The following is a 72,089-nucleotide window of genomic DNA, read 5'->3' as shown; positions in this document are numbered from 1 at the left end:
ATCAGGTGTGTCGGTTTGCATAAATTTATTTTGAAAACGGCATATTTATTTATTTATATATATATAAAAATAACGTTTGCGTCACGCGCAACGATTGGCAGTTTGCCCAGGACTAGTCCATCTATTTTTTGAAAAGAGGAGGGGGGAGACGAAATTTGTTTTATGTATGCTGTCTGAAAGCCACTGTAACCGTGAACAATCAATCAAGAACTGAAATGATTTATCAAATATTTCCAATGATTGCTAAGATAGAATCCATCTTCTCGGTTGAAATTGTCTCTGTGCTTGTATATGTGGATAGCCTCATGAACGAATCTCTCATGGAAGCCAGATGACTTACAAAGAACCTCCGTCTTGGAAAAGTCAATGGCATGTGAGCCTACTGAATTAGAACAATGATCTGCTACGGCCGAGGTGTTGGTCCTACCGTGTTTAAGGTCTGCTTTATGTTCACAAATGCGGTCCGAGATATGGCGTTTGGTTTCTCCAATGTAACTACTACCACAGAGGCAACTTAGTTTGTAGACACCAGGGTATTGTATGTCCGGAATCACATCTTTTACAGACGGAACCAGATCACGGATTTTATGTAATGTGTTGAAACGGACCTGGATCTTATGTTTATTCAAGATTTTGGAGATCTTTTTTGTGATCCCAGCAATGTAGGGTAAAGTGATGGTTTTGAAAGGCTCCTCAAGAGGGTTCTTCTTCATGGTTTGAGTAATAGCTTTGCGGATTGTATAGTCGGAGTAACCATTAGCCCTAAGAGCTTGGTGTACGTGCTTGAGTTCACTGCTTATGTGTTCCTGGTCGGATATGCATTGGGCTCTATGATACAGAGTCTTGATGAGAGAATTCTTCTGTGATGGATGGTGGTGGGAATCCGGTTTCAGATAAGCATCCGTATGGGTAGCTTTCCTGTAGACAGAGTGGCTCATTGAACCATCAGGTCTCTTTTTAATTAGGACATCCAAAAAAGGTATCTTGCCATCTATTTCGACTTCCATGGTAAATCTGATGGCTGGGTGTATGGAATTGATGTGGTCGAAGAATTGGTCTAGAGCAGGCCGGCCATGTGGCCAGATGACAAAAGTGTCATCCACGTACCTCTTCCATAAGGTTGGGCGCAGAGTGGCAGTCTGGATGGCGTCAGTCTCAAATTTCTCCATGAAAATGTTAGCTATAACTGGAGAAAGGGGGGAGCCCATTGGGGTGCCCTCAGTTTGTTTGTAGAAAGTTCCATTCCAAGTGAAGTATGTATTGGTTAAACAGTGTCTCACCAGGGGGGGTACCTCAGTGTTTAGTCCTTGATGAACCAAGTCTTCAATGATTGCAATGGTGTCAGGTACAGGAACCTTGGTGAATAATAAATAAATATGCCGTTTTCAAAATAAATTTATGCAAACCGACACACCTGATGATGACCGTTTGAGTTATGGTCAAAACGTCGTGAGAATTTTTTTATTGTTTTATATATATTTTGTTATTTTGTTGTTTCTCTTCAACGTGACTTTATCGAAAAAACTAAGAATATGAATTACAGCAGTCACGAAAGCTTTAAATCAAAATATAATTTATTCAGTTACAGTGCCGCTCATTGTGGGAGGGGCGTGTCTCTTACCCCGGAAGTGACGTCATGTTACCTGCTTACCCGCGTGACGTTGCGAGGTAACAGGAGGCTGCCGATCCGCGCTTGCACTGAAATCCGAGGTGAGAAATTCTCATGGTGGTAGTGGTGGTGGTTGTTGTTGTTTACCAAGGTAGAGCCTCTCTCTCTCTCGTAGGGATGTCAGTTGAGTAGCAGCGAGCATGGGAATCGATGTCCAGGTTGGAACTTTACAACGCGGGGCCTAGCCACGCGGGGCCTTGCCTCCTGCCCTCGCCTGATTGCATTCACTTTAATTATCTCGCTTAAGTTTAATTTGTCTTCACCCGGCTCGTCACTTTGTAACTTTGTTTTATTGTCAATATTCACACAGTTTTTATTTTCGTTCTTTTGTTAGCAGGCCAAGCCCGCTTGAGCTGCTATACCGCTCTTGTTATCAGAAGCGACCTGCCCACAACAACACAAGGTGAGGCTTTGTCAACGTGTGTGAATGTTTTGACTTAAAACTTTGGTGACTGCAGGAATTAATATTCTTGGTTCTTTCGGTAAAGTCACGTAGATAGAAAATAAAATAACATAATTTATTTATTTTAAATGAAGCAAAAACCCCACAATGTTTCTATGGCAACATTAATGTTGAAGATGCGAGGGCTTACAGGAATATTTATGACATTTGCCCTCTCATTGCGTTCCATGACAGTGCTGTTTGCACAGTCACACATAGTCACTGTAAGATGTTTTTCTTGGTCGTGTTTTTGTTTTGTTGCTTGTTGTGGTTGCACCCGATTCAAGAGCCGAATGGCTCACAGGACTATACTAAAATAAATAAAACTGAAAATCAAAAAACTAAAACCGTGTGATGAATTTTGGGAAAGTTTTTCACTGCATCTCCAAATATATATAAAAGGCAAAGTTGTGATTGTGTGTGTTGTCTGTTCACAATGTTTAGCGTACTTCCCGACATGCAACAAACTGTAAATTTGCCATGTGGGTACTTTCCAGACTGTACACCATGCAAACATTATACAAATACACTTTTGTGTTGTTTTTAGGGGGGGGGAGGGGAGCTCAATAATGTATAGATTTTTTGCACGGCAAGTGAGCTGTGCCGTCAAATCTGTCACGTGACCCGCGCACGTGTAAGCGTAACGCATTGTAGTGTAGCCGTTAGCGTTGTCTGTGTGTGTGTCTGTGTGTGTGTCTGTGTGTGTGTCTGTGTGTGTGTGTCTGTGTGTGTGTCTGTGTGTTTGTGTCTGTGTGTTTGTGTCTGTGTGTGTGTGTCTGTGTGTGTGTCTGTGTGTGTGTGTGTCTTGTGTGTGTGTGTCTGTGTGTGGCTGTGTGTGTGTGGAAGCATAACGCATTGTAGTGTAGCGGTTAGCGCTACGCCGCGCTACGAACCCGGCGACCCGAGTTCGATTCCCGCTCACGGCCACCACCGGCGACGATTATTTGAACCGCTTCTGGGCCTCCCCTAGGTCGACTCAGCCTCAAACGAGTAACTGTTGTGGTGTGAACATCGCCACTGGGGAGACAAAGGCGGCCGAACGTGGTGGATCCAAGTCCCAGGCGAAGCCGGGTAGTACAGCTAGTCGTGAATATATGAATAAGTATAGACGTGTAAGGCACATGTGACTGTATATATTCATTCCTCTGTGCCTCGATACTGACGTGTAGATGGTGTGGATATTCTTATTTTCTGTCTGCAGCTGACGCTGGTCTGATGGAGCAAATGCACTCAGCGCAGCTTGGTACGACAATTCAACAATGCGACCGGCGTGCATACGGCAGGGATCGGACTGGAAATTTGACACAGCACCAGAGAACTCGTACAGGAGAGAAACCCTTCAAGTGCACTGTGTGTGACAAGGCATTTTCAGATTCATCGAGTCTTAAAAAACACCAGAGAACACACACGGGAGAGAAACCCTTCAAGTGCAGTATGTGTGTGAAGACATTTTCAGATTCATTTGCTCTTAAAACACACCAGAGAACACACACGGGAGAGAAACCCTTCAAGTGCACTTTGTGTGGGAAGAAATTTTCAGATTTATCTACTCTTAAAAAACACCAGAGAACACACACGGGAGAGAAACCCTTCAAGTGCAGTGTGTGTGTGAAGGCATTTTCACAGTCATTTGCTCTTAAAACACACCAGAGAACACACACGGGAGAGAAACCCTTCAAGTGCCCTGTGTGTGGGAAGAAATTTTCAGATTTATCTACTCTTAAAAAACACCAGAGAACACACACTGGAGAGAAACCCTTCAAGTGCAGTGTGTGTGTGAAGGCATTTTCACAGTCATTTGCTCTTAAAACACACCAGAGAACACACACGGGAGAGAAATCCTTCTTGTGCAGTGTGTGTGGGAAGACATTTTCTGATTCATCCGCTCTTAAAACACACCAGAGAACACACACGGGAGAGAAACCCTTCAGGTGCACTGTGTGTGGGAAGACATTTTCAGATTCATCTACTCTTAAAAAACACCACAGAACACACACGGGAGAGAAACCCTTCAAGTGCAGTGTGTGTGGGAAGGAATTTTCACAGTCATCTGCTCTTAAATCACACCGGAGAACACACGGGAGAGAAACCCTTCCAGTGCAGTGTGTGTGGGAAGGCATTTTCAGAGTCATCTGGTCTTAAATCACACCGGAGAACACACACGGGAGTGAAACCCTTCAAGTGCAGTGTGTGCGGGAAGGCATTTGCACATTCATCAAATCTTCAAGTACACCAGAGAACACAGAAGCATCAGAAGATCCACAAGGAGTGGAGTCTGAAATCAGCTTGTGAAAGTCAAAGTGCCACCATGAGCCCATCCCTCATGAAACAAGAACCAGAAGAAAATCCCAGCTTAGACACTTTTAAAGTTATCGAGGTGAAATATGAAGAGGTGAAGGCGAAATGTGAAGAGGTGATGGTGAAGAGCGAAGAAGTGAAGGTAAATTGTGAAGATGATTCAACTCCAAAATGGGACCTTCACATCGATGGAGGCAACGTGAAGCAGGAGGAGAATTCTCACTGTGAGGCAGAGCGAGGCAACTCCCAGCAGTTTGTGGAAGTGGAGGTGTGGGTGGACTTCCTCCTAGACAATACAAAGTCAAGTGAAGACCCGGTAGATGTGTAAGCTTGATATAATGTCGTTCCAATAGATGCACCTTTGTCACAGGCCTTTAATGACAAGAACGTGAAGTTGGACACTCAATTTTTAGGTTCAACCTGCAGAGTAAGGGCGGCCAGTCTTTGTGGACCTGTGGGTTGGGTAGATCTTTAACCAGGAGCGAGAGACAATATGCCCCCAAGCATTCACTATGTTATCATAATTGCATTTACACGGTGCTTGCTTAACCGCCTCAGCAACTCGGAGTTTTGTGTCGTACCTCGTCTGAAACACTCGAAGAGCATCCCCAAGTAGCAGCTGCCCCTGTGTGGCACAAGGTGGTGGCCCTGCACCGGCCTGCATGTGCACAAGAGCCTGTCAGTAGGGGGCGATGATTGATGCGTCATCTCAGTTGTGTAGTTTGTAGGTAATCTTGATTCGAAGCTTTCGTGACTGCAGGAATCCACACTCTTGAGTTCTTTCGGTAAAGTCACCACGTGGGTAGAAACATAACAGATCACGGCGTTTAGATCACAACACAAGCAATCGTCATCAGGTGGGACAACCACAGCAAGAGAAACTGCTGAAGTAGTAGGTGCCTACTCCAGCAGTTTCTCCTTATTGCTGCTGTGCTTGTCCCACCTGATGATGATTGCTTGTGTTGCCATCGAAACGCCGTGATTTATTGTTTGTAGCGTAATGTTTTAAATTTGCTACATTTTGACCCAGACGCCAGCATGCAACGGCCTACTCGTTTTGAATGACGCAACAATAGTACGTTGTACATACACGGTTAAGCAGACGGTGCGAATTTGTTAAATAACTTCTTGTTAATACGATGTAACGTGATGCAGTCAATTTCGCTGCAGTAATTCAATGTTAATATGCCCGTCAATGATTTAGAATGAATTCTTGTCTGATTGTGCGTGTGCATGTAACATTTTGTCTGAGGGTGAAATATTGAATAAGTGATGGTAGGACAAAGTGCGTGTGTGTTTTGTAAGTAACCTGTACAGATCACTCAGGTGAGACCCGTTGTTCTTGTGATACAGTTCAAAGGGTACTTTTGTGTTTCACGAAGCGTCTGCCTCTGGAGCAACTCATTGTCTTTGAAATAGGGAGCACGCTCGGATCATTCATGTTACAAGGCATACCACTTGAAAGTTACACGTATAGGAGGAGGTACATTCTCTACAACACGAATTGTAGTTTTGTCTTACGTGTTGACGTAGATTTTGTCTAACTGGGACTAGAAATGGTCCTTGCTGATTGACGTGTGGATGTTCGTACCTATCGGTTGAAGCAAACCCCACTGCTGTTGTTGAGACGCTGTGCACCAATAAGGGTCCAACATATTGACGGCCTTCAGGCCAGGAAAGTACCCCATGCTCCGTTTTGAAGTTTTAAAATGAAACATCTTTGAATTGTGTTGTGTTTTGAATTAGATGATTTTATTTCTTCATTAAAAGCTTGTATCAATTTACATCTGGAAGACTTCATTGAAAAGGACATTTCATGTGAATTTTCTCTCGTCATTAAGTAGATGGCCTTGCCGGGGGTTTGGTTCAATGCGGACACAAACAGTGTATACACACAGAGTACACACACAGTGTATACACACACACAGTGTACACACACACAGTATACACAGTGTACACACAGTGTACACACACACAGTGTACACACAGTATACACAGTGTACACACAGTGTACACACAGTGTACATACAGTATATACACAGTGTACACAGGGTACACACACAGTGTATATATACACACAGTGTACACACACACAGTGACACAGCGACACAGTGACACAGTGTATACACAGTGTACACACACACAGTGTACACACACAGTGTACACACATACACAGTGTACACACACAGTGTACACACACACACAGTGTACACACACAGTGTACACACACACACAGTGTATACACAATAATGTCCACGTTGTTGCTGAGCTCACACACCCAAGGGAGGGAGCAATGAAAAATGAATCTAAATCAACTCCAACTCTGTGACGTCACCACTCTGCATTACTTCATCGGCGTGAAACGCCAAAGGGAGGTGTACCTCGCTAGTGACGTCATGTCACCAAGGTATTCACCCCGACCCCCGTCCACCGCGCTCTTGAGCGTGACGTCACCTCCGCTCGGGTCACTGCCGATATCGTTCCAGTGGCAATCCTTATTTGGGCAAAGCTACGCCCAGTGACTGGTGGCTCATTAACGCACAGTTTATTGCGACGGTTTCTGCGCCCACGCCCCCATCCCTCGACGTATGGGCCGGCCTCATTAACATAATTTATTCAGTTACGGAGCCGCTCGTGGGAGGAAAGTGACGTCATACTACTTCCTGCTGTCGCGAGGTAACAGGAAGGTGCCGTGTGCGCGCTTGCACTGAAATCCGAGGTGAGAAATTCTCATCGTTGTGGTGGTGGTCGTTGTGGTGGTTGTTGTTGTTTACCAAGGTAGAGCCTCTCTCTCGTAGGGATGTCAGTTGAGTAGCAGCGAGCATGGGAATCGATGTCCAGGTTGGAACTTTACAACGCGGGGCCTAGCCACGCGGGGCCTTGCCTCCTGCCCTCGCCTGATTGCGTTTACTTTAATTATCTCGCTTAAGTTTAATTTGTCTTCACCCGGCTCGCCACTTTGTAACTTTGTTTTATTGTAAATATTCACGCAGTTTTTATTTTCTTTTGTTAGCAGGCCAAGCCCGCTTGAGCTGCTATACCGCTCTTGTTATCAGAAGCAACCTGCCCACAACAACACAAGGTGAGGCTTTGTCAACGTGTGTGAATGTTTTGACTTAAAACTTTGGTGACTGCAGGAATTAATATTCTTGGTTCTTTCGGTAAAGTCACGTAGATAGAAAATAAAATAACATAATAAATTAAAAGAAAAATAAATAAATTGAAAATAAAGCAAAAAACCCACGAGGTTTCGATCGCAACAAAAGTGGTCTTTATCTTATTGAATTTAATCTGTTATTTTTATTTTCTATCTACGTGACTTTACTGAAAGAACCAACAATACGTGTGTCAATGTATCTATCGGTCAAAGACGCGAAGCACGTGCCGCTGTTGACTCTGAATGTGTTGAGGGGAACACCTTCACCACGGGGAGAGATAGACAGAGACACGGATAGCCTCGGCTATGTTGATTGATCCTCGATTCATTACTTGGTGAAGTGAGGAAGAATTAATGCTGAGCAGATGAAAGTGGCCAGGCATGGTGCTGGTCACACCACCACCTGTTTACTCATGGCAGTGTGTGACAGTGTCAAGTTTGTGTTTGCAGCAAAGTCTATTAACTCTGTTGAACACGGAGGTTATATCAAGACAATAGTTTATTCTTGTTTTCCTCTGGAACTCTTTATAAGAATGGAAACAGGAGGTGAACACAGCACACACATTCAGCTGAAGTCGGAACTGTTCATCCCCAGCATTCAAGGACATAGCCTGGATTCACACCTGCGTTGCGATTGAACGTTAATTAATGCATTCCTGCATAACAGAAATAGTATTGTTTTCAACACCCTTTGCTATGTCAGCCGAATTTAGCTTTCATAAATATTTCTTTTGTAGTCAGCCGAAATTGTGTGCATAGAGTTTTGGGTTAACATTCATCTTGAAGATATGAAGGCTTCCAGGCATATTAATGACATTTTCCCTCTCACTGTGTGCCATAGCACCCCGTGGAGAAAAACCCTTCAGGTGCACTCTGTACGTGAAGGCGTTTGCACGCTCATCAAATCTGATGAATTTGGGAAACTTTTTCACTACATCATGAATATATTAATAAGTATAGACGTGTAAGTCACGTGTGCATTCCTCTGTGCCTGACGTGTAGATGGTGTGGATATTCTTTTTTTACGTCTGCAGCTGATGCCTCCTCTGCAGAATTGGTCTGATGGAGCAAAGGCAGTCAGCGCAGCTCGGTACGACAAGTCAACAATGCGACCAGCGTGCATACAGCACGGACCGGACTGGAAATTTTACACGGCACCAGAGAACTCACACAGGAGAGAAACCCTTCAAGTGTACTCTGTGCGGGAAGGCGTTTTCAGATTCATATAATCTTAAAGTACACCAGAGAACACACACGGGAGAGAAAGCCTTCAAGTGCAGTGTGTGTGGGAAGACATTTTCAGATTCATGTAATCTTGTAAAACACCAGAGAACACACACGGGAGAGAAACCCTTCAAGTGCAGTGTTTGTGGGAAGGCATTTTCATGGTCATCTGCTCTTAAAAAACACCAGAGTACACACACAGGAGAGAAACCCTTCAAGTGTACTCTGTGCGGCAAGGCGTTTTCAGATTCATGTTATCTTGTAATACACCAGAGAACACACACGGGAGAGAAACCCTTCAAGTGCACTGTGTGCGGGATTGCGTTTGCACAGTCACCACATCTTAAAGTACACCAGAGAACACACGGGAGAGAAACCCTTCAAGTGCAGTGTGTGCGTGAAGGCATTTGCACAGTCATCTGCTCTTGTAAAACACCAGAGAACACACACGGGAGAGAAACCCTTCAAGTGTACTCTGTGCGGCAAGGCGCTTTCAGATTCATATAATCTTGTAATACACCAGAGAACACACACGGGAGAGAAACCCTTCAGGTGCACTCTGTGCGGGAAGGTGTTTACAGTTTCACCAAATCTTAAAGTACACCAAAGAACGCACACGGGAGAGAAACCCTTCAAGTGCAGTGTTTGTGGGAAGGCATTTGCACAGTCATCTGATCTTGTAAAACACCAGAGAACACACACAGGAGAGAAACCCTTCAAGTGTGCTCTGTGCGGGAAGCCGTTTGCAGATTCATCAAATCTTCGAAGACACCAGAGGACACAAAAGCATCACAAGGAGCGGAGTCGGAGTCTGAAATCAGATTGTGAAAGTCCAAGTGCCGCAATGAGCCCATCCCTCATGAAACAAGAACCGGACGAAAATCCCAGCTTGGACACTTTTAAAGGTATAAAGGTGGAATATGAAGACGTGATGGTGAAGAGGGAAGAGGTGATGGTGAATAGCGAAGAAGTGAAGGTAAAATGTGAAGGTGAAGATTCAACTCCAAAATGGGACCTTCACATCGTGAAGCAGGAGGAGAATTCTGACTGTGAGTCAGAGTGAGGCAACTCCCAGCAGTTTGTGGAAGTGGAGGTGTGGGTGGACTTCCTCCTAGACAATACAAAGTCAAGTGGAGACACGGTAGATGTGTAAGCTTGAGACAATGTCGCTACAATAGATGCACCTTTGTCACAGGCCTTTAATGACAAGAATGTGAAGTTGAACACTCAGCTCCTAGGTTCAACCTGCAGAGTAAGAGCGGCCAGTCTTTGTGAACCTGTGGGTTGGGTCAATCTCTTACCAGGAGCGAGAGCCAATAAGCTCCCAAGCATTCACTCTTTTATCAATTGCATTTATATGGTGCCTGCTTAATCGCCTCTACGTTACTTTACTGAAAGAACCAAGGAGTATGGATCCCTGCAGTCACAAACTTCAAATCAAGATTGCCTCAGCAACTCGGAGTTTTGTATCCCGTTTCAGCCACTCGAAGAGCATCCCCAAGTAGCAGCTGCCCCTTTGTGGCACAAGTTGGTGGCCCTGCACCAGCCTGCATGTGAACAAGAGCCTGTCAGTAGGGGGCGATGGTTGATGTGGCATCTTAGTTGTGGAGTTTGTAGGTAATTTTTCTATTTAAAGCTTTTGTGACTGCAGGGATTCATCCTCTTGGTTCTTTCAGTAAAGTCACGTAGAAGGGAAATAATAAGATAATAAAAATGAAACAAAATAAAATTCTCACGACGTTCGCAAGAAGCCGAAACGTCGTGAGAATTTTATTTGATCATCTTATTATTTCCCTTCTACGTGACTTTGTAGGTAATGTTTAGAATGTTATCAATTTTGACGAAGACGCCAGCGTGCAAATGACAATAGTACGTTGTACATACACTGTTAAGTAGACGGCGCATATTTTTTAAAAAATAGCTTCTTGTTAATACGATGTAACCTGATGCAGTCTATTTCACTGCAGTAATTAAATTTAGTTAAAAAGCCTGTCAATAATTTAGAATTAATACTTGTCTGATTGTGCGTGTGCATGTAACATTTTGTCTGGGGGTCAAACATTGAATAAGTGATGTTAGGACAAAGTGTGTGTCTGCTTGGAAGTAACCTGTACAGAGAACTCGGGTGAGACCCGTTGTTCTTGTGATGCAGGTCAAAGGGTACTTTTGTGTTTCACGAAGCGTCTGCCTCTGGAGCAACTCATTGTCTTTGAAATAGGGAGCACGCTCGGATCATTCATCAGTTACAAGGCATACCACTTAAAAGTTACACGTATAGGAGGAGGTACATTCTCTACAACACGAATTGTAGTTTTGTGTTACGTGTTGACGTCGATTTTGCCTAACTAGGGCTATAAATGCCCTTTACTGATTCACGTCTGGATATTCGTACCTATCGGTTGAAGCAAACCCCACTGCTGTTGTTGAGACGCTGTGCACCAATGAGGGTCCAAGCATTTTAGGGCCTTCGGCCAGGAAAGTCACAACATTTGCACACGAAGGACGCATTCACGCAAGCACCTCGTGCTTCGTTTTGAAGTTTTAAAATGAAACATCTTTGAATCGTGTTGTGTTTTGAATTAGATGATTGTTATTTCTTCATTAAAAGCTTATTTCATTTTACATCCGGAAGGCTTAGTTGAGAAGGACATTTCGTGTGAATTTTCTCTCGTCGTTAAGTAGACGGCCTTGCCGGGGGTTCGGTTCGATGCGGACTTTCGCCTGTTTGGGATTGCGGGATCAAGATAAGGCGACACGGAGCTGCTGGCCGTCTGCAGATCGATTCCAACGTAATCGAGCGTCTATCCCTGCGCGTCCGTCGTTGGTACAGGGGGTGCGTGTCTCCGTTGTGGAGTTTCTGTGTAATGTTTGGAATTGCCCCAATTTTGACCGTGACACCAACATGCAATGTCCTGTGCGTTGTGAATGACACAACGTTATATTTTACATCTGCCGTTTAGCAGACTGCGCATATTGTGGTGAATGTTACTGGGGTAGCCAGGTGTGCCTGTCGGATTTTAACCTTGAACCTCTGCAATAAATAGAGAATGTGCTACAACATTCTTGGTTCTTCCGGTAAAGTCACATAAATAGAAAATAAAAATAAAAAAATGCGTTTATTTTTATTATTTAAATCGTCAATTGATTTTTTTCTTTAATGTAACATTTTAATTTACGTGACTTGACGGAAAAAAAACCAAGAACGTTAATTCCTGCGGTCGCGAACGTTTTGAGTCAAAATAGAATGTGCCACCACTCGGCTCGCCTCAATCTGCATGGAGGCGTGGGGGTGGGGGTCAGCCTGAGAGAGTTTCTCACCGGCACAGAACTTCCACGCAGAGGCTCCATGCAGCTTCGTGCGGAGCGACAGGCCAGGCAGCTCCCACACAGCGTGGTGCAGCTCGTTAACATTTATAGTCTTGCTACTTTCGGTAAAGTCACGTAGATAAGAAAAATTGGAAAGTAATAAATTGATGAAAAGATGCCCATTGGTCGACTGAGATGACTGTGCCCCCCACAGTGTACACACACACACAGTGTACACACACAGTGTACACACACACACAGTGTACACACACAGTGTACACACACACACAGTGTACACACACACAGTACACACACAGTGTACACACACACAGTGTGTACACACACACAGTGTACACACACAGTGTACACACACACAGTGTACACACACACACAGTGCACACACAGTGTGTACACACACACACTGTACACACACAGTGTACACACACACAGTGTACACACACACAGTGTGTACGTGTACACACACAGTGTACACACACACACAGTGTGTACGTGTACACACACAGTGTGTACACAATAATTTCAGTTTATTTATTTTGGTATACCCCTGTGAGCCATTCGGCTCTTGAATCAAGTGCAACCACAACAAACACGAACAAGAAACACATCTTAAAGTGACTACTTTGTGTGACTCTGCAAACAGAAAATCCATGAAAAAAATAGCAAAATGTTCCTGAAAAAAGCACCGTACACCAACGCTGTGTGCTAAAAATCCCAGTGGGATGCAATGTCCACGTTGTTGTTGCTGAGTTCAAGGGAGGGAGCAATGGAAAATGAATCTAAATCAACTTAATCTCCAATCTCGCTCTGTGACGTCACTACTCAGCATCACCTCATCGGCGTGAAACGACAGGGGGAGGTGTCCCTCGCTAGTGACGTCATGTCACCAAGGTATTCACCCCACCCCGTCTACCGCGCCCTTGAGCGTGACGTCACCTCTGCCTGGGTCACTTCCGTTATCTGTTCAAGTACAATCCTTATTTGGGCAAAGCAACGCCCGGTGACTGGCGGCTCATTAACATAATGTATGCGTGAAGGCCGTCGCGAGTTTATTGCGAGGGGTTTCAGTACCCACGCCCCATCCCTCCACGTATGGGCCGGACTCATTAACATAATTTATTTAAATTAGGACCCACTTCGTTCCGGGAGGGGAGTGTCTCGTACCACGCAAGTGACGTCACCTCCTGCTGCCGCGTGACGTCACGAGTCAACAGGAAGCTGTCGCTTCGCGCGTGAACTGAAATCCGAGGTGAGAAATTCTCATCGCGGTTGTGGTGGTGGTTGTGGTTGTTGTGGTGGTTGTTGTTGTTGTTTACCGAGGTAAAGCCTCTCTCTCTCAGGGATGTCAGTTGAGTAGCAGCGAGCATGGGAATCGATGTCCAGGTTGGAACTTTACAACGCGGGGCCTAGCCACGCGGGGCCTTGCCTCCTGCCCTCGCCTGATTGCATTCACTTTAATAATCTCGCTTAGTTGAACAATCTTTGTAAGAAAGGAATCTACCAGGCTTTGCGTTTATTGTGTGTTGATCGACTCTCAGTGTTGCATTGCATTACATTTCAAAATTTTACTCTGTTTGATTAAAAGACTATTTTTATATTTTTTACATTGTGTACAGTATGGAACATACCCACATGCCAAATTTCAAGTGTGTGGCACGTTGGGAAGTATGCTAAACATTTCGAACAGACACACGTATCCACACATTTCCCTTTAATATATATAGATAAATCAGCATTTTGCGACCCCCACTGCCACCGTGTGGCATATTATTACGTGCCAGGGACTCTATGAGAGGACAACAGTCCAAGTCCATAATTGGCAATAAGTAACGGCAAAGCAGTTGTAAGTGACTCACAGAATTTTGCGCAGTTGCGTATACAGAGTACACGACTTCCCTGAAGGCAAACACCTTCAGCGAGCGCAATGCCGATCACACGCGTCGAATAAAAAGTAAGGGACAAGTCATTACATACTAACAACTCCTTACTTACTAACAACTCCTTACTTACTAACAACTCCTTACTAACAACTCCTCACTTACTAACAACTCCTTACTAAAAACTCCTCACTTACTAACAACTCCTTACTAACAACTCCTTACTTACTAACAACTCCTGTCATTTCATTACTGGAGGGGTTGCCCCCCTACCTGAAAATCCTGGCTCCACCTTTGAGTGTGTGACAGTGTCAAGTTTGTGTTTTCAGTAAAGTCTATTAACTCTATTGAGCACGGAGGTTATATCAAAACAGTAGTTTAGTTTTGTTTTCCTCTGCAACTCTTTGTAAGAATGGAGTCAGGAAGTTAACACAGCACACACATGCAGCTGAAGTCGGATCTGTTCATCCCAGCATTCAAGGACATCTGAGCCTGGCTTCACACCTCTAAGTTGCGATTGAACATTAATTTATGCATTTCTGCATAACACAAATAGTATTATTTTAAACACCCTTTGCTATGTCAGCTGAAGTTAGCTTTCATAAATATTCCTTTTGAAGCCAGACAGCTGAAATTGTGTGCTCGGAGTTTTTGGTTAACATTCATTTTGAAGATACAAGGGCTTCCAGGCATGTTTGTAACCATTTTCCCTCTCATTGTGTGCCATAACAGCCCGTGTGTTGAATTTGGGACACTTTTCCACTATATCATGAATATATGAATAAGTATAGACGTGTAAGTCACGTTTTACTGTGTATATATGCTTTCCTCTGTGTATCGATACTGACGTGTAGATGGTGTAGATATTATTTTTTTATGTCTGCAGCTGACGCTTCCTCTGACGCTTCCTCTGCAGAATTGGTCTGATGGAGCAAAGGCGCTCGGCGCAGCTCGTTACTACAAGGCAACATTGTGACTGGTGTGCATACAGCACGGATCGTACTGGAAATTTGACACGGCACGAGAGAACTCACACAGGAGAGAAACCCTTCAAGTGCAATGTGTGTGGGAAGGCGTTTGCATGTTCATCTACTCTTGTAGAACACCAGAGAACACACACGGGAGAGAAACCCTTTAAGTGCAGTGTGTGTGGGAAGGCGTTTGCACAGTTATCTGTTCTTGTAATACACCAGAGAACACACACGGGAGAGAAACCCTTCAAGTGCAGTGTGTGTGGGAAGGCGTTTGCACGTTCATCTCTTCTTGTAGAACACCAGAGAACACACACGGGAGAGAAACCCTTCAAGTGCAGTGTGTGTGGGAAGGCGTTTGCACAGTTATCTACTCTTGTAGCACACCAGAGAACACACACGGGAGAGAAACCCTTCAAGTGCAGTGTGTGTGGGAAGGCGTTTGCACGTTCATCTCTTCTTGTAGAACACCAGAGAACACACACGGGAGAGAAAACATTCAAGTGCAGTGTGTGTGGGAAGGCGTTTGCACGTTCATCAAATCTTAAAGTACACCAGAGAACACAAAAGCATCAGAAGATCCACAAGGAGTGGAGTCTGAAATCAGCTTGTGAAAGTCAAAGTGACGCAATGAGCCCATCCCTCATGAAACAACCGGAAGAAAATCCCAGCTTGGACACTTTTAAAGGTATCGAGGTGAAATCTGAAGAGGTCAAGGTGAAATGTGAAGAAGTGAAGAGCGAGGAAGTGAGGGTAAAATGTGAAGATGAAGATTCAGCTCCAAAATGGGACCTTCACATCGATGGAGGCAACGTGAAGCAGGAGGTGAATTCTGACTGTGAGGCAGAGCGAGGCAACTCCCAGCAGTTTGTGGAAGTGGAGGTGTGGGTGGACTTCCTCCAAGACAATACAACTCAAATGGAGACCCGGTAGATGTGTAAGCTTGAAACGATGTCGCTCCAATAGATGCACCTTTATCACAGGCCTTTAATGACAAGAATGAAGTTGAACACTCAATTCCTAGGTTCAACCTGCAGGGTAAGAGCGGCCAGTCTTTGTGGACCTGTGGGTTGGGTAGATCTCTAACCAGGAGCGAGAGTCGAATAAGCTCCCAAGCATTCACTAGGTTCTAATAATTCCATTTATATGGTGCTTGCTTAATCGCCTCGGCAATTCGGAGTTTTGTGTCGTATCTCGTCTCAAACACTCGAAGAGCATCCCCAAGTAGCAGCGGCCCCTGTGTGGCACAAGGTGGTGGCCCTGCTCCGGCCTGCATGTGCACAAGAGCCTGTCAGTAGGAGGCGATGGTTGATGTGGCATCTTAGTTGTGGAGTTTGTAGGTAATGTTTAGAATTTGATAAATTTTGACCCAGACGCCAGTATGCAATGGCCTACTCGTTTTGAATGGCGCAATAGTATGTTGTACATACTAAAATAGCTTCTTGTTAATGCGATGTAACCTGATGCAGTATGTTTCAGTGCAGTAATTGAATTTTGTTAATATGCCTGTCAATAATACTTGTCTGATTGTGTGCATACATGTACCATTTTGTCTATAAGGGTTAAACATTGAATAAGTGATGTTAGGACAAAGTGTGTGTTTTGGAAGTAACCTGTACAGATAACTCAGGTGAGACTCATTGTTCTTGTCATACAGGTCAAAGGGTATTTTGTGTTTTCAGGAAGCTTCTCCCTCTGGAGCAACTCATTGTCTTTGAAATAGGGAGCACACTCGGATCATTAATCAGTTACATGGCATACCTCTCAAAGGTTACACGTAGAGGAGATTCATTCTCTACAACACAAATTGTAGTTTTGTATTACGTGTTGACGTAGATTTTGTCGAACTAGGACTAGAAATGCTCCTTGCTGATTAACGTCTGGATGTTCACAACCAAGGGTTGAAGCAAGGCTGACCGCCTGCGGCGCCCCTCACAACCATTTGCGGCCTTGGGCCAGGAAAGTCATGAAAAAAATTGCACAAGAACGACGCATCCACGCAAGCTCCCAATGCTCCGTTTTGAAGTTTGAAAATGAAACAACTTTGAATTGTATTATGTTTTGAATTAAATAATTGTATTTCTTCATTAACAGCTTATTCATTGAAAACGATATTTCGTGTGAATTTTCTCTCGTCGTTAAGTAGATGGATTTGCCAGGGGTTCCGTTCGATGCGGACTTTCACCTGGTTGGGATCGCCGGATCGAGATGAGGCGACACAAAGCTTGCCGTGCGAGAAGACTGTCGTCTGCAGATCGATTTCAACACGATCGAACGTCTGTCCCTGCGCCTCTGTCGTTCATGCAGGGGGCACGTAGGTTTGCAGCACCCCATGCATGAAAATGACGGAACGTGCAGTGTTCGTCACGAAGTTGTGCATAAGCGCCATAACAAGGCACTGTAAGCTGACCTGCCACCACATTCACAGGTCAACGGGGCAGCCGAGAGAGAGCGCGGTGCGTAGGGGTCGCCCAAAGGTTAAACCCCCGCCCCACCCCCCCGTGATCGGAGACTGATACCCCTGACCCCCCACCCGTCCCTAAGGCCCCTTAAAACCTTTCAGAAGGTTCTGGGAGGGGGGGGGGGTCAGGAGGGGAGGGGTGACCCCGACCTGAGGATAAAAGGCCGGCCCTCTGGACGGGCCGAGGCAGTGTTCACTAACTCAAGCCTGAAGACATCCGAAGACCTGAAGACTGGACCGGCACCCGGGGACCCTCAACCGAGGCTCTTGTTAGAGCCGGGTTGTAGCGGACCAGAGGTGGCTCGGACACCCTGGGACCCTCCCCAGGCTCTAGCCAGAGCCGGGTTGTAGCAGACCAGAGGTGAGCTCCCGTACCCTGGCTAGGACGGGTCGTCCAGTCTTCCCTTAACGCCGGGCTAAGGGACCCGTGGGTAGCAGAGCCCGGATTGTGCAGGCTGCGATAGAAGGGAGGCTGTCACTCCCGTAGGCGATCGGGTGGAAGGGGACGTACCCCTTCGTGTTTCAGTAGTGTGTAGAGCCGAGTTCGAAAGAGTTATAATAATTGCGTTGCCTCAACCAGATGTCTCCGTGTGGTTAGTTAAGGACACAACACTTATATACAGTGAGGGAAAAAAGAATTTGATCCCCTGCTGATTTTGTACGTTTGCCCACTGACAAATAAATGATCAGTCTATAATTTTAATGGTAGGTTTATTTGAACAGTGAGAGACAGAATAACAACAACAAAATCCAGAAAAACACATGTCAAAAATGTTATAAATTGATTTGCATTTTAATGAGGGAAATAAGTATTTGACCCCCTCTCAATCAGAAAGATTTCTGGCTCCCAGGTGTCTTTTATACAGGTAACGAGCTGAGATTAGGAGCACACTCTTAAAGGGGGTGCTCCTAATCTCAGCTTGTTACCTGTAGACATAAAAGACATCTTTCCACAGAAGAAATCAATCAGATTCCAAACTCTCCACCATAGCCAAGACCAAAGAGCTCTCCAAGGATGTCAGGGACAAGATTGTAGACCTACACAAGGCTGGAATGGGCTACAAGACCATTGCCAAGCAGCTTGGTGAGAAGGTGACAACAGTTGGTGCGATTATTCGCAAATGGAAGAAACACAAAAGAACTGTCAATCTCCCTCGGCCTGGGGCTCCATGCAAGATCTCACGTCGTGGAGTTGCAATGATCATTAGAACGCTGAGGAATCAGCCCAGAACTACACGGGAGGATCTTGTCAATGATCTCAAAGCAGCTGGGACCATATTCACCAAGAAAACAATTGGTAACACTATGCCGTGAAGGACTGAAATCCTGCAGCGCCCGCAAGGTCCCCCTGCTCAAGAAAGCACATATACATGCCCATCTGAAGTTTGCCAATGAACATCTCAATGATTCAGAGGACAACTGGGTGAAAGTGTTGTGGTCAGATGAGACCAAAATGGAGCTCTTTGGCATCAACTCAACTCGCCGTGTCTGGAGCAGGAGGAATGCTATGACCCCAAGAAGAACACCATCCCCACCGTCAAACATGGAGGTGGAAACATTATGCTTTGGGGGTGTTTTTCTGCTAAGGGGACAGGACAACTTCACCACATCAAAGGGACGATGGACGGGGCCATGTACCGTCAAATCTTGGGTGAGAGCCTCCTTCCCTCAGCCAGGGCATTTAAAATGGGTCGTGGATGGGTATTCCAGCATGACAATGACCCAAAACACACGGCCAAGGCAACAAAGGAGTGGCTCAAGAAGAAGCACATTAAGGTTCTGGAGTGGCCTAGCCAGTCTCCAGACCTTCATCCCATAGAAAATCTGTGGAGGGAGCTGAAGATTGAGTTGCCAAACGTCAGCCTCGAAACCTTAAGGACTTGGAGATCTGCAAAGAGGAGTGGGACAAAATCCCTCCTGAGATGTGTGCAAACCTGGTGGCCAACTACAATAAACGTCTGACCTCTGTAATTGCCAACAACGGTTTTGCCACCAAGTACTAAGTCATGTTTTGCAGAGGGGTCAAATACTTATTTCCCTCATTAAAATGCAAATAAAATTATAACATTTTTGACATGCCTTTTTTCCAGATTTTGTTGTTATTCTGTCTCTCACTGTTCAAATAAACCTACCATTAAAATCATATACTGATCATTTCTTTGTCAGTGGGCAAACGTACAAAATGAGCAGGGGATGAAATACTTTTTTCCCTCACTGTAAAAGAGTAAAGCCAGTGGGTTTTCAAAGTACCTTCCTTTTACAGAAATACATTTCACGTGAGCCCACCGCATTAAAACAATGCTCAGCTGAGCGGGGCGAGCCACGGGGGTGGGGGGGGGGAGCACCTTTGTCACGTTCTGTAACTCACGTGACTTCTGCCGCAACAATGTCTGGATGTTTCGCCTGAGGATGACTGCTCGTGTTGTGATCGAAACATCGTGATTTCTTTTATTATTATTTTATTTTTTCTACCTACGTGACTTTACTGAAAGAACCAAAGAGTATGAAAGACGTCTTGTCTGCTGATATTGTTCATATCCGTGTACATCGATATCCCACATTGCTTACACGTACACACCACACACAATGAAATAAATAGAAACTAGAACGACTTTCGGGGATGGGCAAAGATCGAGGAATCTCTTTCAATGGAGCGAGTTAAGGGTGTTCGATTCAACATCTCTCTGTACGTCTGTATCTCTGTTTGCCTCTGTCTCTCTCTGCCTGTGTCTCTCTGTCTGTCTATCTTTCTCTGTCTCTGTGTTCCTCTTGTCTGTGTCTGTCCGCCTGTCCTGTCTGTCTGTGTGTCTGTCTAAAGCACAGCAAGTTGGCACAGTAGGGGGCACAGGTGGTGCATCAGCCAGTCATTTCAGTCATCTCAGTCGACCAGTGGCACCTGGGTCTGCCCCGTGACATGCCAGCGGGCGTTCGACACTTCACTTGGCCTCAAGGTGCACATAGCCTGGCACAGCGTCGTGGTGACGTCACCACCACTTAGTGACCAATGGCGGTTGTTGTTGTCTATCATAAAATAATAAACCACTAATGTAGACTGTAGCCTGCTATCAAAGCAATTTTGCTGACGGTTTCCATCTGAAGACGGAAGCTTGTGTTGCCTCCAAAACGTCGTGATTTAATTTCGTTTTCATTTATTTTATTTTACCTACGTGTCTGTGTTTAGTGGGGGTGTGCGTGTGTTTAGTGGGTGTGTGCGATTGATCATATTAAACGTACTCAATTAGCATCAATTAACATGAAATACACAATAATAATTTACATTTCCCAATTTTATTGAATATTTTTCTGAAAAACAATACATACAACACTGTGTCACCTGCCGTTCAGATTTGGCCACAGCTGTTCACAAACCGCATAGCCAGCATCTTAAACGCCTTTTGGTTTGACAAAATATAAATCGGAGCAGGCTGTTACGGTATAATAACGACGTACCCGCTAAACTCAGGCCCTCTTATCCACCGATGAACGAGGAAGTTTAACAAAACAACGAAAACAGAAACTCATACAAATTAAGAAGTAAGCTAAAGTAACAAAAATATTTGGGTTGCTTTAATCAAAACACACCTCCATATTGATTAAACACTCACGCAAACATTCCCCCCCCCCGACTCGTGCATTTATACGTTGGCCGAATGCGAAAGCCACAATGCCACACAAAACGCGTTCTAAGGAGATTTGAACTCTCAACGCTCTGGGTTACAAACCCAGCGCCGAATCCCCCGAGCCACGAGGCTGGGTGCTGGCGTACCCCCCGTGCCATCGCGAGCGGGTTAGCGGGGTGCCCGTGCTCTGCCGCTCGAATCTTAAAAGCGCAGACGGTCGCCTCCGATTGAATCTCGATGGAAGAATGTCAGGAAGACCTTCAAAGTCGAGACGATCCAAACGGCGGCGGCGCGTTGGGGGGGCCGAGTAAATGGAACGTGGGATGGCGAAAAGCGATTGAGCGATAACGACGCCCGAGAGTAATACTAGCACGCTAAACCCAAGACTTGCGGGAGGCGTCGCCAGCGTCTTGCTCGGGGGGCTCCTGGTGGGGTCTCGGCGTCACCCCCAGCTCCGTCTGAAGTTTCTGCACCTCGTCAAGGAGCTGCCACAATTCTGACGGTGACATCGCTCTGGGACCCGCCGTCGATTCCGGCTCGACGGCATCTGCCACCTTAGAAACGAGTCAAATTTCAAGAAGAGTATTTTCATTAACAAAAAAATATATATACACTGTCCATGATAGAGGGTTTTTTTTGGGTTATATTGCATGTATAGTGTAGTGTATAGTATAGTGTATGGTGCAGTGGATAGTGTAGTGTATAGTAGTGTAGTGTATAGTAGTGTAGTGTATAGTATAGTGTATAGTAGTGTAGTGTATAGTAGTGTAGTGTATAGTAGTGTAGTGTATAGTGTAGTGTATAGCAGTGTATAGTGTATAGTAGTGTAGTGTATAGTGTAGTGTATAGTGTAGTGGATAGTGTAGTATATAGTGTAGTGTATATAGTGTATAGTGCAGTGTATAGTGTAGTGTATAGTGCAGTGTATAGTGTAGTGTATAGTAGTGTATAGTGCAGTGTATAGTGTAGTGTATAGTGTAGTGTATAGTGCATTAGATAGTGCAGTAGATAGTGCAATCTAAACCCAAAAACCTTGATTATGAATAATTGTTAACGCCGTAATGTATGAACGTTGCGAGCGCTCACGAAAGTCACCCGGTGCGGTTCCCGTCAGAGGAGGCCCCCACAACCGAATGGTAGCTATACACTACACACACAACATCTATATACATAGCTATCAAACATACACTACACTATACACTACACTATACACACAACATCTATATACATAGCTGTCAACACATACACTACACTATACACTACACACACAACATCTATATACATAGCTATCAACACATACACTACACTATACACTACACACACAACATCTATATACATAGCTATCAACACATACACTACACTACACTATAAACTACACACAACATATATGCATAGCTATCAACACATACACTACATTATACACTACACTATACACTACACACAACATCTATATACATAGCTATCAACACATACACTACACTATACACTACACTATAAACTACACACAAAACATCTATATACATAGCTATCAACACATACACTACACTATACACTACACTATAAACTACACACAAAACATCTATATACATAGCTATCAACACATACACTACACTATACACTACACTATACACTACACACAACATCTATATATCTATCAACACATACACTACACTATAAACTACACACAAAACATATATATACATAGCTATCAACAAATACACTACACTATACACTACACTATAAACTACACACAAAACATCTATATACATAGCTATCAACACATACACTACACTATACACTTCACTATGCACTACACACACAACATCTATATACATAGCTATCAACACATACACTACACTATACACACAATATCTATATACATAGCTATCAACACATACACTACACCAGTGGTTCTTAACCTGGGTTCGATCGAACCCCAGGGGTTCGGTGAGTCGATCTCAGGGGTTCGGCAGAGCCCCCGCCACGGAGGTCCGGACACACTTGAATTATTGTGTAAATTTGTGATGACACACACGGCCCGCTTGGCCATCACTGGCTGCAGATGATCATGCTACACTGCTTGGCCAATCAGCGCTGCGGGGAATTTAGTGCGTACTCAGTAGTCAACGTGTGACTGTTGTTGTCGTACGTCGTGTGATTTCTTTAATATTTTATCCATACTAACTATGTCGGGCAAAAGAAGAAAGTGGTCGGACGAATATGTACAACATGGATTCTCATGTATCACGGAACGTGATGGGAGTGAGCGTCCTATCTGCATGATTTGCAACGCCAAGTTGAGCAACTCTAGTCTTGCACCGGCAAAACTAAAGGAACACTTCTTGAAGCTGCATGGAGACGGGGAATACAAGAACACAATACTTGCTGAATTCAGGGTGAAGAGAGCCAGATTCGATTGAAGGGCCACTCTGCCTGCTCTTGGATTTGTACCTGTTAACAAACCGATCCTGACAGCATCGTACGAAGTTGCTTACCTGATCGCAAAGCAGGGCAAGCCACACACCATTGGTGAAACACTTGTGAAACCAGCTGCATTAAAGATGGCGAATCTGATACTCGGAACAGCGGCCGAAGGTAAATTATCCCAAATTCGCCTTTCAAATGACACCGTCAGTGACAGAATAGAAGACATGAGTAAAGACATCTTGGCTCAAGTAGTCGCGGATCTGATTTCAAGCCCGGCAAAATTCAGCCTTCAACTCGACGAAACCACAGACGTTTCTGATCTAAGCCAGCTTGCTGTTTTTGTACGCTATGTGAAAGACGACATGATAAAGGAAGAGTTTTTATTTTGTAAGCCTCTTACAACAACAACGAAGGCAGCCGATGTGAAGAAGCTTGTGGATGACTTCTTCAGAGACAACAATCTTTCATGGGATATGGTTTCTGCAGTTTGTACGGACGGAGCTCCAGTCATGCTGGGAAGAAAGTCTGGTTTTGGTGCGCTAGTAAAGGCCGATGCACCACACATCATTGTGACGCATTGTATTCTGCACAGGCATGCGTTGACAACAAAAACCTTACCTCCAAAAATGGCAGAAGTATTAAAAACTGTGGTGGAATGTGTGAACTATGTGCGAAAAAGTGCTCTGAGGCACCGCATCTTCAGTGAGCTGTGTAAAGAAATGGGCTCTGAATTTGAGGTACTTCTGCTCCATTCTAATATTCGGTGGTTATCCCGGGGACAGGTGCTGAATCGTGTTTTTGCCATGCGTGTGGAATTAGCCCTGTTTTTGCAAGAGCACCAACACTGCCATGCAGATTGCTTAAAAAATCCTGAGTTCATTCTCATTTTAGCGTCCATGGCTGATATATTCGCAGCTCTCAATCATCTCAATCAGCAGATGCAGGGTGGTGGAGTCAATATCATGGAAGCGGAAGAACACCTGAAGGCTTTTCAAAAAAAGCTACCGTTATGGAAACGACGAACAGAGAACAATAACTTCGCAAACTTCCCGCTTCTGGACGACTGTGCAAGTAAGATCGAAGATGTGTCTGGAATCGGAGATATTTCTGTATCCACGGAACTGAAGCAAACAATTGCCACGCACTTAGATGAGCTTGCAAAGTCTCTCGACGGATAGTTCCCTACAAGAGAGTCATATCCAGCATGGGTGAGACAGCCGTTCACGTTTGCTGTTGAAACAGCAGATGTCAATGATGAATTCCTCGACGAAATCATTGAAATTCAGCAGAGCCAGGTTCAACAGCAACTCTTCAGAACAACAACGCTCTCAACGTTTTGGTGTCGACAAATGAACAAGTATCCAGTTATTGCTAAGAAAGCCCTGGATTTTTTTATACCATTTGTTACAACATATCTTTGTGAGCAATCCTTTTCGAGGATGCTGGACATAAAAACGAAGAAAAGGAACAGACTTTGCTGTGAAAATGACATGAGAGTGGCACTTGCCAAGGTGAAGCCACGCATATCTGAACTGATCTCTCAAAGGCAACAGCAGAAGCCACATTGATTTCCAGGTATGTAATTTGTTGTGAGTTTATGCATTGTGTTGGTTTTATTCTTTGAACAAGGTAATGTTCATGCACGGCTCATTTTGTGTACCAGTAAAAAACATATCTATGTCTTGAATTTGAAAAAAATCACATTTTATTTTTCACTAAAGAGGGGTTCGGTGAATGCGCATATGAAACTGGTGGGGTTCGGTACCTCCAACAAGGTTAAGAACCACTGCACTACACTATACACTACACACACATCTATATACATAGCTATCAACACATACACTACACTATACACTACACTATAAACTACACACAACATATATATACATAGCTATCAACACATACACTACATTATACACTACACTATACACTACACACATCTATATACATAGCTATCAACACATACACTACACTATAAACTATACACATCTATATACATAGCTATCAACACATACACTACATTATACACTACACTATAAACTACACACATCTATATACATAGCTATCAACACATACACTACACTATACACTGCACTATAAACTATACACAACATATATACACATAGCTGTCAACACATACACTACACTATACACTACACTATACACTACACACACAACATCTATATACATAGCTATCAACACATACACTACACTATACACTACACTATACACTACACACACAACATCTATATACATAGCTATCAACACACACTACACTAAACACTACACTATAAACTATACACAACATCTATATACATAGCTATCAACACATATACTACATTATACACTACACTATACACTACACACAACATCTATATATATAGCTATCAACACATACACTACACTATACACTACACTATAAACTACACACAACATATATACATAGCTATCAACACATACACTACACTATACACTACACACAACATCTATATACATAGCTATCAACACATACACTACACTATAAACTATACACATCTATATACATAGCTATCAACACATACACTACATTATACACTACACTATAAACTACACACATCTATATACATAGCTATCAACACATACACTACACTATAAACTATACACAACATCTATATACATAGATATCAACACATACACTACACTATAAACTATACACAACATCTATATACATAGCTATCAACACATACACTACACTATACACTACACTATAAACTACACACAACATCTATATACATAGCTATCAACACATACACTACACTATACACTACACTATAAACTACACACATCATCTATATATATAGCGGTTGGGGAGCTGACGGAACCAATATTATTTCCCTTCCACGTGACTTTAGCGAAAGAACCAAAAATAAGAGATAGCTTTGTTTAGAGCCTAGTCTCAAACAGTGTTAGATGAGAGGACAATGCCACTACGAAGACATTGACAGCTCGGGGTGAGATACACGAGGCTCTAAAGAAAGCTGTCTCTGGTGTGGAACAATCAGTTTCAAAGACAATGCATCATCATCATCATAGACTACCAGAGCGTGTTTCTGTTTGCATGTTCATTACAAGTACCGTGTGTGTGGCCAATGCAGTGAGATGATTCCTTGCAAGAGGTTTACGTTTGGTGTTATCACGTTCACACAGCTGTTTTACTGCTAAAAAAGGGTAAAACAAATTCTTATATTTTGTTACTGGCAAGGGAGGTCCCATGATGTTTTTTTGCTGTTGTCATCATCGGCGAAACGTCACGGAAACTCGAATTGTAGGCGTAGTTGGGGGTCACTCTCTGACACGCAGCCGGCGAGTGTCGAGCCGGTAGCGACCCGGCACGTTTCGTTTCCGTGACGCAACGCCGCTACTACAAGTTGGCGGCTTTGACGAGACGACGCTTTCGTTTCTCGCGATCCAACGCCGAAGCTGACAACCTCCGTCCGCGCGCCGAACTTTTTCCGCCCCCCACCCCTCCCCCCGCATAGCCGACCGTGGCCAACCGCGCCGTCGAGGCCCCCCACCTGCTCCGTAGCCGGCGCGGGCGCCACCCGCTCAGCGAGTCGTGGATGGTGCCCAGCCCCAGGTAGGCAATCTCGGACAGTTCGAGCAGGAGGCTGAGACCGGCGACCGCGTACATGACCAGAAGGAAGACGGTCTTCTCCGTGGGGCGCGACACAAAGCAGTCGACCCGGTGCGGGCAGGGGTGACGGATGCACTCGAAGCGCGGGGCCACCTCCAAGCCATACATCAGGTACTGCCCCACCAGGAAGCCAACCTCGGCCAGTGTGCGGGCCAGCAGCTGGAGGGTGTAGGCCACCATCAGGCCGTCCGTCTTGATCCTCCACCGCTCGTTGTGCTGCTTCCCCTCGCCGTCTTCTTCACCCTCCTCCTCCACCTCCTCTTCCACCTCCTCCTCTTTCTCCGTGCATTCAATCACGCGGTCGGGGCCGCCGGTTCGCTTGGCTCGCTTGGTTTGTTCGTCTCGCTTGTACTCGATCCTACCACGACAGAGAGCGGCGGCGGCGTCGAAGTTTCACCCCTCGCTACGAGCGAGCCACCGTCGGGACTCGAGGTAAGTGAAAATATTTACCTTCCTTTAAAATTTGACGCTTTATTTACTACTAAGCGGGAAGCACCCGGCGTTGCCCGGGGGAAAACATATATTGAAACACTTCTCAAAACTTAAAAACATAACATATACAAGTGGAAAAAAAAAACTTTGATCATTGCCTCATTCGTAAAAACTAAAATGAAACCCAACGCGCGGCGTAAAAAAACGTACGCTCGCGTGCCAAGATTCGATTCTTTAGATCGCGCAAAGGAATCGAAGGTTGTAGATTTCTTTAGAATCAGCCTATTCCTGTTTAATCGATACCACAAAGCTCACCAGATATCGATTCTTGCCACACTTCATCGTCATTTCCCCACCCCCCCCCCCAAAAAAAATAAAAGTGTGTTTTTATGTTTGCATGGTGTACAGTATGGAAAGTACCCACATGGCAAATTTTAAGTTTGTTGCATGTCGGGAAGTACGCTAAACATTTTGAACAGACACACATAATCACAACTTTGCCTTTTATACATATGCAATTATGATATCGCATGCAAATGTATTATATTTCTTATTGTTGAAGAGTTTAACAATGCTTCCCTTTTTGCTGTTGAATCGCGGCATATTTTACGACGCTGACCGTGTGCGTGTTTAAACACAGCGCACATTCGCCCTCCTGAACTGAACTAGCCGTTCGGACGTACCGACGGGGGGCTCGGGAACGGAACTCCGTTCCTAAGTCAAGGGGAAACCTTGCCGGCACTTTCACCGTTCAAAATCGTGACCAAATCGACGGCGCAACCTAATTAAAAAATAAATTAAAACATTTCCAACTGCGGGCAGCCATTCAAATTTCCACCGTAGCCCCCCCCCCCACTGTGAAAACTCCATCCGAGAACCTCGGTACCTGGTGATGCGATGCACTGCGAAGCCGAGGTACAGGATGGTGGGCGTGGCGACCGCGATGATCTGGAACACCCAGAAGCGGACGTGGGAGAGCGGGGCGAAGCTGTCGTAGCAGACGTTCACGCAGCCGGGCTGCACCGTGTTGCACGAGAAGCTGCCCTGCTCGTCGTAGTAGATGGACTCGCCGGCGACCGTCGTGAGAACAATGCGAAAGATGACGAAGGTGGTGATCCACAGCTTGCTCAGGAAGGTGGAGTGCCGATGAACCTCCTCCAGCAGCTGCGTGAGGTAGCCCCAGCTCATCGTGGTTGCCGGTCACATTCAGTAACGCCGCTGCGGGGAAACGTTCACCCGAGTTTGTACACGCACTACTCTACTTACAAACATCCAACTTCAGGACTTTTAGAGATAATAAAAAACCTGTCCCATTTGTCCAGTTGCCCGTTTGGAACGAGAGTCGTTAGTTCAACCTCCACGCACAATAAATGGCAGTGGTGGCATCTACATCGGCAGAACGTGAAGAACCAGTGGCATCTACATCTGCAGAACGTGAAGAACCAGTGGCATCTACATCTGCAGAACGTGAAGAATCAGTGGCATCTACATCTACAGAAAGTGAAGAACCAGTGGCATCTACATCGACAAAACGTGAAGAATCAGTGGCATCTACATCTGCAGAACGTGAAAAACAGTGGCATCTACGTCTACAGAACGTGAAGAACCAATGGCATCTGCATCTGCAGAACGTGAAGAACCAGTGGCATCTACATCGACAGAACGTGAAGAACCAGTGGCATCTACATCTGCAGAACGTGAAGAACCAGTGGCATCTACATCTACAGAAAGTGAAGAACCAGTGGCATCTACATCGACAAAACGTGAAGAATCAGTGGCATCTACATCTGCAGAACGTGAAAAACAGTGGCATCTACGTCTACAGAACGTGAAGAACCAATGGCATCTGCATCTGCAGAACGTGAAGAACCAGTGGCATCTACATCGACAGAACGTGAAGAACCAGTGGCATCTACATCGACAGAACGTGAAGAACCAATGGCATCTACATCTGCAGAACGTGAAGAACCAGTGGCATCTACATCTACAGAAAGTGAAGAACCAGTGGCATCTACATCGACAGAACGTGAAGAACCAGTGGCATCTACATCTACAGAATGTGAAGAACCAGTGGCATCTACGTCTACAGGACGTGAAGAAGCAATGGCATCTGCATCTGCAGAACGTGAAGAACCAGTGGCATCTACATCTACAGCGCTGGTAGCGGCCATCGGCAAGTCCACTCAAGTTTCAAGTTTCATGTATTAGGTGTATATCCCTGTGAGCCATGCAGCTCTTGAGTTCGGGTGCAACCGCAACAAACAAAATATGAACAGAGAAACATCTTAAAGCGACGACGCGTAACGGAAACATCCTGTGATAAAACAGCAAATCTTCCAGAAAAGAAAAAAACTTATTACAACTCTGTGTGCAAAAATCTCACAAACCCCTTCTTGAATAAGAGCCTTGAGACTCGGCGAGGAATTTCCCCCCCCCACCCCCCCCCCCTGGTGAACTGAATCACATCGTTATTATCACTACTGCCCTCTGCAACGTTCGAACAGCGTTCATCTTCTCGTTGTAAAATGTCAATCGGTCACTTGTTCGGAGGTCATGTCCATGAGGACGCATTTCCTAAGAAGGCCACGGCAGTTGCGTTGGTTCCTCGCGTGCTGCCGAGAGACGAGTTCTCGGTGGCGCTCGAGAAAAAACAAACGCGCATCCGTCCCGTGCCCTCCTGGATAGCCTCATCGATTGCAGTGTATAAGGGAGCAAAGATGCCGCCCGAGAAGACGATTCGTAATTTTTTTGGGGTCAAGATCTCTTGTGCACGCACGTGTGTGTGCCTTTGGGCCCTCCTCCACCCGACACAGCCAATCAATAAAATGTTGACTCCCTCGCCTGGTATACAGGAGGTCGTGGATTCGATCCTGAACCTGACACCTGCTGTGTACTCCATCTCTTCTCTAGCTGTTTAGGCGTCCGCTCGCACACAACAACAACCGCCATTCGCCACTAAGTGGCGGTGACGTCACCACGACGCTTGTGCCAGGCTATGTGCACCCTGAGGCCACGTGAAGTGTCGAACGCCCGCTGGCAGGAGGTCACGGGGCAGACCCAGGTGCCACGGGTCGACTGACTGAGATGACTGGCTGATGCGCCACCTGTGCCCCCTACTGTGCCAACCTGCTGTGCTTTACCCACCCAGCGCTCCGCTCGTTGTTGTGAGCATCGCTCCTCCGCCCTCCGTTGTTGTTGGAGGGCGACTGCCTCCAACTGCCCAGTAGCGTGCTTCACGAGCCTCCTCCACAGAGGCCGATCTTGACACCGCTGGTACCAGTCATCGGCAAGTCCACTCAGCTCCACATCCTCCTGTACCACATCACTCCATCTCTTCTCTAGCCCGTGCCGCGCCCGCTTAGCCCCCTCAATTCGGCCGAACAAAAGCTGTTTCGGCATGCGGTGGCTGGGCATGCGGGCTACATGACCCAGCCATCGCAGCCTGCCCCGCCGGAGGAGCTCACCGATGGGACCCTGCCCAGATCTTTCAAGGATTTGTGAGCTCCTCACACAATCCAGTCTGGTTAAACCCAGGATGGATCGTAGGCAGGCCAGCCTAAATGTTTCTAACCGGCGAAGATGTTCCATTAGGGGGGTCCACGTATCGCAAGCGTAGAGAAGGGAGGCAATGATCTTGGCCGAGAAGACCTGAAGCTTAGTGCGGAGCCACAGACCAGGTAGCTTCCACACAGCGTTACGCAACCGATGAAAAGATATTGCCGCTCGACTGATTCGGAGTGAGACCTCTGCTGTTAAACTGGAGCCAGTCATAAGCACACTGCCCAGGTATGGAAAACTCTCCACTCTCTCCACAACTGCCCCATCACCGAGTTGGGAGTTGTGGGGGTGTAGTGTCCGATGGTACAAAATACCCAGCCAGGTGCTTAGTTTTGGTGGGGCTGATGGTAAGGCCCCACCTCTTAGTGGCACGCTCCAGTCTCAGCAGCAGCGTCTCCAACTCCTCCTCTGAATGAGCAGCTATTACCAAATCATCAGCATACATAACGTGGTTGAGCAATAGGGAGCCATCCCTTGACCGCACCCGGGCATCGATCAGCTTCCCATTATATCTGTACCATATGGAGATTCCCCCGGTACAGCTAATGAAGGCTTCACGAACTACGTGGTCAAAATAGATGTTAAATAATGTGGGAGCCAGAGGACATCCCTGTCGCACCCCAAGGTGTACAGGGAATGGCTCTGACTCCCGACCACGTAGTTTTACCCGGGCCCGCTCACCATCATGAAGGTCCTTAATGATCGTGAGCAGAGGGTCAGGTACTCCAAAAGCACGAAGAACAACCCAGAGCCCTGGCCTATTGATGGTATAATATGCCTTGACCAGGTCAATAAAGCAGAGATGTAGGTCTTGTTGGAATTCCATACACCTCTGCTGTAGCAGACGGACAGAAAATATGGCATCTGTGCAGGACCGCCCTTTCCTGAAACCGCATTGGGGCTCCGCAAGCCTCTCCTCAGCGTGCCTGGCAAGGCGATGCTGAATAATCCTTGCCAGGACCTTTCCCGGCACACTGAGGAGTGAAATGCCCCTGTAGTTGTTACAGTCTGTGCGGTCCCCCTTCTTAAAAAGGGGGACCACCAGGGCATCCTTCCAATCCTGCGGAACCTGTCCAGTGGTCCAGACTGTTGTTATGATGTCATATAGGGCAGTCTGTGCACAAACGCCACCCTCCCTCAGCATTTCACTTGGGAGATCATCTCTGCCCGCTGCCTTTCCTGGTCTCAGACTCGGGATCGCCTTCAGTACTTCCTCAACAGTTGGCACCTCAGCCAGCCACTCACAGGGGGTGACTTCTTCCAATATTTGAGGCACCGCAGCCTCAATAGGGTCATCCTCACTTTGTGCCACAATGTTTTCCTGGCTGAGGGATTTTCCCTCCCCCAGGACCTCACAGAAATGCTCAGCAAATCTGCAAACCTGTTCCTGGGGGTCGGAGATTGGATCACCGTTTTTTCCCCTGATTGTAATAGGTGTGGCACTGCAAGTTACTTTTTGATGGAGTTAAATAGAGATTTGTGATCACGGCCCACTCAGGCAGACTCTATCTCCTCAGCAACCCGCGACCACCACCCATTCTTGCAGCGCCTCACGGCCCTCCGAACCTCCGAGCGAAGGCTGCGGTAAGCCTCCTCATTCTCTGACGTGGGATTCTGTAGCCGATGACAGTGGGCCTGTCGCTTTTTCTCAACCATCCTGAACACCTCCTCTGTCAGCCAGGGTCTCTGGGGAGGTCTGGACCGCGTACCCAAAGCAGCTATTGCAGCTGCATGAGTCACAGTCCTAAACCTCGCCCATTTACCCTCGACATCAGGAGGAGTCGGGGACGATGCCAATCCCAGCCGCAAGCGATGATGAAATTCTCGCTTGCAACTTTCATCAGATAACTGAGACCAGGCCACTTTAGGTTGGAATGGGGTCCTGGTTGTACACCCACCACCGGAGTGGAAGAATGGCAGGCGCATCTTACAGATGACAAGTCGATGGTCAGAGGGCAGATCAGCTCCACGGTAGGTCCTGGTGTCAAGGACATGGGCTCGCATCCGCTGGTCCGTCACTATGTAGTCCAGCAGATGTTCTTGCTTGGACCCGGCATGCATCCATGATGTTGTGTGGATGCGCCGATGCCGGAACAGCGTGTTGGTAATTACAAGCCCATGGGCTGCACAAAAATCTAGCAGCCTCCTACCGTTGTTATTGAGCTGATCTGGCCCATGCCCTCCAATCACTCCAGACCAGGTGCCAGTATCATGACCAACTCGGGCATTGAAGTCACCCAACATGATGACTCTATCCCGAGGGGCCACTTTAGCCAGCACCTGTGACAGGAGGTCATAGAAGGCATCTGACTCATCGGCTTTGCCTGCATCCCTCCACGGATGTTCATCTTCGGTGGGGGCATAAGTAACCACGACCACCATTCCTCGCCTCCGGTTGATGGGAAGGCGAGCCCAAAGTAGCCTGGGGCTTACAGCTTCCCACACCTCACCGCCACGCTCCCACGCCCCCTTCATTCTTTTGTTCAAAAGAAGACCCACACCCTGTTGTTTGGCAGTCTGCTGCCCCGAGTAGAGGACTGTCCACCCCTCATGGTGGCAGGAGCCAGAGCCGGTCCACCGGACCTCCTGAATGCCTCATAGATCCAGGCGGTACCGGTCCAGCTCCCGACAGAGGAGTGGCAGCCTCTCCTCTGCAGTGAGCGTTCGAACATTCCACGTGGCCAACCGTAGTGGCTTTTCGTTGTTTCTGGAGTAGCCCCGAGGGTAGGTATTCAATCTCCTGGCTCCGCCAATTGGGGTTTGGCCAGGAGACGTCATAGACGCCTGGCCCCCCGGGGCCTCCGGCACAAGCTTAGTTGTTACATATTTCAGTTTAATTCGTAGTTTCGTGGTAATTAATTGAAGGTGGAGGGGTTACCAGCCCCTCGCACCCGTCCACACACAGACACACACACAGACACACACACTGACACAAACACACACAGACACACACACAGACACACACAGACAGACACACACAGACGCACACAGACACACAGACAGACACAGACACACACACAGACACAAACACAGACACACACACACAGACACACACTGACACAGATCTCGGGGCCTGGGCCACAGCAGCAAGGGGAGACAAAGACGGCAGCGGCTGCGTGGGAGACAGCGCAGAGCGAGAGGGAAGGAGGAGGAGGGTGGTGGTGGAGTGGTGGAGTCAGACCTCTGTTGGAGCGCCCGGGAGCCCAGGAGACGTCCCGAGCAGTTGGGAAATGACGCAGAGAGATGAGAGACAGGGACAGCACCTGGCTAGGACGCCACCTTTCTGCCCCCCCTCACTTCCAGCCCCTCCCCCTCACTTCACCCCCTCCACATCCGCCCCTCCCCCACATCCGGCCCCCCCTCCACATCCGGCCCCTCCTTCGTTCTCACTTTGGACCCTCCCCCCTGCCCCCTCCCCTCACTTTGCCCCTCCCCCTCGCTTCCGCCCTTCCCACCCTCCCCCCCTCGCTTCCGGCCCTCCTGTCCCCCCCCCGTCACCTCCCTCACCTCCGCCCCCCCCTCGCCCCTCACTTCAGACCCCGCCCCCCCTCACTTCCGGCTCCTCCCTCCTCATTACCCTCCCTCCCCCCCCTGTTGTGGGCAAGGGGTTCGCACCATGAGCTGGAGAACCCAAAACAACCCGCAGACTGCCTGCTGCTGGATCTCCTCTCTGTTTAAAAGAACACATTTGAACAAATTTTTACCTCGGGTCTTTGCTCATCTACCGGCTTCACATTCCCTATTGCCCGTACAAAAACCGGAGGAAGGGCCTTTGCTATTGATGCCCCCAGGGTCTGGAATGCTATTGCCAATAAACTGCAACTTGAATCGCTACCAATGAGATTTTCACTCAAAACTGCTCTAGAGGAGTTGTACACCCCTAGCTTGCCACTGCTATTCAGTGGCCTAAAATAAAATGTTTCGCTCCGGATGACCGCTGCAAAGTATTATCTGTTTTGTGATTTAGTGTGCTGATCTTAAAGGTGTATTGAAAAATTTGATACTCCGACTGATGCTCCTGTTGTTTGTGGAGTAACTCATGCAGCCAGCTGTCGCTCTAGGGTTTGGTGTTACATGTTATTTATGTAGTTTATTGTAAAAAATTCGGTCACAGTTCCTATGATCACTGTTACATTGCATTTATGGCTTTATTTTGGTGATTTCTAAAAGTTTTTTGGTTTGGCCATGTTTTTGTTTATTGTAGTACGGAGTTAGACTGATGGCCTTAATCTTAGTTGTCTTGTTGTTGTTTGACTTGCATCCCACTGGGATTTTTGCACACAGCGTTGGTGTACGGTGCTATTTCAGGAATATTTTGATGTTTTTTTCCTGGATTTTCTGTTTGCACATGCACAAAGTCACTTCAAGATGTTTTCTTGTTCATGTTTTTTTTGTTTGTTTGCGTTGCACCCGATTCAAGAGCCGAATGGCTCACAGGGCTATACCAAATAAATGAAACTATGAGAAGGGATGGACTGATGCGGCACAGGAGTATTTGGAGCTGAGTGGACTTGCCGACCAGCGGTGCCAAGCTTGGCCTCTGTGGAGGAGTTTCCTGAAGAACGCTACTGGGCAGTAGAGGTAGTCGCCCTCCCAACAACAGCAGTGGTTGGAGAAGCGACGCTCACAACAACGAGCGTTGCACTGGGCGGATAAAATACAGCGAGTTGGCACAATGAGGAGCACAGGTGGTGAAACAGCCAGTCATCTCGGTCAGTCTGTCCCGTGACCGGCTCGCAGAGAGCCTTCGATACTTCACGTGGCCTCAAAGTGTGCACTTTAAGTGCACCTAACCTGGCACAAGCGCTGTGGTCACGTCACCGCCACTTTATGGCAGTTCTGCATGGGTGCTAAAGAATCAACTAATGTCACCTGCTGGGTCTGTCCCGTGACCTCCTGCACCTAGCCTGGCACAGTGGTGCATCTGCCAGTCATCTCGGTGAGTCAACTAATGTGACTTGCTGGCCCTGTCCCGTGACCTCCTGCACCTAGCCTGGCACAGTGGTGCATCTGCCAGTCATCTCGGTGAGTCAACTAATGTCACCTGCTGGGTCTGTCCCGTGACCTCCTGCACCTAGCCTGGCACAGTGGTGCATCTGCCAGTCATCTCGGTGAGTCAACTAATGCCACCTGCTGGGTCTGTCCCGTGACCTCCTGCACCTAGCCTGGCACAGGTTCCAACGAGTTCTACCCTCCCGTCAATCCCCGCAGCTGCTACCGCTGCTGCTGCTGCTGCTGTACAACAGCGACCTCTCTCAGATCTGCGTCACAGTCTCCCACCATGTGGCCTCGTCTCCTCTTCCCCTAGGTTGCTGGAGAAACTCTCCATCCCATACAGGACCTGTGTCCACAGTCCCCCCTCCCCGCCTCCGCTATCACAGAAGGATTTTCTTTGTCCTTCCGCTTGCTCAACGCCTTCAGGGGCGTCGTTCGGCGCTCAAAAGTATTTTGAAACTTTGACTTTATTTTCACAACTGTGGAACATTACATCTCTCGACCATTTACTGAAACTGATAATACGATCAGAGGATTAGATATGCAACACCAACTGTGAAATGTTTTTATTAGATAAACTACATTATAAAAAAAACATTAACTTATACAAGTTGTGTTGCAGGCAAGGAAATTACTGTTATGATGAAGACCATCCGTAAAGAATATAAGTGACGCAATTTTACTAGAACACCTCGGTCAGATGTTTCAAAATCAATTTACCAACTCAGAAAATCCCTCTAAATATTTTCAGAAAGTTCCTCATAGCATCCTCAGCATCCTCCGTTTGTTGTACGCTAAAATGCCGAACAACAACGACCAGCATTACAATTAGTGCGTCAATTTAAAATAACCCTCACAGTAGGCCATATTATTCACCATATAGACTATAGTCACTATACTTATTAACCCAGGAAAACATCGGTCAAAAATTACATCACTCCAATAGGGGGCGTCAATTGCTATGAATACAGTAGAAAGGTTTTTGTTTGGGTTAGATCGCATAAATGTGTCGTTAACCCACCACCACCCAACACAGCCAAGGTTTGCCACGTAAACAAGACGTGCCAATTAGTTCATACTTAAGCCCACCGGTGTGTTGCAGAGTAAATGCACAGATCTGGCTGTCCGCCTGATGATGCTGGTTGTAATCACTGGCGAAACGTCGTGCTCAGATTTTAAATGTTGTGGATTTGCTCTCCGTTACATCGACGTGCTGTACTAGTAAGGTTTTTTGGAGGGGGGGTTATATCGCGCAAATATAAATGTGTGGTTAAACCCGCCACCACCCGACACAGCTGTGGCTCTAGGGTTTGGTGTTACATGTTATTTATGTAGTTTATTGTTGAAAATTCGGTCACAGTTCCTATGAGCACTGTTACATTGCATTTATGGCTTTATTTTGGTGATTTCTAAAAGTTTTTTGGTTTGGCCATGTTTTTGTTTATTGTAGTACGGAGTTAGACTGATAGCCTTAATCTAAGTTTTCTTGTTTTTGTTTGACTTGCATCCCACTGGGATTTTTGCACACAGCGTTGGTGTGCAGTGCTATTTCAGGAATATTTTGATGTTTTTTCCTGGATTTTCTGTTTGCACATGCACAAAGTCACTTCAAGATGTTTTCTTGTTCATGTTTTTTGTTTGTTGCGGTTGCACCCGATTCAAGAGCCGAATGGCTCACAGGGCTATACCAAATAATGAAATTATGAAACTATGAAAACTATGACATCTGAACAGAACATGCCAACTCGTTACCTGCACAGCACACTGGGTGTGTTGTGGAGTAAACCCACAACATTTACAAACTGAGTACGACGTTTCACCAGTAATTACAACCAGCATCATCAGGCGATAGCCAGATTTGTGGAGACAGGAGGACAGAACAAATCTGGCTGTCGCCTGATGATGCTGGTCGCGAACATTGGCGAAACGTCGTACTCAGATTGGTAATGTTGTGGATTTGCTCTGCAACACACCGGCGTGCTGTACTAGTAACGAATTGGCACGTTCTGTTTACGTGACAAACCTTACTAGTTGGCTGTGTCGGGTGGTGGCGGGTTTAACGACACATTTACATTTTTGCGATCTAACCCAAGAAACCCATACCATTGATAAATGCACAACATTTACAAATTGCGTACTGTGAAGCTTCGCTGGTAATTACACCCAGCTTCATGACTGGACTTGTGAGGGTTGCTCATGTTTAATATGGGAGGGCGGGTTGTTCTGATCCATTTTCTCTCACGTGCAATTTCCTAAATATTTTTTTTATAGGACACCAACGCGGACGGATTCTTTAAACATGCTTCACGACGACAGAAAGAAGGACAATAACCCGATCTAGAATACAATAAATCCTAACATTTGGAATGTATAAACTATGCCTTGATTCCCTTCCTCACTATTGACACACATTGCACAAGGTCACGAACCGACTGTGGCGGATGGCAATTTCTTGACAACCGAGTACAATCACTGTCTGAAGATTCAATGAACTCCCTGTTACACACTCGTACGACAGCACCGTCACTAAGCGTTTCACTTCTTACCCCCGTAGGAAATTCAACCTTTCAATATACGGCGTACAATAGTGCAGGACTGTCATTTGCAAATTTGACTCCGGCACGCAATGGCCAACTCATCTTAAAACAATGCCACGGGCTCTTTTTTGCATCCTCTTCGAAGCAGACGGCGTGTCGTACTTAGCAGTTCATTGCCTGGCAGTAATATCCAGGACAGTCTGCTAGATTCTAACCCCGGGACCTTTACAACAAGCGGGGGAAAAAAACCACTACCGCTGGGCAGGCACTGTATAAGAACGTTAAATACGATAATACTGCACCGGTGTTTGGGCCCGTTGTTTAAAGCACTGGTTTGTCTCACCTAGTGGAACTTGGAGAAAAAAACATTCGACTTTTGGAATCACCGTAGGATTTCTCACCGCATGCCACCTGAGATGTCAAAAAAGAGTAAACACTTAAACATCGCCCTCCAATCACAATCGTGTCAAAACACAAGATGTCATTGTGGCGACAGCCGTTGATACCACCAGACTTCTCCAAGCGAGGGAAGAAGAAAGAAGCAAAGAGGGAGTTGTTGTGGTTAGCGCATGCAGAGCGTGGATGAGATGAAACAGTCCGGTAAACCGAGTGCTCAACATGTGTGTAGAGCATCTACATCCTTAGACCTCCTTTGCCAGTACCAAAATGTAATAATAGGGTTTTCCCCCTTTTTTCTGGCAACAAAACTGAAACCTTTTTACAAGGATTCATGTCTGCATTAACCACAACACCTGCAGTCAAAATGCAAACAAAAAACATACTATGATAATATGTGCATTGTCCTTGAAACTGATTGGTCCACACCAAGGGACGGCTTTCTTTTGAGCCTTTTGATGTCATCTGGTCGAGCACCAATTGGGTCGAGGCTCAAAAGAAAGCCGTCCCTTGGTGTGGACCAATCAGTTTCAAGGACAATGCATCATATTATCATAGTATGTGTTTTGTTTGCATTTTGACTGCAAGTATTGTGGTTAATGCAGACATGAATCCTTGTAAAAAGGTTTCAGTTTTGTTGCCAGAAAAAAGGAGGGAAACCCTATTATTATTATATGTGTAGAGTTCAATGGGTGAGGTTCAAGCGAAGAGTAGTCACAGTAGATAAAGAACAGTGATAAGGAGGTAACTGTTGTTAAATTCTATGAATAATCATAATTGCAATGCTTTCTTTGGAACTAAACCTTAAACCGCGCGTGCGATCGTGGTTTATCATATTCTTACCAAACGTGCATATTAAATGTAGTATTTACATTTTCATGTTAAGTCTGTGATGCAATTTTACCTGCTCAGGATGTGTTGGCAAAGGTTGATTGGCTTGTGTGACACACGGGGGAACAGCTTTATCATGCTGCTCCTGGCGACTCCACTGCCCATCCAGTCCTGAGCATCTGTCATAAGGTCTCTTCCTATGGTTGCCATGCCTCTTGTCGACTCTGCACAACCAGAATGTGGCCTATTTAGTAGTATTGGCAATCTACCTTTGTACTATTAACTATCACTAATTAATTTGTTTATATAACACGAATGATGTTATATAAATATCCAAATGGCCCTTGGCAGAAAAAAGGTTCCCCACCCCTGCCGTAGACCATGATACCAGCTGGCCAGTAATGCCATTGAAATGTACTCCATAGGCATCGGCATCTCTGTGATCGTCAAGGAGGCTAAAATTCAACATTTCATTTGCGATTCCACCAGGCCGGCCACACCCAATGGGCCCTCCCATCTTGCCTGAATGCCACACTGTAATCAGGATGAAGTCAGGCTAATTCTGTGAACTGTTTAAATAGGTATTCTAGTCCATACCTGTCATCTGGTATCGACTTGATACTAGTAAACCAGTATCAACCAGAATATTCTGATTGGCTGTTGCTTATTTCGACCCATAACTTGCATTACTCTCTTAAAGATCAAGCTAATTAATTTTCCAGGAAAACCTCACTGACTCCTAAGACTGTGTTTCCAGAAGATCTTGGTTTGGGATGTTTGGCCATTTCCATTCATGAGAAAGTTAGCATGTTGTCGAAAACTGGAAAACTCGGAGACAACCCAGATCATAGTCCAAGCTATCAACATCTGGCAAGTCCCGATGACCACCCATTGAATGCTGAACCAGACTTAAACCTGATTAGCTTTGGACTGGTAAGACCTGGTGCATTTTGGATGATTTCGCTGAATAACGTTTGCATGTTGAATGTGTGTTGTGTGAAAGGTGATCTGATTTCGAAATGCTGGAACTGGAACATCAGTGACGCTCACGGGAGATCGGAGTTTGGCCACTCCACTTGGTGACTCTGTTGACCCCGACGTGCGATCCACACTCTTGTCACCAGCAAACACAGCTGCACACACCACATTTCATAGAGAGCGGTATTACAAAGCTTCTTGATGTATATTGTGCCATGTTAAATGTTTATCCCTATCCAGAGTGCATAAATATACAGTAGCAGCCCAAAAGTAAGGGCACAAAGAGTTATTATACTTATTTTTTACAAACCACATCGGGTTATTTTATTTATTTTAACAAACGTTCAAACTGACTCCTATTGACATTAATGGATGCTTGAATTCTCTTTTGAAATTAATTAAGGACTCTTTTGACTGCAGTTGTAATCTTTGAACATTCATCAATTATTTTGTCTCAATTCAATTCGGGTTCTTTGTCGAGGTGACCCCAGGGGCAGAAGAAAATAGGTATTAATAATAATAGATAAAATATTTCCTTAAAGAATAAACACATTTTTTAATGCCAGTGTTACATTAAATTAAATTACTCTAACTTTTGGGCTACCCTGTATGTCGGTAACAGCTTTATATGCTTGGCCTTGTACTTTTGACATTTTTTATCTGCAAAAGAAATCAAGGAATTACATTTTAATTGATTTATCATCTATTATAATACATTCCCAAGCGAATTATGTTGAGCTCTTTTTAGAGTCTATGGCCGCATTTTAAAGCTATCCGACATTGTGGCTCAGCACGAGATGGAATGCTTGCAAATTGGAAGATTACAAATTTAAATCCTCATTTGGGATTGACTCTGCCCATCAACCCTGCGTGGTCTGTAAGTACCAGTGTGTGTGAGAACAATTAATCGGTGGTTGTCCTATGCATAGGGTCTCCCCCTGCCGTCGGAAAGGTGAAATCCCACCGCTGGATCAGGGCTTATAAACAGCAGTGTGCAACAATGCTCATTTGAGCAAGACAATTATTCTGACTTTTTTGACGACAGGTATTTTAAGCCTCCATCTTTTCTTATCTCCTTTAATTCGCTTCCAGGTTTGCACATTTAAAATGTAGGGTTATAAACATATAAATACAACAGTGCCTTATTATTGTTCTGTATCGCAAGGTGAAAAAAGATTCCATGATTACAAGAAAATCAGGGTGGCCTTTGATACTCCAAGATTTTACACTTTGGAAGCGGAAGGGACAGAGAGATAGATAAGACATGCAGGGCATGATTAAGCATGTCTCGTGGGACAGACACTCGACCAAAGGGCCCAGAAAGAGATGGGCAAAGAGACACACAGTCTCTCCTGCATCGCTTATTTTAACAATAAAACGTTGCAGTTAATTGTAGTCATTGCATTAGGAGGTTAAGAGCTCAGACGACACAGAGTTATCAAAATGACAAGTGTAGCATTTTAAGTTGAGCATATAGCTATTATATACAGACATAACCAAATTACCCAACTGGCCTTGTGGGGACAGGAGCTCAGAAGGGCCACTGCATCTGTAATAAGACAAACACGTTTAAAATATCAAGCTTTGCCATGGCTATACAAGTACAACACACCTTAACACTGTATGACTTAGCATAATTAATGTATTAATCACCATATTCTTGGTTCTTTCGGTAAAGTCACCACGTAGAAGGGGAACAATTAAATAATAAAAATATAAAACAATAAAATTCTCACGACGTTTCGACTGCAACACAAGCAATCATCATCAGGTGTGAAAACCACAAATCTGTGGTTTTCACACCTGATGATTGCTGTGGTTTTCACACCTGATGATGATTGCTTGTGTTTCAGTCGAAACGTCGTGAAACAATAGGGAAGCAATAAAATAATAAAAATATAAAACAATCAAATTACTTTACCGAAATAACCAAAAATATGAATCCCTGCAGTCACGAAAGCTTTAAATCAAAAGTATTCATCACTGTTGCATTTTACATTTTCAGCACACTTAATTTACCGTCAAACGTACCTGTCATCATGCAGTCCACACTGAGGCTTAGGGACGTGAGCAAACTTGGATAAATTCACTGCGATTCCCCCCTTTACAGAGCAAACCTATGATAAATGTACTCAACACAAGACACAACAGGATGCTCACAACATGCTTCAGGTATATCGAGGGTTGACAATTATAGTGCTGAACGCAAATACAATCTGAAACGTTTTGTTTGGTATAAAATGACAATTATTATAACAATGGCATGTTACTAATGAAAACAAGTCAATAATGCCACGTTTAATCCTGATGCAATTTTAAATCTAAATTGAAAACTAATTATTTTTTAAACTGATTTTCGTGTTTAGTTTGTTGTCCTTCCCCCGCACCTCCGATATGGCATGGTTGGCTACGTACAGTGAGGGAAAAAGTATTTGATCCCCTGCTGATTTTGTACGTTTGCCCACTAACAAAGAATTGATCAGTCTATAATTTTAATGGTAGGTTTGCTTGAACAGTGAGAGAAAGAATAACAACAAGAAAAATCCAGAAAAACGCATGTCAAAAATGTTATAAATTGATTTGCATTTTAATGAGGGAAATAAGTATTTGACCCCCTCTCAATCAGAAAGATTTCTGACTCCCAAGTGTCTTTTATACAGGTAACGAGCTGAGATTAAGAGCACACTCTTAAAGGGAGTGCTCCTAATCTCAGCTTGTTACCTGTATAAAAGACACCTGTCCACAGAAGCAATCAATCAATCAGATTCCAAACTCTCCACCATGGCCAAGACCAAAGAGCTCTCCAAGGATGTCAGGGACAAGATTGTAGACCTACACAAGGCTGGAATGGGCTACAAGACCATTGTCAAGCAGCTTGGTGAGAAGGTGACAACAGTTGGTGCGATTATTCGCAAATGGAAGAAACACAAAAGAACTGTCAATCTCCCTCGGCCTGGGGCTCCATGCAAGATCTCACCTCGTGGAGTTGCAATGATCATAAGAACTGGAGGGGTCAGCCCAGAACCACACGGGAAGATCTTGTCAATGATCTCAAGGCAGCTGGGACCATAGTCACCAAAAAAACACTTGGTAACACACTACGCCGTGAAGGACTGAAATCCTGCAGCGCCCGCAAGGTCCCCCTGCTCAAGAAAGCACATATACATGCCCGTCTGAAGTTTGCCAATGAACATCTGAGTGATTCAGAGGACAACTGGGTGAAAGTGTTGTGGTCAGATGAGACCAAAATGGAGCTCTTTGGCATCAACTCAACTCGCCGTGTTTGGAGGAGGAATGCTACCTATGACCCCAAGAACACCATCCCCACCGTCAAACATGGAGGTGGAAACATTATTCTTTGGGGGTGTTTTTCTGATAAGGGGACCGGACAACTTCACCGCATCAAAGGGACGATGGACGGGGCCATGTACTGTCAAATCTTGGGTGAGAACCTCCTTCCCTCAGCCAGGGCATTGAAAATGGATCGTTGATGGGTATTCCACCTTGACAATAACCCAAAACACACGGCCAAGGCAACAAAGGAGTGGCTCAAGAAGAAGCACATTAAGGTCCTGGAGTGGCCTAGCCAGTCTCCAGACCTTAATCCCATAGAAAATCTGTGGAGGGAGCTGAAGGTTCGAGTTGCCAAACGTCAGCCTCGAAACCTTAATGACTTGGAGAAAATCTGCAAAGTGGAGTGGGACAAAGTCCCTCCTGAGATGAGTGCAAACCTGGTGGCCAACTACAAGAAACGTGATTGCCAACAAGGGTTTTGCCACCAAGTACTAAGTCATCTTCTTTGGTTCTTTCGGTAAAGTCACGTAGAATGAGAATAAAATAATAAATTGATAAAATAAAATAACACAATAATATTCTCACGACGTTTCGGCCACAACACAAGCGGCCTTCATCAGGTGAAGGGAGCGAGACTGTCTGGTAGGACAGCGCTAAGTCATGTTTTGCAGAGGGGTCAAATACTTATTTCCCTCCTTAAAATGCAAATCAATTTATAAAATTTTTGACATGCGTTTTTCTGGATTTTGTTGTTGTTATTCTGTCTCTCACTGTTCAAATAAACCTACCATTAAAATTATAGACTGATCATTTCTTTGTCAGTGGGCAAACGTACAAAATCAGCAGGGGATCAAATACTTTTTTTCCCTCGCTGTACGGTGTGAAAGAACCTCAACATACATACATACAAAATGCATCTCAGAATATTTCACAAAGCATGGGTGCTTATTGATACATGGGTGCTTATATTTTTAAAAATGTAGCAAAGGCTACAAAGGAACGCATTCAGACAAGGGGCTGTGGTAATCCGTCACCATCCCTAGAGAGAAAACAGCAACAGGCACACTTCAGTTTCAGTTTCATTTATTAGGATTGACCCTGTGAGCCATTCGGCTCTTGGTTTGGGTGCAACCGCAACAAACAATAAAATTACAAGCTACACCAAAAATTAATTGTACACATATCTAAACATCACCACGTACATAATCAATAAAATCCTCCAGAAAAAAAGCACCGCCCCGTTCATGCTGCGTACAAAAAGTGCAAAAAAATTCCGTTTCGATGTTTGATCTCAATAACAATCATAATACAATACAGATAAAACAAATTTAAGTATAAATCGATACTAAATAAAAAAAATCGGGCCAAACCAAGTCCCTCTAAAACTTAGTGAAACAATGCTATCTAAACAACGTAACAGTTCTCCCAACAAATGCGATTAAAAGGTTACAATAGCGACACACACACAACACGCATCACTAAACCTAGCGTCCTTCGCTAGCTGCATAAGTCATAACAGCCGGATTAACAATAGCAGTAGCAGCGCACAATAATCAACATACAAAATAAGTTCATACGTCGGTCATCTAAAGCTAAATTTTTAAATTCAGGCCACAGGGAAGCAGTGGCAGCTTTGGTTGTGCGACTCCCCTAGAGCACTCTCGCTCCCAGAGCCACTTCAACGTGAGACAATGCACAACTCTTACAGCATCTCGAGTGGAGTCCACACAGTGGAGCGGTGTGCACCACTGCATTGTGTATTCATTTGTACGTTGACAGGGTGCGGTATTCATTGTACAGCACTCTGTCCGTTCTAAATGTTTGCATGCGTGTTTGCTACGCGCGTGCCAATTTACACAAAACAAAACGAGGTACAGTATGAACACTGGTGCGGTGACAGATATGAGGGCTGTCAAAATGTGCGATGTTTAACCGTGACATTTTCACTCATACCTTGAGCCTTTTGTGACTCGGAAAGCCTGTTAGACTTACGGTCTTGCTTTTTAGTTCACTCAGGAAGCTACGCACGTCAGCGCTCGGGGTGCTGGGTGTTAGCGGCGTTGACCTGGCCATATTCCCTTTGCCTACAAGTTAAAACAACAACGCAGGGGCTTAGACCTGAGTGACAACACTGCATTCATCAGGTGCTTTCGCCTTGCGGGTTCAGATCCTAGTGGGGGGGTTGGCTCAGCCTACATTCTCCAGGGTCAGTAAAATTTGTATCATATTGTGGGGAAGACAACAGAATCAAACTCCTGTGATTCACTCACCCCACCACAGGAATGCAGAATTAGCACCACTGGACTATGGCTGTCATCAGGAAATGAGTATCGCCAAATGCTCATTTGAGCGGCAAAACAAAGACTATACGAGTTATTTATTTAGCAGGCCTATGATACGTGCAACCAATTGTGCATGAGAATGATCAATGACTGATGAAAATTATATGCAAATGTATCATTTTGGCTAACGTTCAAAATTAGACCGCACAAGACAGAATCTACGAGGCAGACCATACGAATGAGACAGAAGAAGCTTGATAACAAAAAATAATGCAGTCTTTAATGGAATCGTGTCAAATCACATTATTTACACATTCCATTACCAGCCTGCAAAGAAAATAAATACGCGCACAGCACGCATTCCACGTCTGTCCCTCCACATGAACATTAAAGTAATTGTATATATACATCCCATCTGTCAAACCTCCATTCTGGGAGTGCATAATTGCAGCAAAATGTGTTTAATACAATAAAACGCTGCACCAGTTTTGGAATTCAGTGTCTCATCAGCAATGTCAGATTTGCTTGGATCAACGCTGGTGAATGGCCAGAAGTGTATCGGTCTTCGTTTGATGAAATACGATATGATACCCAACCCAAAATAATCACAATTGCTCGTAGTAATAACTTTGTAAATACGTTGAATCACGATGAAGGTACTCACAGCACTCGTGTCCACACATTTGTTTATTTTTACAGTTGTGAAGACAGCTTCTCTTGGAATCTTCCAAGCCAGCAGAGTAACCTTCAGAAACAAACGAGAGCTCTGTGGAGAAGTCTTCACTGTAAACGTGTTTTATAACGACACATTACACATCACGTGACAAATACAATCAAACGCTGAATGTTTATGAACATTACTTTCAGCATATTGTAGGTCGAGCGAAGAGTCGAGATGTGTAAGCCACTCTAGTGTGCAGAAGCATGTCTTAAAACGTTCCAAGGAGGGTGGGGGAGACAGTCCTGAAGATTTAATTAGATCCCTAAAGTCGTGATTTAAAGATTTCGTGACTGCAGTGATTCGTATTCTTGGTTCTTTCGGTAAAGTCACGTTGAAGGGAAACAATAAAATAATAAAAAATATATAAAACAATACAATTCTTACGACGTTTCGACTGCAACACAAGCAGCCATCATCAGGTGTGATGACTGCTTTGTGTTGCAGTCGAAACGTCGTGAGAATTTTATTATTTTATGTATATTATTATTTTATTGTTTCAGGTGTAATGACTGCTTTGTGTTGCAGTCAAAACGTCGTGAGAATTTTATTATTTTATATATATAATTATTTTATTGTTTCAGGTATGATGACTGCTTGTGTTGCAGTCGAAACGTCGTGAGAATTTTATTGTTTTATATATATTTTTTATTTTATTGTTTCCCTTCAACGTGACTTTACCGAAAGAACCAAGAATATATATCCCTAAAGTCGTATAAAATATATACAGTTCATGTATTTTCTCTGAGAATAAAATATTAATTTTCGGGGTCTCAAGGAAGAGGGGAGGGGGAGGTGGTCCATCACCGCTGTGTCAGTTTGGAACTCTTGAGCACAAGAGAGATGATCTTTGCAGTAAAGTTGTATATGTACAGGTTAACTTCACAACAAAATATAATGCACCACACCTAACGTCCCCTATGTATATTGCCGCATACTTGTCACAGCATGAGTTGGTGGGAACAATTGCACAATTTAAGGATTATATGAGTGTTGTAGATATGAAGATGCTGCATTCTAAATTGCTTCCATGGGATCAAATGCATAGAGTCTAAATAAACCAATTGATATAAAATGCATGTAGAAATGAGGCGACACAAACCATTGCCGGCTGCTTGTGCCGCTGCTGAGGCAAACGCCTTTGGTTTCTCACAGGTAGTAGCATGCAGGGATTGGGCCTGCTGATGTATCCCATTCCCGTAGAGCCCAGAGGTGCGAGGGCTAGAGTAGAATGGTGTGAAGTTCTGATGGATGTCCATACCAACTGGGAAAAGCATTAGAACCCCATTTTTACCACGATAGCTTTAATCATCTTCACCACATTTTTTGTTCTGCCACATACACAGAGAGTGTGAGAAACCTTTCAGTTGTAATTGATCCTGAGCACGAGTTGTCTATCTACTGTCAACTCTGGAGAACCTCATACCTCCACCTGCACATTTTCCACGTCCACCATTTCCTTACCCCAGCTGCCATCCACACTTTCACATCTCCTCACATCCTCAAACTCTAGATGATACAAGATGCTCCTGACAGGCTTCTCGTCCACATCCGTAATCAAAACATCACCATAATACTGAGATCCCTCCACTGGCTCTCAATGTAATCCCAGATCAATTTAAAAATAGCACTCACCGTCCTAAAGATACTCCATTGACTCGCCCATGCCTAAATCTCTCCTCTCATCTCACTCTACTCCTCTCCACATATTCTTCACTCCAGCAACCAAGGTTTTCTGTCAAATTCCCCCTGTAAACCTCGGTTCACTGGGAAGTTGCTAACTCTCGTTTGCTGCCCCCATAATCTGGACCCCCTCCACCCAGTCATAAGTTCTGTCGACGCCTTTCTCCTTGTATAAATGCAGCATCAAGAGCTTCCTTTTTCCTCTGCTTATGGCCGACTGCCTCTCTAAAAATAATTTTTTGAAAATATGCCTTCTGATTTAAAGCTTTCGTGACTGCAGGGATTCATATTCTTGGTTCTATTCGGTAAAGTCACGTAGAAGGGAAACAATAAATTAATAAAAATATAAAACAATAAAATTCTCACGACGTTTCGACTGCAACACAAGCAATCATCATCTTGCTGTGGTTTTCACACCTGATGATGATTGCTTGTGTTGCAGTCGAAACGTCGTGATAATTTTATAGTTTTATATTTTTATTATTTTATTGTTTCCCTTCTACGTGACTTTACCGAAAGAACCAAGAATATAATATGCCTTCTGTTTGTGTACGGTGTCTTGAGATGCTGTCGCATTTAGATGTCATACGAATCCACATTGTATTGCAACCTTTGATAAATAACAAGTTAAATTGGACGAGAGGCTACATGGATGAAATAGAGTTTGTGTGTAACGTGTGCAAGATTGGCACTTGTTCGGGAATTGACATCTGTGCTCGGGTACCAGTAATTTATTTTTTACCTAGACCTGGTACCAGTATTGAGTTGAAATTTATTCCAGGACACTGCACAGTTTCGTTAGACCTTGCCCAGGGGTCGGCAACCAAAATAACAATAAGAGCCTTTTTTCGAATTCAGTACAAAACTTGATATTTCAACAGCTGCCATACTTGTGAATACTGTACGTACATACATTACGTCATGAAGCAATCTGTATGAAGCTGAACGCGGCTCCGAAGCTGACTCCTGACCAAGGCTGACTGAGAAATATGTCCTGATGTAGTCTGTGGACAAGGTGGCAACCCTGAGACTTACCATATGTAGAGCTGAGGAGGTAAACGTTGAGCTCGTCACTCTTTTCCGGCCGAACAACTTCAATCTTCTTCATGAAACTCCCTGTTTTCAGCAGCATGTAATCTCTGTGAAGGTCATATCGGTTGTATATGTAGTTTCTGCAACTTACTATTACTGCAGGTGTCTTAATAATTAAATATGTGCTCTATGTTGCACTGACGTTAAAGATTTCTGACATTCAAAACGAGTAGACCAGTTCGACTCGTTGACAAATACGAATACAGAAATACGTAAAAAATTACTAAATTGGAATTACACACAGCAACCATCGCCCCCTACTGGCAACCTTATGCCCAATTGCAGGCCAGGTGCTAAATCTCCTTGTGTCCACAGGGACAGTTGTCACTGGGGGTGCCCATTTAAATGTGTCTGAGACGTGGTGTAAGTCGCTTATTGCGCGTCAAGCGCTCATAGACACCCCAGAGTAAAAGGCCCTATCAAAAACAGGTGATTATTATTTTAAAAAATTCCAGTAACAAGTGCATTTAAAATGTTGTTACATTTGTTTTTAGGAACAATGTTGTTTACATATAGGAAGGAGGCGTAATGTCTGCCTATTTATTTTGTTACATTTACTTCTATATGATGCTAATTTTCATGCTCTATTCCTTTATATTGCTGTATGTTCAGGGGCTGAATGCCAATGTCGAGATCTGATAAACCACGAGAGCTTCAGGAGCGAGTTTGTGTCGTTTTTATACTGCTCGGTTGAAGGAGAGCAGAGACCACAGTGGTTTACTGTCTGGTCCATAGTTTGGGTTGCATGGCCACTGATCGCACTGCAGGAGACGTGCGCGTTGGCCTGTTTGATGTGGTCGATGGTTCACCGGTGTCTTTGAGGAATCTCAAAGCAAGGAGGTGCGATGTCTGGGTCTCTAATTATCAGGCAAAACGATTATTTTGTTCGATTCAACATAGAAAAAAAAACACGTGGCCTTGTCACAATTGCTGCGATGTGTAATTTAAGCGCACGTGATGATTTGCCGATGGACGAGGTTGTTGTCGGCGTTGCCCAGTAGTAGCGTGCAGCAGTGGTTGTTTGGAGCTGTGCGGTGAGACTGTAGGTCCGCACAGTTCTTTAGTATCACTGTAATTATCACCTCAGCCACACCTTTGTAGTACCGGTTACCCTGGAAAAAAAGCAACCAGTGCCATTCTGAATTGATGATATGCAAAGCTTACCAAGCCATTAAATTAAATTGAATATTACTAAGGTGAAGACAAACGTTAAATAGTCGATTCCTTCATTTAAAACCTAGTGAAAAAACATTTAACAAATGACAGCAACGGCCACTTGCCCCACTGTTGTCACCACGTCTGTACCAAGATACTGGGTGGCATTACAAGTACTCTTTCTTTCTCAAATGCGCATTGAGGTGGTGACCATCTCTCATTTACAACCCCTGAGACAGTGGTGGAAACAATGCGTCTCTATATAACCCATCAAACAATCGCTGTTGACTTTCCCACAAATCGGTGCCTATTTTATCTACCACGGAGGGATGATGGAGTGAGTCAACTCCCAGCTACGACTTGAACTCGCAAACATTCCGATGGCGGGTCGCTCACTCCACTGCTGAGCCACATGGATAGTTTCACAGGTGCAGTATTATCAAAACACTAATTAATGTTTGTCTTCAGACTCATGCTGTTTCGAGTTCCGTATTTTCCCGCATATAACCCGCGGGTTATACCACTTTTTACAAAACAAAACAAGACCCCGTGGGGTATATGCAGATGCGGGCTATCCCTAAAATATTTTACACGTGTGACATGTCATAACTCGTTTAATTTTTTCACTGCGCAACACTTCCAGTACCTTTGACTAAAGCACTGCTGAATAAACCACTCGCACTAAAATTGCACGCGTTAACATGTTTGAAATGATTCGAATTGCTTGCACAATGAAACGACAATGTTTCAAGTGGGCGCACTTTGTTTAACCGGGGTACATGCGTCTGCGGGTTATATGCGTATGCGGGCTATATGCGGGGAAATTGAGCCACATAGATGGATGGTTTCACAGGTATTTGGCAAAGTCCTAATTGACGTTTGCCTTTGAAAGCCTGCTGCTTTGAGTACGTTGAAAGTAGCAACGCACTTAAAGGGAAATTGATTTGCACCCGAGCCATGTGACTGTGCATTAGTTTCTAGATTTGAAACTTTCGTGACTGCAAGGATCCATACTTTTTGGTTCTCTTCGGTAAAGTCACGTAGGTAAAAAAATAAAACAGCAAAAATCACGACGTTTCAACCAAAACACAAGCGGCCTTCATCAGGTGAAGGGACCAGCCTGTCTCGAAGACTGCGCTGGAGTGAAGAAAAAAAAGGCCGCTTGTGTTGTGGCCGAAACTTCGTGATTTTTGTTGTTTTATTTTTTACCTACGTGACTTTACCGAATAGAACCAAAGAGTATGTGCATTAGTTGTTTTTAGCAATGTGAAATCTTTGATTGGAGTCAGGGTTCCGTCTCATGCACCTGCTCCACTCTGACTTGGTACTTGGGCAGATGCTGCACGGCTTCTTTGATCTGGTTCCCAAACGGAGGGTGTCTGTTCACTATCTGCACAACGGAGGAATGCACCACCAGCAAAACATCATTCGGTTTTGTTGCAATGTTGTTTACAAACAAGAAATACGCTCATAATTGGCGGGTGTTCCTATTATTAAGGAAGGGTGACGATTGTAATGTGTTTCCCAATTGAGTAATTTGCAAGTTACTTTTTACATTTTGCTAATTTGGACAATCACGCCGGTACACAACGGTCTTCTTGGCATGACATCATGGGGGTCTGTGACGTCCATTTTGAAGAAGATGGCGTCGAGCATTTTACGGTGAATAAATCCGCAGTATAATTAACCAGAGCGGTCTGCCAGATTCGAACTGCGAGCTTCTGGAACAAGCGCTGCCACTGGGCCAATGGCATTTACGGTGTAGCTACCGTATAATTGTACTGGGAAGTGCGCTAAACACCAGCACAAACATAGATACATGTTGTGGAGATTAACACTACACCCATTATCTCACCAACTCAATTTCCCGTCCATGAGTGTTTGCAATTTTCTCAAAAGATGTCAATCCAGCGTTGACCAGTGCGCTGGACATTGAGAAGCCTACAGCAGAAACACTGAGGTTAAGTAATGTTTAATTGAAGGGTCTTCTGAAAAGAATGCGTGGTTGTAAATAATTTGTATGTGTTGCTCTTATACGTGAAAGAGATTATAATTACCGATTTTTTCAAGTTGTTTCAAAACGGAAGGTGAATTTTCCCAAAGCTTTGCATAAAAACATTTAGCGAGGTGGACAGCATTCAGCACGGCCTGGAAATTATTCTGCTTATTTTTTTGCTGCAAAAATTCGGCAAGACCTACAACCACAAAACAGAGATATAACGGATGTAAATACTGTCATGCGTTTAAACGTTAACTTCAGAAACAATGTACATTCGTTTAAATAGTGCAGTTTAAACTTACATTTTGTAAGACGGATTCCAGTCCTGAAGATTTTGGCAGTGTCCTGCATCAATGCAAAATCTTGCACCAGTACACATCCCAGCTGAGCTTGAATGAGACTACAAACAACGCGTCATTTCAATTATATTCTTAGCTCTTTCGGTAAAGTCACGTTGAAGAGAAACAATAAAATAATAATAATAATATATATAAAACAATGTTTTATATTCTAAGCTCTTTCGGTAAAGTCACATTGAAGGGGAACAATAAAATAATAATAATATATATAAAACAATGTTTTATATTTTTAGCTCTTTCGGTAAAGTCACGTTGAAGGGGAACAATAAAATAATAATATATATAAAACAATGTTTTATATTCTTAGCTCTTTCGGTAAAGTCACGTTGAAGGGGAACAATAAAATAATCATAATAATATATATAAAACAATGTTTTATATTCTTAGCTCTTTCGGTAAAGTCACGTTGAAGGGGAACAATTAAATAATAATAATAATATATAAAGCATTGTTTTATATTCTTAGCTCTTTCGGTAAAGTCACGTTGAAGGGGAACAATAAAATAATATATATAAAACAATAAAAATTATCACGACGTTTTGACCATAACACAAACGGTCGTCATTAGGTGTGTCGGTTTGCAAATGAGTGTCAATACAAACCTACACACCTGATGACGACCGTTTGTGTTATGGTCGAAACGTCGTGAGAATTTGTATTGTTTTATATATATTTTATATTTTATTGTTTCCCTTCAACGTGACTTTACCGAAAGAGCTAAGAATATGAATTACTGCAGTCACGAAAGCTTTAAATCAAAATAATTTCAATTGTGTAGCAAAAGCTCAATTCTCTACTTGAACAAACAGTTTTTGCAATATAGATGCAGTTTCGAGTGTTAAAATGAGTGTCAATACATCTTGAAGGCTCTCCAATTAAAAGGTGTGATCTGTATGGTGATATCAAATGGATAATAATCTGCAAATGTGTAGAATATTAAAACCCTAAACACGAAGTTGCGTTGCTAACTATAAAGAAAGTTCATAACCAACTCCAAATGTACGTATGTGTTATCTTAACAGGAGCATTGAAATCATAGCTGTACTTACCAGTTTATTTTCATTTCACTGTTTTTTATTTTACCGGACATTGGAAATCTGAAATGACAGAAGCATTCAGATTCACTCATAATGGTTTGGCCAAATAACTAATACACACTGAATATACAATATACACTTAAAATGTGCTAATACAGACTTAAACCCCATTCGTTTATCCATACAATATTTTTTAATACGTAAGACATTAACAACTACTATTGTCTCAAATATGTAAATGTTTTCACACTTGATGTTTCACTATCCGAGAAACCTTTTAAATTAAATCATTAGAATCCAAATTCTAGACCGATAAAACATTTGATATGAAACTTTCAAGATTATTCCAGTGTAGGTTCTGGATTTTTATTCCAAAAAATATAATGACATTAACACAGGATCTTAAAAAAAATAGCTAACATTCTTCAAACTGGCCAAATATACCATGTAAAAATTGCAATTAATTGTAATGTAACTTTACCAATACACATTATGCATAATTGTATATTTACATATGGCAACTCACCTACATTGGTTTAAACAAAAGTGACTGCTGATGAGACACGGAATGTCAAAACCAGTCCAGAGTTTGGTTGTGTGATACCAAGTCTGCTGAAATTATGCACTCCCATAATTCCACGTGGTTGATAGGATGTGTAAAATATATGTATTATTTTATGTGGATGGACAGATATGTGAAGGAGGCATATTGTATGCTTATTATTTTTTTCTTCCATTCTTTACGACGATGCTAGTGGTTATTTGGTGACGTGTCACTGATTGTTACCGTATCGTGTGCTTTTTGGCCAAGTTCAATGTGTTCAGGGTTTTCTTCTCATTAACGCGGAGCGTGATGTCTTTATACTCTCGACAGCTTGAGATAAGAGTCACCTGTAAAGAAGGTCAAAGATCAAGATGTCATCATCATGGCCAAAATCATTGATGCTACTACTACACAGAATTAAAAAGAATTCCACCCTCCGTCAGAATCTCGCAGCTGCTGCACAATAGACACACGGTGAGCTCCCAAATCTGCCCTGACACTAAACCCACATCCATTACGGGAACAAATCGGTATTTAACGGCAATTACAAACCTCCAAAACGTTTACAATACAAGGTGTCCTAAACCGAAAATGTGTCCAAAGAGATCAGGAGCACAATGTATCAATTCAGCTAATTGCTAATCGCAAAAATACTCTCTTGTAAAATACACGCGGGAGTTATAACCTGGTGGCTCAACTAGTGTAAGTGAGTGGCTCACAGACGGCAGGCTCCAAGTTCAAATACTGCTGGTGAGTTGACTCAACCCACCTTCCCTCCGAGTTTGATAACATGAGCAGCACTCTGTTAGTAAGTCAACGGTGGTTGCGCTGCAGAGAGACCCCTGTCATAGGATTGTGGATTCTCCACGATAGTCTCAGGGCTGTCAACGGTAGATGGATAACCTCAGTGCTCATTTGGGCAGGAAATCACTTTGACTTGGTTCTGAATGCCGCTGTACAATGCATTGATTATGTCTTAAAACGTAGGTGTTATACATCGTTGTCAGCAACGATGTATGCAGTAATAAACTAATAAACTAAAAGTCTGTCTTTGTAAGTAAAACTAAAATGAGACGGTATCCTTACTCCAATAAGGTGCACTGTATAGAAACAAACGATGATGATCGCCAAACATGGCTAAAAACTGCTCAATTATCGGCACAATTGTAAGTCCGCTTATTAATTTGTTTCTTACAAAATAATTCACGGCCTATTGTCAAACATCAAAAATGATAATTTACAGCCGCTTGTCAAATCCGCTGCTGTGAGTCGTTGTGGTTGTTTGCTATGTGTCACATACACACACATATCCTTGTCTGTTAACATCATTACAGTCACCACCTGTAATGCGTTGTCACGAACCCTTTCAGGGGTCTCGACCGTCTGCTAAGTAAGGGGACATTGCCGCAGCAAGCCTTGCTAACGTAAGTCGATGGTGATGTGGAACAATGAGAAACCAACCCTGTGACCTCACTTACCAGGTCTTGCACGGCTTCCGAGCCCTGTATTGTGCCAAACAGCTTGATGGTATCAAATGCCACGTAGTAGTAAGCCATCAATCTACCAACATCTGGACAATATCAAACCATTTTTTGTTAAAATAGCAAAACACATGAAAGCAAAGGCAAAGGAGGTCCCATGATATGTTAAAATAAACTGTAATTAAATGCCAGGGTGCTGGTGGCGGCTATACATCGTGCCTGTAATGCAGGGTTGTTGGATCAAACACAAATTGGTAAAACTCCCTTCCCAAGGTTGCCAAGATCGCCATATTCTCGGCTTGCCAGGGGGTATGGCGGGAGAGCAAATCCATTATATCCGTACGCACGGATATTGAGTTACCACCCCTTGCACACGTGGGGTTTTTCCATGCACAGACACTCATCAATTAATGGAGTTGGCGACACATCCCAAAATAAGCAGCTCCAAGGCTCGGGCAATAGTTGGCGAAGGTTCTCACTGCCCCCCATTATTGTCTGGGGGTCCCCCCCCCCCCGTGGCTCCGTTAGGAACCTGCGCACGTGACAAATTCTACAGCACGTTCTGAGATGCCGATTTGCATTGACGACTGGACGCTATACACAACATGAAAATGCAAAATGACATTATGTTTTTTCGTCACAAATAAAGCGAACAAACACGTCATGATATGCTGTTTCAGCAGAAGGATTTTTTACCTGTTGGCTTAATATCCCCATTCTGCATACAAATTAGCTTGTAAGCTGCCAGCGAGTTCAAACTCTCTACGCATAGTTCTGAAATAAATAATGCAAAAGAAACATTAACGTCGTTGTGGACAAGACAACAAATTAACTAAGCAGGTATTATGCCTTCCCATATTTGTCTCTCCACTAAAATCTGCTTGAAACATTCATAGCTAACAGAGTAGATCATTGCCTATTCATGTCTGGCAGGTCACGAGTATTGCTTCAAACAAGCCTGACTGCGTATACATTGAATGTCGAAACCGGTCCAGATTGTTTGTTGCTGCTGAAAATATTCACTCCCAGAAGGCCGTGTGGCTGATTGGATATGTTAAAAAACAATGATTCTACTTTTTATGCGGAGAGACAGCTATGGGAAGAAGGCATATTGTCAGCTTAATTATTTTGACATAACGATCGTTAAATAAATACAATTAAAGAAAAATCAATGCGTCTCATACTCATTGGTTCTTTCGGTGAAGTCACGTAGGTAGAAAAATGTAATTAAACTGACAAATAATAAATCACGAAGTTTCGATCGCAACACAACAAGCGGTCGCCCTCAGGCGGAAAAAAATCCTCCATCAGGGAAACAGCTGAACCAGCGAGAGAGCTGCGAGAGAGCTCATCCTCCTGGTTCTTTCGGCAAAGTCACCACGTAGAATGGAAATACAATAACAAAAATAAAACATAATACGATAAAATTCTCGCGACGTTTCGGCCACAACACAAGTAGCCTTCCTGAGTCACAAAAGCTCTCTCGCTGGTTCAGCTGTTCACGCTGCTGAATTATTATTTTTTTTCCCGCCCGAGGACGACCGCTTGTTGCGTCGCGATCGAAACGTCGTGATATTTACGATGTTTTGTTTTATTTTATTTCGTCTACCGAGTCTGGATTCCTGCAGTCGCGAAAGCTTCAAATCAACGTTCAATTTGTCTCAATTTTAAATAATTAACATCATGCTGCTTGTAGTGGAAACACAAGGAACAACTTTAATTGACCAACTGGCTCTTTCAGAGGCTGCGTATATGGATATTATTCTCAGTGTTTCATCTTCTAACAAGTAGACAGGTTTCTTGAATTGAGCAAGGTTGTAAGAGCTTGAGAAGTGAGACCGTGGGAGGGAATTCACAAGGACTATAAAGCATCAGCACCAGGGGGAAGAATCAAATACAGAAGTGTCTTGACCTGTCGCGTGGTGGCTGAAGACAGCAACGTACGAAAAACACAAGCAAACAGTTGTATTTCTCTCAGTTTCAAATTGTCTACTATTATTCCAGTAATATTACAGTTTGATGTTAGATTATGTTAATATCACTATACCTTGCAGAAGTTGCTTCTCAATGTCCTCTTTGTTCAGACCAGCGGCAAATTCTGTATCAGTGATTCGTACAGAGTACATTTATTTTTCAGTATGCTGCCTTTTTATGCATCGCTTGGCTTTAACAGTTGAATATCTTGTCATAGTCAAAGTCAAAACTATGTAAACACTTGATGTCAATGAACGAACTCTAAATTGTCAGAATGTTTAACATTCACTCCTTACAAATATACCGTAATTGTGTCCTTTGTACTTAAGAACATTCAAACGTGTTATTTCCTCCAGTCAGCTCATAATATTTTTGAAAGCCCCAAACGTGAAATGCAATTACAGCTAAAATTACTGTTTTATATTACAATAGCTGATCTATGCAAAAGCATAATGGCTCAAAATACCCAAAGATGGTTTCACACAATGTTTTAGTGCATTGATTCAACACAAGCAAAACTGTGGACCGGTTTTGCAATTCAGTGTCAAGTCAGGATTGTGTGAGCCAATGCAGGTGAACTGCCAGATCCATAATATAGTGTTTTTGGGTGAGATCGCGTAAATATATAAATGTGTGTCGTTAAAACCCGCCACCACCCGACACAGCCAACTAGTAAGGGTTGCCACGTAAACAGAACGTGCCAATTCATCACTAGTACAGCACACCGATGTGTTGCAGAGCCACAACATTTACAAACTGAGTACGACTTTTCGCCAGTAATTACAACTAGCTTCATCAGGGTGGTGGTGGGTTTATCGACACATTTATATACAGTATTAAAACAACTATTATGGATGATATTGGTCCCGAAAGCCTACGTGTTAAACGAACTGCCAGATGTTTACAGGCAAGGGCCCTCTCTGTTTGATATGGGTCTTCGCTCAACACAAACCTACATAATATACATCACGTTATTTTGTGTTTCATTCGAATAAGTGTCGTTCACTCAAATACATTTTGAAAATTAATAGGACACACGTGTATATACATCCTTCCAAAATACCTATACTACTCAAGAACACATTTTAAATGTATGTTCTTGATAATTTTCTGAAATAAATGCACGAATAGGTAACTCAACCTTTTCCAATACACCTACTCATGTTTATTGTTATTCATTTTATATGCATCATTGGAACCTGGTGATTATACTATCGCACACATTGCGATAATATAATCACGCGGATATTGTACGTTTTAATTTTGAATTGTAAATGCATTTCTTACTGTAATACTTTGGGTTTTTGAGTGCCCGAATATACAGGAATGTGGATCGGATCCAATCCAATGCCACGCTGACATCTGTGATCGTGTGCAGTACAATCTCCGCATTGAGGTGCTCTGTTAAATTCATGTGCAAACTGCAGGAGACCGAAGGTGTTTACAAATTCACGGTAGCTACTTTATAGCAATGGGAACATGGAAGTTGCAGAGGGAAAGCTGATTGATGGAAATTCACAAAATGTAGGAAAAAAAACCCATCATTCTGAACGTATCTTGAAATCAATTGAGAAAGTTTTCATTACAGCGTGAAATTGTGAAGATCCTGAACAAGATAGTATAATACAAAATAAATGTTTATTTTGATGTGGTACTTCTCCTCAAAAGAACCAAAGTGCTGTTACATGTGACAATGTCAACATTTAATACTTTGCACTAAGTAATTGGTCTAGTGTTCCAAAGAAATAGTATGGGCGTCAGTTTTCAATCGTGACTTAATAACATCGACAATGCCCAAAATCACGAATATGGCTGGGGGGGGCATTCCACAGATGGGGAACCACACAGCAGAAGGCCCAATCGCCCTTGGAGTGCTATCTCATCTTTGGGATGCAGAGAGGACCGGAATCCATGAAATGTAGATTGTGAGATAGAATACTGGGATTCAAAAAGTCCCAAAGGTAGGTGGGTGCTTTGTAGGCCAGTAACACGATCTCAGAGTCGACTCTGAGATTCACCAAGAGCCAAAGTAGAGATTCCAGAACATGTGTGATATATTCGGATGAAGCGGTTATAGGCAGGAGTCAGGCAAGCTGCGTTGTGAAAACATTTCAGCCTATTATACTCTTTGGTTCTATTCGGTAAAAGTCACGTAGGTAAAAAATTAAACAACAAAAAATCACGACGTTTCGGCCACAACACAAGCGTCCTTCATCAGGTGAAGGGATCAGGCTGTCTCGAGGACAGCGCTTGAGTGGAACAGAGCCACGCTCAGACCGCGACCTTTAAGCGTGGCTGTGTTCCACTTCAGCGCTGTCCTCGAGACAGCCTGATCCCTTCACCTGATGAAGGCCGCTTGTGTTGTGGCCGAAACGTCGTGATTTTTGTTGTTTTATTTTTCACCTACGTGACTTTACCGAATACAACCAAAGAGTATGGATCCTTGCAGTCACGAAAGCTTCAAATCTAGAATTTCAGCCTATTGAGAACTTTTGCTGGACGCATGCCGAACAAGATGGCATGGCAATAATCGACAAGAGAGAAGAGACGCATTATCCAAATTATCTGCATAATAGTTTGACAAGCATGATGTCGTGCTGACAATACTTTGAAGGTGAAAAAAATCACTTCTGAATTTCACATTTCACTTTTCACTTTTCAAATAGGCCTCAAACTTCGGAGCAGGGTCACAGAAGCCACCAACGTTGTGTCTGTTACTGTGGGTGATGAGCTGAAGTTGAGTGCACGGAGCCGAGAAGTATAACCTCTGTTTTGTCACAGCATTTTTATGCATCAAAGACTTAAGGCGGAGGAGTCACTGGGGCCAAGATATCGGGGTAATGAGAGGGGAGGGAAGAGAGGGAGAAAGCATGAACAAGAAGAAGCAGCGTCTGTTTTTGATGACATACCAGACATGCAAGTTAGAGGCATCAAAGCTATGAAGAAAAATAAGTAAGCTTGGGCAGGACATGTCACGAGTAGGAATGATGACCAGTGCTCAAAACTAACGATGGAGTGGTAGCCAAGGTAATGGAACACGTGGATTGTTGTATCACTGGACTGTGAAGGATGTTTACGGCTAAGAAGGCCTTCAGCGGGCAGTGTATGCCGATGCTGACTTTATACATGACGTTCACAAATATGTACATGTTCATGCCCAATATATACATATAATAACAAAATGCCGTTATTGTCCTACCTGCTTTCTAGTTTCTGGGTCCCACTTAGCATTTGTTCATTTTTTTCTTTCAATTCATTTCTTGTCAATATCACCGCAGTGGCTGAAACATCAAACTGTAAATGATATCACGTATGTTACTTCACATAAAAAATAGATAAATAGCCATACTAATAATGAACTAAATGCAGGAAAATATTTAATGAGTCTCAGGAAATGCAGATGGATCCTTCATTGAAATATTTGCCTGATTTATTTGGATATGTTTTGTGTTTGGGAGGAAACGAAACTTCCTGGGGGAAACACAGGTTCACACATATGGGTTCATAACCAACTTTCTGTACTGCCATCTCTAGTGGGTATGACACACAAATATACACAATCCACAAACCTTTCGGTAAAGTCACGTTGAAGGGAAACAATATATATTGTTTCCCTTCAACGTGACTTTACCGAAAGAGCTAAGAATATGAATTACTGCAGTCACGAAAGCTTTAAATAAAAAATAAAAAATCCACAAACCCTTGCTACCACAGGTATATACTACTACTACAAAATACAAAGATCCCCCGTAGAGCCTTAACTGGCTGTCGGGGCGAGTGCCGTTAGTGAACACCTGTGAAGGCAAGCACGGCACACGAGGGGGTGGGTGGCCAGCACCAGGTCCGGTTAAGATAATCGTTACTCGGGCTTTATAACGCAGCGCGCTCACCGCTACACTACCGCTCCCCACTTCCAGCATGGCGACACGCGTCTATAATCTATTACTGTGCTTGTTATTCTATTGGAATTGACGCTTTGCTATTTTGCTAAAAAAAAGCACATGCATATGTTTTAACAAATGGTGAACATGCTATGACACATTCATAATTGAGCAAGAATAGTGCAACAGTTCACTTCATCCTGCAGCAGCAGCAGCAGCCAGGTGGCTCAGAGGTAGAGCGGCCATCTTGCAATGGGAAGGTTGTGAGTTCAACTCATGGTTAGAGGTTGACTCAGCCCATCATCCCTCTTTTGGTCAATAAAATAAATATCACTTTGTGAAAAAGTCAACATTGGTTGTCCTTTGGAAAGACTCTCCCATTCCATTGGAATTAAGGAGGTTCACCCCTGGCTTAGGGCTGTATATAGTAGATGGGCACCACATCAATGCACAAATAAACAAGAAATATTTACCCCTTCAAAATAGATGCTATATCGTCCACATGATGGGTTTCAAGAGATGGGATCTAATAAACTAGAATACATTTGTGCACAACGAAAAGTAAGGATGTATGAACCAATATAGTCAGAATATGTGCATCTACCTGTGGTCTTCCTGCCCTGCCAATCATCTGTAGAATATCTGTTTCCCCATATTCCTGCACCATGCCTCCCCCAGTGTAGTGCATGGTAGATTTGACGATGACCAGGTGTGCAGGAAGGTTTACACCCATAGCCAGTGTACTTGTAGAGACTGCAGACAAATCAAATAAAAACATTCAGTATTTGCACCATTCTTTTATCACAAGGCAATCACAAAAAAAGGCGCTTTGTGTGTGCACATATTCTGCAGAAGTTTCGCAGTAGGGGCAATGTTGCTATATGCTCCATAATATAAGTTTTTGGGTTAGATATATATAAATGTGTCGTTAAAACCCGCCACCACCCGCCACAGCCAACTCGTAAGGGTTGTCAAGTAAACAGAATGTGGCCAATTCGTCACTAGTACAGCACTAGTGTATAGTGTAGTGTAGTTTATAGTAGTGTATAATGTAGTGTAGTGTATAGTAGTGTAGTGTATAATGTAGTGTATAGTGTAGTGTAGTGTATAATGTAGTGTATAGTAGTGTAGTGTATAGTAGTATAGTGTATAGTAGTGTATAGTGTAGTGTATTGTAGTGTAGTGTATAATGTGTATAGTGTAGTGTATAATGTAGTGTATAGTGTAGTGTATAGTAGTGTAGTGTATAATGTAGTGTATAGTGTAGTGTATAGTAGTGTAGTGTATAATGTAGTGTATAGTGTAGTGTATAGTGTAGTGTATAGTAGTGTAGTGTATAATGTAGTGTATAGTGTAGTGTACTAGTACAGCACACCGGTTGTGTGTTGGAGAGCCAAGCCACAGCATTTACAAACTGAGTAAGACGTTTCACCAGTAATTACAACTAGCTTCATCAGGCGACAGCCATATTGCTATATGCTTCCTGATTGGATATTTTGTGGGAACATTTACAAATACTGGACCTCGACACCAGCACACAACAGCCTACTCTCTTCAAATCATGCCACGGGATTATTAATGTCCACTCTTAAGCAGACGGCACAAAGTATGCTATGATTCATATACTTGCAGTATTAAGATTGCCATATTCCAAATGCGAACCTTTGTAACCTCTGTAACGAGCGTCAAAGCGCGCTGCCGCCCCAATGCACAAAACATAGCGTAAGTAACTCGGTGAAGTTAATAAGTCATCATAAAAATATTGAACTCTACAAATTACTGTCATCATGTATCTGGCAGCAAATGTATCACATGCGGTTGGTCACAAGGCAGCTGTTAGTAACCACAATTTCAGCAGCATTGGTGCAACACACAAGCAGAACTCTGGATCAGTTTCAACGTTCAGTGTCTCAGCACCAGTCAGGTTTGCTTGAACCATTGATGGTGAACTGCCAGATGCTTACAGGCAAGGATACTCTGTTAGATATCAGTATGGGTTTGTAATCTTGAAATATGCACACATAACAGCCCCTACTAATTTCACAAAGCCACATGCAAACCTGATGCATGGACACATATATCAATTTACAATCTCTCCATGAATAAATAATATGCTCATATTTTACGTACACAGTACTGGCAGTTCTCCTTGCAAGAAAGCATCTTCAATGTTTCTTCTATCAGACGTTTCCATCCCTGCATGATGGTATGCAATTCCTTTCATCAGCAAATCTACAACAGTAATAAAACAAATTACACGAATGTGAATTTGATATTTTGATGCAATTATTTTAAATCATCGTTAAAAACAGTGAGGGTTTTACAAGCTCACCTCTCAACTTGATATCCTTTAGGCAAGAGGCATGCTTCTGCAGTCTGAAATTACAATAAATGACCAGTATATATGGTGTAGTGGTGAGCACGCTAGACTTGTAATCAATTCCACCTTCGAGCGCGATCTTTTAACCCCCCCCCCCCCACACTGCCCCTGTCCACCGAGCAGTGTATAAATACATAAATTGGTAGGTCGCGCGTAGTGGAGTAAAGTGTGGGTACGCCTGCCTCTTCCAACACGTCTGGTCAATGTGAAAGAGTAGACCAATATCCCTCTGGAGTAGTGCTTCTCAACATTTTTATTCCACGGCACAAACTTTTGAGCTTACTCCATCTTCACAGCACACTAAACAAAAAATATCAGTTGGCTTTTCATCCAGCAGTGGATTGATCATGGCTGATGATGATGTGTCTGCACACTCATCTCTCTCTCAAGTGATATATTACTACGGACGGACTTGGTGCCATAGTGTAAGTGTGGAATTTTCACAATCACATGTGTCAATCTCCCCTTGATCACCTTGTTCCCTGGGCCTTAGATGCATTATGATCAGGCCCAGATTAAACTTATGAGGGGCCTAAGGCAAATAAGAGCGAAGGGCCTCGGTACGTATTTCATATTGCAAAATAAATTATGAAGTCAGTTTAACACGTAGGCTTTCGCGACCAACGTCGTGGATATTGGAGTCATTCAAGATATTTTTTCTCTCAAGCGGAGGTTAACACCAGCAGTGGCTCGAACAAAGAACTTGAGGACGGCACCTTGAGCGTTACTTTTACACCAATATCTTAATCACAGAACATTTGCGAAACACGAATATGTGTAGAGCCCAATTCCCACGCCTACCTCTGCCTGTGCTGGAAATCAATCATGAATTTAGCATCTTTAGCCAGTGTGGCTGCAGCCAGCTGAACACTTCTTCTCGTCGCACAGAACTCTAAAAGAATAACCACAAGGTGCCTTCAATGCACACTATTAAAAAGTATGCCTGCTTCCAAAGGAATACACGTGAAATATCTAAGGCCTAAACCATTTTAATATTTATATATGTGCGCTTGACTAGGTGTGATATTCATTGTATAAATGCATAATTTTATAACGTTTTATGTGCGCAAATGTATATGTGTATGGCCTCTACAGGTACTCGCTAAATGCTTCTTGCCCAGACAGCGCGAGGCCGTCACCGCCACGGACGTGGTCTACGCCCTCAAGTGCCAGGGCCGCACTCTCTACGGCTTCATCTCTCGCGCACTCAACCAACCCAAAGGCTCTCTTCAGAGCCACCCACCTCTTCTAAACGGCTTGCGCGCCAGCGTTACCAAACCGTCCACGAAAGAAACACTTTCTAAATGGAGCACACAATTCTGGCTTAGCAATCATTGGAAGGATTTGATAAACCATTTCAGGTCTTAATTGATTGTTCACGCTTACGGTGGCTTTCAGACAGCATACATTAATTTTTCGTCTCCCCCCTCCTCTTTTCAGAACATAGATGGACTAGTCCTTCTAAATAAACTGCCAAATCGCTGCACGTGGCGCTGACGTTTTTTTATAAATAAAAACACCGTTCAAAAATAAATTAATTAATGCGAACCGACACTTCTTTCAAATGTTTCTTGCCGTTGCTTTTCACACCTGATGACGACCGTTTGTGTTATGGTCGAAACGTCGTGAGAATTTTTATTGTTTTATATATATTTTATTATTTTATTGTTTCCCTTCAACGTGACTTTACCGAAAGAGCTAAGAATAATCATGTTTTTCTTGTTCATGTTTTTGTTTGTTGCGGTTGCACCCGATTCAAGAGCCGGATGGCTCACAGGGCTCTACACCAAATAAATGAAACTGAGAAAACTGAAACTGAGTCTTGTAAAGACTAAACAGGGGATATTGCCGTTGTGTGATTGTATATGCATGGTGATAGATATGCAAGTGGGGAGTGGTGGTTAGTGAACCGTGCTACAAACCCTGTTACCCGAGTTCGATTCCCGCTCATGATCAAAAGCGACGGTGAATATTTCAACCAATTCTGGGGCTTCCTTAGGTCTACTCAGCCTCAAATGAGTACCTGCTGTGATACTGAAACATCAGCATTGGGGAAACAAAGGCGGTCCGGCGTGGTGCTGCCCACCCACCCCCTCGTGTGCTCATGATGGTCTTCATAAGTGCTCGCTTACCAGCACTTCCACCAGCACTTCCCCCAAAAGTCTGTTAAGGCTACACATGAGATTTTTGTCCACATGGCATTTCCTGTTTGCTATGTATGTGTCAATGGAGGCCATATACACCTTAACATATTCCATATTTAAGGGCTATGCATGCAAAATATTTAAATTTAAAATAATATGCAATTAAACTAATCATGCCATTTTGACTTGGAACAACCAATAAGACATGTACTCACAATGAGCGTTGGCTTTTGCTCAGAATATGTTTGTATAATTTTTGCGAGCTTGTAGTTGAGTATCAAGTCAAATTTAAAGGCAGTCTGTAGACGATAGAAAGGAAATCCCAACACGATTTTGCGGAGTTTCACAGGCCGATGCTTTTCATCCAATTTTACGAAGATTGCCGTTCCATCCCTATCAGACAACCACTCGGCAACCTAGAAAGAGAAAGGTGGATGCCTCAGCAATATTTGTAGAGGATATACAAACATTAATTTAAATGCATTGAGAGGTATTCATACCTCTCCATATTTTATATATATAAGTCAAAAAGAATGTCTGGGCATTTGCCCACGTGCAACTTGATTAAGATGACACAAATTCCTTTTAACAGTGGATGTTACAAATTAAATGCAACTAGTTTATAGTAGACGTGAAGGTTATTTTTTTACTCAAATGAGCATTGAGGCGGTGCTCATATCCTGTTTACAGCCCTGAGCCAGCGGTGGACATTCTACATTCTTATAACGGGGGAGAGTCTATCCGTAGAACCAATATTGACTCCCCCACAAAGTGATACTGATTTTAATGACCCCGAAGGACCATGGAACGAGTTAGCACCCCCAACGAGGACTTTAACTCGCAGCCTTCTGATTGCGAGCCGCTCGCTCTACCACTGAGCCACCTGGCTATTAATCAATGTTATAGCAATATATATACTCTTTGGTTCTTTCGCTCAAGTCACGTAGGTATAAAATAAATACAAATTATATATACGTGACTTCACCGAAAGAACCCAAGTGTATGGATTTCTGCAGTCACGAAAGCTTCAAATCAAGATTGTAGCGATACAGTATATGTTTAAGCAATGTATAATAAGTATGCCAACTCACATCTTCTATATTGGGAATGGTGGCTGACAGGGCGATGATCCGTACTCCCGCACAGGTATGCAGCGGTTGAAGCGCATCCTTTGTGGAGGTTGGAGGGACAAGGTTATAAAGCGTCTTCATTCTGCTGACCACAGCCTCCAAGGTGGCACCACGTGACTCATCCCCTACTGTGTGTACCTGCACCATGACCCACAGCATAACACGACGCAACTTCCATGATTTTTTTTATATCGAAGTATCCCACGATCTTGTCTCAGGTTCTTTTCCTTGAGTTGTCCAAACTCGTGGAGACCATTACAATGCCTGTATCGGCAATTGGCCCTTCCCCATCCTGCAAGCATGAACCACCCTGAAGTACTGAGCTGTCGTGTACTCTTCCAGACTTCTGCATTGCTTACAGTATTCTGTCTTGCCACGAAATTCCCAACATCTCAGACACCTGGGCACAAATGCCAGCAACTTCTTTATAAGTTGTTTGAATGGGTCCAACTTTATGATCGAAAAATTAACACATGGTACTCCCACTTCAATTCGATGACCATATATTCAAATTAGGTACTGTAACCGTATGCATGCAATCCTCGGTTTACCTGCTTTTGTGGTACGTCATTTTGGAATAACGCGCGCGTTGTATTTAGACTTTATATTGACATACGCTAGGCAATTTTCGGAATATCGTCATCCGCAACACGAGATGCGCCACCCTAGCCTGGCACCACGACCCAACGGCGTTGCCAGCAACCAGTGCGGTACGATAACTCGTGCGCTATACTTGTACGGCATTCACTAACTCTAAGCTCTAAGTCTGTCTCCCTCCTCGCCTCCATCCATCCCCTCCGCAACGCAACTCCGGCGTCTTAACAAGCAATACCATATTTCCTTATTTTATAGGAAGTAAATTAGAGTTTACGTGATTTTCTTTTTAATTTAAAGTATTATATTGTGGGTACATGTATTGTATTGATATAGGCTAGGATAATAAAAGCGATTATGCCAGCGAGTGCGAGTGAAATCCCCGAACCACCTCCTGTACCATTATTTCTTCTGGGAAAATTGCTATTGAACATACGCGATTTTGAGATACGCGCACCTTTCCAGGCACACGTCTATCTCATAAGTCAAGGAGTCCCTGTATAACTATGTCACTTTATTGGATTGCAAATCCAGAGCGCGCTAACCATCGCACCGCTGTGGCCGCTTCCTGTAAATTCAATACTATGCACAGGAATAACCCGTATTCTTAGCTCTTTCGGTAAACTCACGTTGAAGGGAAACAATAAAATAATAAAATATATATAAAACAATACAAATTCTCACGACGTTTCGACCATGGTCGACCATATATATTTTATTATTTTATTGTTTCCCTTCAACGTGACTTTACCGAAAGAGCTAAGAATATGAATTACTGCAGTCACGAAAGCTTTAAATCAAAAAGGAATAACCCGTCTTACGTCGGGGATGCGTTCCTGAAAGGTGCGACAGCAAATATCCAAACAACGTCAATCAAAGCAATTTACAGGGTAGGTGGAGGCTGAGGCTGAGGCTGAGACGGACCCGAGAAAGGACGGCCGCTGCCATCGACGTATGTGTGGGTGGAGGCGACGCAAAACAGGTAGTGGCATCCATAAAGTGACGACGTATTTGCGATATGTGAGGTGGCGGGGGGGGGGAGTAAATGGGGGTATCGCTGTATTTACAAAAGTATGCCGAGGAAAACCAAGAACAATACAGTCATGTACTCTACCTCATCGATCAGAAACAGCCTCACGACCTGCACGAGAGACCTGTCGTGCCACTGTCTTGTTGTGCTATCCCATTTTTCCTGCAAACAAATGAGGTCAGTGAGCCCAGTAGAGATATAAACATTACAATGTACAAACAAAAGCCCCGTGACCCCAGGTTCACACTCTGGGAGCGTGCCACACCTGAGTATGGAATTATCGGTGGATATGAGAGATCTCAGGGGAGTGTATGGCTGAATCAACTTTGCGGAGTGTACGGTTGAATCGTTTCCTGGATGTGAGGTGCAGCAAGCCCATTAAAGGCCTTGAACACGAGTAGGAGAATGTTAAACTCAATGCGGGTGTGAACTGGGAGCCAATGAGAAACCTGAGCACAGGTGAGATATTACGTTGTGTTCCGTATTATGTAGGTCAGCATCAAACTAGGACCCATATCTAACAGAGTGGGTCCTCACCTATACACATCGAGCAATTCAGAAAAATAGGCTTAAGAAAGCCTGACTCTGCTGATGAGACAGTGATAAGCAAAACCGGTCCAGAGTATTGCTTGTGTTGAACCAATACTGCTGAAATTATTATGATCCCAGAAGGTCGTGTGGTGGCTGATGGGATGTCTAAAAATATACCCTTAATTTTAATGTGGAAGGACAGCTACGTGAAGGAGGCGTATTGTCAGCGTATTTATTTTTTCAACACTTACCGGTGTTGTCAATATTATTTGGGCATCTTGTGTCTCAAAATAGTCATCGACGTCCGTGTCTCCGGTAAGCTCTTTGCACTGAATGCCGAGTGCTCCAAACTTGTTCTGCCAGTCTTCGAATTTCTCCCGACACAGTGCCTTGATTGGGGCCACTAGGGGGTGCGCGTCACATTCATGCTCACACAGGTCTACATCAAGCGTGCTTGCTGTTGTACGAATGCAATGCCGCGTGGGCAATTGCAACAATGTATAATGCAACAATTAAGAGACGTACTTACTATAAATAACTTTTGCATTGTAGGAGGGCCCTTGGCATTCCATTAAGAGTTGAATTATGGCCAGCTCAAAAATAACAGTCTTCCCAGAACCAGTCGGAGCACAAACCACTACAGGTCTGTTTGTGTACAGAATCTTAATTTTAAAAAATGTAAGACAAAGTTTGTTAAACATCGTGTAAAGGCATCTCCAGCATTCATATGAGGTACTGTCATTGCCTCTTGGAAGTTGTGCAAGTGTTATCAATTCGGCAGAGTTAGTCACAATTAAGCATTGAGGCGGTGTTAAGTTGGGGATGAGTCTGTCTCTCCATTGGGTAATAACTGCTGACTCATCCACAAAGTGGTACCAATTATATCAACCCTGGTAGGATGATGGGGTGAGTTAACCCCCAACCTAGATTTGAAATAACAAATTTCAGATTGTGAGCCGCTCACTCTGCTGTTCAGTCACCTCATCATAGCATGCATATGCTTGCATGATATGCATGTATTCATAATAAAGGTTTTTGGGTTAGATCGCGTTATTTATAAATGTGTCGTAACCCTCCACCACCCGACACGGCCAATCAGCAAAAAAGTGTCACGTTGACAAAAGACAAATAGTTCACTACTATAGCCCACCGGTGTGTTGAAGAGTGAATCCACACCATTTACAGTTTGAGTACGACGTTTCGCTGGTAATTACATCCAGCATCATCGGGCAATTCGCCAGAATGGTGAATAATATTGGTCGCGAAAGCCTACGTGTTAAATATGCCTGTATGATTACCTCTAGAAATCTTAAACGTTGTAACCTTATGATTGTTTCACTTAGTAATGACCATTAATATCAACCCTCTTGGTACATTCCACAGACATAGTTACAATCAGTAATGAAGATGTATAGTACCGAGCAAAACAAAACTGGTATCACTGCATAGAAATCAAACCGTAAGTTACACGTTTGTTTAAGTGTAAAATGCCATATACTTACGTCATCCATGACGCGAGACTGAACCGAGTTAAAAAAATGAAACTCCTTGAAAATATGTCTGTAAGGCAACGCTGAAGGTAAGTTTAGGATAACATATGTTTAGGATTATGAATTCCCGTGGAGAATAACTGAAAAAGGAGACTTTTGTTACTTTATTCAAAGACAAACATGTGCTAACATTTATTATGAGGAAATTGTACATTCGCATTGTTTGGGGTTATTGTCGTTGTTACGCTTATTTATCAATGAGAGTCTCAATGAGTCTCAACACCTTTTTCAGAAAGCATAACTACATTTTTGCTCATAAAAACACACAATGTCACACAATCCAGCAAGTATTTTAATTATTGTGGTTTCATTGACGTTATTGTTTGTTATGAATTAAATGGGGAGGGTCACAAAACATCTG

General features: G+C 43.7%; 2 protein-coding genes and 1 long non-coding RNA gene across 3 annotated transcripts; all 3 read right to left on the bottom strand.

Moving 5' to 3' along the window:
* Window positions 1-26,870: 26,870 nt before the first annotated feature.
* Window positions 26,871-34,423, bottom strand: LOC116937936 (gap junction gamma-1 protein-like). The gene is made up of 3 exons (XM_076060953.1): window positions 34,315-34,423; window positions 28,462-28,793; window positions 26,871-27,501 (listed from the first exon to the last, which is right to left on the bottom strand). The coding sequence occupies exons 2-3, from the start codon at window positions 28,761-28,763 to the stop codon at window positions 26,871-26,873; spliced, it is 933 nt and encodes a 310-aa protein (XP_075917068.1). The 5' UTR covers window positions 28,764-28,793; window positions 34,315-34,423.
* A 2,240-nt stretch (window positions 34,424-36,663) lies between these two features.
* On the bottom strand, window positions 36,664-40,170 carry LOC142913393 (uncharacterized). The gene is made up of 3 exons (XR_012934651.1): window positions 39,966-40,170; window positions 39,009-39,076; window positions 36,664-36,922 (listed from the first exon to the last, which is right to left on the bottom strand). It is a non-coding gene; the product is annotated as an uncharacterized LOC142913393 (long non-coding RNA).
* Window positions 40,171-47,967: 7,797 nt separating this feature from the next.
* Window positions 47,968-71,689, bottom strand: LOC142913411 (putative ATP-dependent DNA helicase HFM1). Its single transcript, XM_076060952.1, has 24 exons — window positions 71,681-71,689; window positions 70,430-70,567; window positions 69,732-69,809; window positions 67,985-68,161; window positions 67,109-67,309; window positions 65,551-65,639; window positions 64,702-64,745; window positions 64,500-64,601; window positions 62,974-63,122; window positions 61,688-61,782; window positions 59,776-59,909; window positions 58,562-58,612; window positions 57,211-57,288; window positions 56,512-56,603; window positions 55,277-55,380; window positions 54,502-54,549; window positions 53,396-53,493; window positions 53,152-53,289; window positions 52,950-53,035; window positions 52,401-52,484; window positions 50,894-51,051; window positions 49,883-49,986; window positions 48,267-48,428; window positions 47,968-48,044 (listed from the first exon to the last, which is right to left on the bottom strand). Exons 1-24 carry the CDS (start codon window positions 71,687-71,689, stop codon window positions 47,968-47,970), a joined length of 2,496 nt encoding a protein of 831 aa, XP_075917067.1.
* Between the last annotated feature and the right edge of the window lie 400 nt (window positions 71,690-72,089).

This window comes from Petromyzon marinus, unplaced genomic scaffold (assembly GCF_048934315.1).
Source record: "Petromyzon marinus isolate PM22_M1 ecotype Great Lakes invasive population unplaced genomic scaffold, UKy_Petmar_22M1.pri1.0 PM_G_Scaffold_25, whole genome shotgun sequence".
In the NCBI taxonomy this organism is placed as follows: domain Eukaryota; kingdom Metazoa; phylum Chordata; class Hyperoartia; order Petromyzontiformes; family Petromyzontidae; genus Petromyzon; species Petromyzon marinus.
Note: the sequence above shows the minus strand (reverse complement) of the source record. Positions and strands in the feature narration are given on the sequence as shown.

Coding starts and splice junctions, on each gene's coding strand:
- LOC116937936 (XM_076060953.1), bottom strand. CDS start 28,763: ATGAGCTGGGGCTACCTCACGCAGCTGCTGGAGGAGGTTCATCGGCAC. Junction 27,502..28,461: donor GCAGTGCATCGCATCACCAG/GTACCGAGGTTC, acceptor CTGTCGTGGTAG/GATCGAGTACAAGCGAGACG.
- LOC142913411 (XM_076060952.1), bottom strand. Junction 69,810..70,429: donor AAATAATATTGACAACACCG/GTAAGTGTTGAA, acceptor ATTTGTTTGCAG/GAAAAATGGGATAGCACAAC. Junction 68,162..69,731: donor GGCTGTTTCTGATCGATGAG/GTAGAGTACATG, acceptor GTCATGGTGCAG/GTACACACAGTAGGGGATGA.